General features: G+C 39.5%; 1 protein-coding gene across 2 annotated transcripts; it reads right to left on the reverse strand.

Annotated features, from left to right (window-relative positions):
- Positions 1 to 5,542: 5,542 nt before the first annotated feature.
- Positions 5,543 to 43,495, reverse strand: SEC14L1 (SEC14 like lipid binding 1). Of its 2 annotated transcripts, none has more exons than XM_070937517.1 (16): positions 43,291 to 43,495; positions 40,669 to 40,759; positions 26,958 to 27,107; positions 26,745 to 26,876; positions 25,923 to 26,051; positions 24,946 to 25,177; positions 24,443 to 24,552; positions 22,266 to 22,455; positions 19,887 to 19,975; positions 18,807 to 18,877; positions 17,842 to 18,013; positions 17,480 to 17,614; positions 13,901 to 14,035; positions 11,405 to 11,659; positions 9,999 to 10,177; positions 5,543 to 8,015 (listed from the first exon to the last, which is right to left on the reverse strand). In XM_070937517.1, the coding sequence occupies exons 2-16, from the start codon at positions 40,729 to 40,731 to the stop codon at positions 7,910 to 7,912; spliced, it is 2,148 nt and encodes a 715-aa protein (XP_070793618.1). In that variant the 5' UTR covers positions 40,732 to 40,759; positions 43,291 to 43,495; the 3' UTR covers positions 5,543 to 7,909. The 2 variants fall into 2 exon arrangements, with proteins under 2 accessions (XP_070793618.1, XP_070793619.1); XM_070937518.1 differs by lacking the exon at positions 43,291 to 43,495 and adding an exon at positions 43,145 to 43,226.
- Between the last annotated feature and the right edge of the window lie 28,594 nt (positions 43,496 to 72,089).

Below are 72,089 nucleotides of genomic sequence, written 5' to 3' on the forward strand. Positions count from 1 at the left end.
ATACTTGGCGGGGGGGGGGAGGATAAGGAGGAGAGGCTGCCTGCACTAAATTAAACTAAGAAAGGAGTCATCATCTGCTTTGTAGAACAACTGTGAAAAATATTTATAATCGGTTTCTATCCGAACAAGAGAACTGTGTTCTGTTCAAGCCTTGCAAATCCTTTTCAGTGGGTTTTTTTCTTTTTTTAAAAAAAAGCATTGTGGGTTAAACAACATTTGAATTATTCAGAGAGATGGCAGGTATAGGAGCCATTCAGGGTAAGGTGCTGATATGGGGCACTATCCATATTTCAAATCATAGTAATCTTTCGGTATAATCTGTATCCTTGGGTAATTATTACCATTATTATTGTTGTAATATTAACTGTGATAAGACAGTGACTGACTATATCACATACTTCAGTTTCTCTCGAACTCTCAAAAGTCTCCTTGTTAATTTTGGTCCTTCTTTCCAACTGAAAATTGCAATGAGGTTTTGAAGAGCTAAAGGGATGTGAGTGACACTTCTTTTTTCATCTCATGAACTCATCCAGAATCCACTAGACTGTCTCCTAATATCCTAGCTGTGTGAGCTTGAATTGTTGAACCAACTGAATGCATCTGTTCATTTCTAGTCTAGGTCAACCAAGCACACGCAGCCAACATCCATCCCAATGTTCATAGGAGCATGAGATGGGTGCATCTTGAGCCACTTGCTTCTCTTGGGCATTATCAGGACTTGGTTTAGGTTGAGAAGAAAGATGTGGCTGCCGTGACCTTCTCTTTCTTGGTAATGTTTATAGATTTCAGAATTATTTCATAGGTTTTCTATAAATGCTATAAACATCTGGGGCATTGATGCACTATATATAGGTGGGGAAGCTATCCTCCCCTACCTTTTTATCAACCTTTGTGAATTTTCATTGGTAGATACCTTCACTAGACACTTGTGATCTCTTGTAACAACAGCAGATTAACTACTTGCTGGCTGTGAGTGTGCATCTTGTTGAAAATACCAGCAATAGTTCTAGTTTAAAAAGATACAGTGGCTGAAAAGGGGTTGAAAAACATAATTAAGATCTTCGGTGGAACCCTTTCTGTTCCAGAAAAGATTAAACAAGTCAATGAATGTTTCCTTAAGATACAAAGTTGTCTGATATGGAAACAGATCTTTAGTTCATCCAATCTGGTATCATTAATGAATTGCTAACTAGGGGAAGCTCTTTACAATTCCAGGCAAGACTACCCCTCAACCCTGAAACTCGCAATGAAACGTGACTGATTAAACTATGTCCTGTGCTTTCCCACTGAATTACATAGTTTTTCCTGTTTTATTTATTAAATTTTAATGCCACCATTTCACTGATACACCGGAGTGGGTGGTGACTCTGGGTGGCATACACTATTACAGTATATTCATTTCATGCAAGATTCATTTTATACAAAATGTATTTACTGTATGTAGTGCTGTGCTGTCTGCTACAGAATTAACTTTTGGGGGGGGGGGGGTATAAGGAAACAACCTGATGATGAATGAAATTATTTGCATAATTTGAAATGTAGTGGGCTGAATTTGAATTCACACCTTTTAATGCCATATTCTTCAAATCAAAAAAATGCATTATACTTAATTCATATTTAAATTCCACCATACATTCCTAAAAGGTAACTATGACCAAATCAGCTATCTTGCTGTTCATACATAGAAGCTAGAGTATTATATTTGCAAAATGCTGGGCCCTCCCTGCACCACACATGGAAAAAGAGGCTAGGACTTTCAAAGACATAATGATTATTTTGAAAAGACTGTTGTTGTTTTTTAACATGAACTGTTTTAAAATAAGGTTTTTGTGTTAAGATTAGCACATCTGCCAAATGTGCCAGATTTGACCATGAAGCACTAAGACAGTCCCACACCTAATCAATATCAATATTGAGGCAAAGGGACGAAACTTTCCAGACTTGCAGTGAATACTTATAGGAGCAGCTGTAGACATTCCAGAGATTGGACTCTGAACTGAGTTGTGCATTGCATGTCTATGTATTCCAGTTTGCAGTTTTGTGTGGAAGTTATCAGATGGTGAATGCCTATCTCAGAAGTATGGAAACAACAATCCCAAGTTTATAAATATTTATAAATATATAATTATAAATATTATTTATATTTATAAATATAAATATAAATAAATACAAATTGTGAAATGGCTGCAGGCTGTTCACTCAAGGGATCTTGATGCCACCTCCACCTCCACAGACCCAGAAGACAGCTAAGGGGTAACGTATGAAGAATGTGTGTGAATTGGTTTTATTCAAAGTCTTCTTTTGCTCTTTTAAATTTCCCTGATTGTACACTTAGCCTGCAAGCATGGGGAGAGATGCATTCTGCAAAATTCAGCCATCTCTAGCCAGGGATGCACTGTGAGCACTTGCCGCTGCTAACTTATCAAAGGGCAGTTTTTCAGGCAAACAGAGAACTGCATTATTATTTTTTTATACCAGGTTGAAGTTTGCTTAATAAGACTTAAAATGCAAAATAGAGAATAATTCATGGACCAGATGCAGCCTTACAGAAACTGAACATGAAGTCAGTCAGCCAGTCAAGGTGAAACTCATTCTCCTCTCTCCTCCAGGTAGATATTCACCTGGAGAATAGGAGCAGCCGTCAGTTGCTAAAGATTACTTGCATCATCTAGTGGGCATTCCTGACTCTGCACCAGTAAGGTTATTGAGTCAGTAACGGTCTGAAGAGGTCTCATAGGCGTATACATCCATATACTTCAGGAAAACTGATTGAAGACGTAAGACGACCAGGTTGATTTCCCCAGGGTGGTTTTATAGTCAAATATTCATATTATCGAATCACAAGACTAGGTAAAAAAATATTCAGAAAAGGGAAAGAGAATGCTTTTTAAAATGGCAAATTTAGGCTTGCCTTCTGTACATTTCTAGATAGTGCTCTGTAAGAAATTGCATCTCTCTCCATCAAAGCAGTTTCTCTGACTGCAAAACTCCTCCCCAAAAGTTTTCATCTATCTTTATGATATGTTAGATTTCTTGCTTATCAACAACTTTATAAAATACATATGTAGGATTGTTTACAAACACAATATGGCAAATCGAAGTGTGTCTTAATCCTGCTGTCACATTAATAACCATATCCCTTTAGAAAGGGCAAAATGTAAATATTTAGCCAGTTTGGTGTAGTGGTTAAAGGCACCAGGCTACAAACCAGGAGTCTGTGAGCTCTAGCCCCACCTTAGATACAAAGACAGCTGAATGAGTTTGAGTCAGTCATTCTCATTCAGTCCTAGGGAGCTAATTGATTTATATGCCGCCCTTCTCCGGAGACTCAGAGCGGCTTACAATGCGTTAAGCACTTACGGTATAAAATCTTGCTAAGAACACCACAATCAACTGACCTGAAGGCATCCAAAAACAAAAACAAAAAAACATAGCTATTTATTTAAAATGATATTAGTTCAAATGCTCAAAGTTCTCATTGACATTCCCATTCTGAGCCCTGATGGCACAGGGGTTGGAATGTAGTATTGCAGGCTAACTCTGACCACTGCTTGGAGTTCGATCCTGACAGGGCTCAATGTTGACTCAGTCTTCCATCCTTCCGAGGTGGGTAAAATGAGAACCGAGATTGTTCGGGACAATATGCTGATATTGTAAACTCCTGGAGAATGCTGTAAAGCTGTAAAGCACTATGGAGCGGTATATAAGTCTAAGTGCTATTGCTATTCTTCTGCAGGTTATTGAAAGGAAATGGATAAGAACATAAGAGTAGAAAAACATGTAAATAGTATTTATGTAGTCTACATTACCCTGCTAAAGTATGACCAGCAAGTGACATTAACGGAGAAGTAGCAAAAAATATACAATTGGCTGCCATTTCTCTATTATTTCTCTATTATTAGAACTCATCAAAATTCAAAGTTTAAAAAGAAAAGGTAGCTGGGACTATGATTCAGGAGACAGTGATGGTGAACTTGGTACCCCAGAGTCTGCCCCCAACCACATTGAATCATACTTCCCCAGCCTCCTATTATGACCCTCTTCAATTCCCATACAACATACATAAATACATACATACATACATACATACATACATATATATACGTTTACAGTATAATTTTCTAATTTCAGTGTATCATTTAGCAAGATGAAGATTTGAAAGGAGTGTTTATAATCTGCTCCATCACAATAGCAATAGCACTTGGACTTATATAATGCTTCACAGTGCTTTTACAGCCCTCTCTAAGCAGTTTACAAAGTCAGCATATTGCCCCCAACAATCCGGGTCCTCATTTTACTGACCTCGAAAGGATGGAAGGCTGAACCTTGAGTCAGTGAGAATCAAAACTGCAGGCAGTCAGCAGAATTAGCCTGCAATACTACATTCTAGCCAGTATGCTACCACTGCTCAATTAAAAACAAAAAACTAAGGGAATCTGGTAGAACAGCCTGCTTATTCAGAAGTTAATGCCATAAAATTTAAATAGGGTTACCGTGTAAGAATATGGAAGATTGTAGCCTAGATGTACTACATATGTACCATTTCTGTGAAGTATTTGCCTTGTTTCAGCTTTGAATGATTGTGTTTCTTTGACACCAAATGCTATCAAAGCTTCATATAGGTTATAAAGGGAGTCCAAAGTACCAATGCTGTCCAATTTTGATCCTTGTTTCATTTATTCCATTAAACAAAGTACACAATATGCTTGGGTGAGAAAGCAATCATCTTGTTAAATTCAGTAAATGTCGCTGCTCTTTCAACTACAATAACCGAACCAAATGCTGTTATAATTAGTGACCCGTGTCTCACACCTTCAGCTCAGAAATATTTTAGGATTTTCTTAGCATAAACAGTTCGTGTCAGGTTCGGCTACATTATTTATGGTTAAGCTATGAACTCAGCTGTGGAAAACACTGAAACCTGTAGACCATGTTTGGATTCATTGTTCTTCTGCAGGTCCTACTGGAACATCAGCTTCAGCTGACAGGAAGATGGACATTTTTGTAAATTTTTGTTACAAAGCAATATTTAAGCTTCCTTAAGGGGTGGAAAGTCATTTGGGGCCTGCAGTAGCGCAGGATTCCCAAACAATACTGCCTTCATGTTTGATAGTTGGTATAATGTTCTTATTATGAGTTTCTGCCAGCCCAAACAGCATAGCCAGAAGAGTTTCGTTTTTGGATCATCTGCCAATAAAACTTTCCTCCAGAAATTTTCAGAGTCTGACTGCACAGATGGAAACATTAGAAATAGTTTTGTGAGTTCCAGTTTGATGGGTATCAATTACATTTTAATGAGGTCTTCAGAAGTATCTTTTGGGTGGGCAGTGGGTGTCTGTGAAATCTGGGTGACATCAGTGACAAGGGGACCCTATATGAGATTCATACAGCACACAAAAATCATTTAATGAAATAGTCACACAACCATTCCTCCACTCGTTATATCTTTTAGAAAACCACCACTTCTGAAGCATGCTGAGAAGAAATGGATTCAGACATTTTTCCCATATCACATTTATTACTGATACAAATAAAAAAAATATTTAAAAGACTGTTACTTTATTACCAAGATTGAGGTAATATGCTTAGAAAACATTTACAGAAATCAATATGAAATTCAGGAACGGCGAGAAGGTGGGTGAAAGTTGCTAAATTAAGTTAAAAGAAGGAAGGATTACCAAGTTTATCAGTTCTGGCAGAACAGAGACAGAATAATAGTAAGATTACACACTAAGGAGAAGAGCAAAGAGTTAATCGGGCCATAGGTGGGATGTCATGCTTTTTATGAGGAATAACAACCCTTCCACTCCAAGTATGTGTGTGCTTTGAGCTCTGAATTGCACTCTCCTCCCAAAGTCCAACGTATTGCCCCTCCAAGGGGAATTGCTGAGCAAACAGACATTTTAAGACAGAAAACAGAGTTCCCATCGTTAAACGTTCTGCAAAATCAGATATCCATTGGCTGATAGCAGCCATTGAAATCTTTACAGCTGCCAGCAAAATTGCCATGGGGAAGAGGAAACTATCTTTTATAGAGCCCCTGTTTTGGAGAGGGGAGAATGTACCATTTTGCAACCAGGCAAGGGGGACACTAATTACAAGAGGATGAACGTGGCACAATGTTTCTGAGGCTGGGAACCATGTTCGTGATTACATACCAACAATTAAAACTGCTACTGAAGATAATTACTATACTAGTGTTCTTAGTACTTAAGAAACTATCACAAAAAAGCAGCGGCTGGATGAAATACAGCATGTGTGGGTCTGTGGAACAAATCTATATCCTTTCAACTCCATTTAACCAGCATTCAGAATGGTCATCTAGATTAATACTTTAAGCACTCACCGGTTTTAGTTTTATAATTCATAGGACAAATCCTTTGAATTAGCACATAAACACTCTGATCTCAAAACCAATTCCTTTAGCTTTCTAATTAATAAATTGCAGGTTGCATTCATCATTACCTTCCTTTTTCTGAAACAGTGTATGTTAACCTTTTACAAGATATGTAAGCAGAGAGTAAGCACAGAGTCTTCTCTAAACAAGGCTGTAATTATACACTGGAGGTGTGTGTGTGGGGTGGGGTGGGGTAACTAGAGCTTTAAATGGGAATGGATGAATCCAACAGATACTATTTCAGCAGCTATTGTTGGCTACGCAAACAGATTTGCAATCCTTGTAGAATTAACACTCATTTGCATCAGCAAGACTAGCCTGGCAGCTGGCTGTTTTAGGCTTCCAAAGGTCATGCTTCAAATACTAAAGAAGCAAGTGCTGGAGAGTTTAAGCAACCTTTAGCAAATTTACTATTACGGAAACATGTGGATGTCTGCAATGAATTATTGCCACAGCAGTCTGTGCTCTGTTAGGAGGGTAAACATCCCGTCCGTGCTGCAGGAGCGCATGAGGTTTCTCTTGGCATTCACAGGGCAGATCAGGGAAGTGGAGAAGAGCACAGGAAGGAAAGGGCTGATGCAGTGACTTCTCCAGGAAGCTCTTGGCAGAAAAGATGCCACTGTTCAAAGGGTATTTGTAGAGGATGAAAAGAAGCAAATGAGGTACAGTCATGTGCACCTCCGGGAGAAACAAACCTGAGGACTCAAAGGAGGGCCAGCCTTTGGGTTGAGTTGAGGAGAGCCTGCTCTGCCCTCTTCCTTCCCACCTTCGATGCTCAGAAGTGTATGTTCTAGCTTAATGCCTTTCAATGCCCAAAAAAAGAAAAAAGGAGTCTGTCCTTAACCATGTGAGCTAGCAGAATGAACTCGTGTTAAAAGAGCTGCCTGACAGGACTGACAGCTCGCCTCCCTCTGTCAGGGCAGCACCTCTCGCTGAGAAAAGGTAGGGAAAAGGGTTCAGCCAGTTCACCAGCTGGCTTTTCACGAAATGTCAGGCACCCAGCTACTGCACTGCACTCCTTAGGCCTTCCTTAATGCTGGGCTGTAACAGAGGAGAGACTCAGGAGAGCAGAACCAGAAGTGGGGGGGGGGGGGTGAGAAAGGTGTACTTAAACTTTGCGAAAGTCTCACTGGCAAAAGCTTTGGGACAGACTTCTAATGCATTACAAATATATCAACAGGAAGTTAAATAAATTCTCAGCCATACAACCACTGATCTGATTCTTCCTTTGCAAAACAGCCCTTTACATTTCCAAGTGAAGATTTGTGCAAGCGTATGTATAAAAAATTATGGCTATTAAGATTAGACACACTCTTTTCGGTTCTAATTCAAAACAAAACCAGAATATTTAAATGCACACAGCTACTTTTACTATCTATAAAAAGACCTTCCATTTGTGTGTTTTGTTTTTGCAAGTGTCACTGACAATGATGATGCTGATGCTGTATTGCAGAGGACTGCCATAGACGAGGGTCCAGCCGTCTCATCAACTGGCTTTTGTAGGCAGCGGCACTACCTGGAAATCATGGAGCTGGACTGAGACTGGCCGGAGGAAGTTGTAACAGCACTGAGCTGAGAAAATCCACTGTGACTTGATTCAAGGCTGCTCATGGATCCCCTGTGGAAAGATTGACTCACGGTAAGCATAAGACGCCTTCACATGCTGAGCTGTATGCAATGGGGGGGGGGGGGGGGGAATCCCGAATGGAATTGTCAGTGCCTACTGATAGGCTCAATGTATAGTACTGATCATGGAGTCATTTCATTAGTTTTAGCTTCCACAACTCCTGGCCAATCTGAGGAACCATATGGCATACAGCAGAAGGGCTGGTTTATATAGTTAGTTAGCCAAGGAACCAGAACGAATCATCCATGTACGTATATGCCAGCTTTCTAACTTCCAACTATTACAATAAACAAAGATGCCAAAGTCATAATACTAAAAAGCCATATATTTTTTTAAAAAAGAATAAAAGGTACTAGAGGTTGCCATATATATTTATAGCTAACACCACTGAATAAAACAACTATTCCATAATACCTTGTTTAAGAACCTACAGTAAGGAAATAATTTGTTCTTCAGGACTTAACTGAAGGTCTGCAATTCCAACTTCTTAGTCAATAAACTAAGAAAAATTAAGTTTTCTCTTAACAAATAAACACGTAGTATATGGAATCCAGAAAATTCCTTAAATTGATTCAGATTACAAATGATTAATCTGAGTCAATTTAAGGAATCTTCTGGATTTTATATACTAAAAAATGTTCACATATACAATTGCCACAAATTGATTTGAAGAGACAAAATGCCAATACCTGCACTCATCTTATAGTGAATAGAATCAAAAAGAGATTTGTCATAAATTCATTTATAAAAGTATTTGGCTTGCTATTTTCTTTCTTTTCAAATCAATAAGCAAAGGTTGCCATTGTTTGATGCAACTTGCTACTCTAAGAAAAAATTCTGGAACTACGTAGACCTCTAATGTTAAAAAAGATCAGTAAAGCTATTTACGTAGTCCATGATTAATATAGCTTTTGAGATCTGCACATAAGTTTTAATGATAACAATTTGCCCCTTATCTCTCGTCTAAAAACAGTCTAACTTTTCCCCTCTGTATCTATCAAACCAATGTTTGTTAATATTAGTCAAATGTACTTATTGTTTAGAGGGCAGTGGATATATTAGCTTCCCCTAGAGCCGTAATGGCGAACCTATGGCACGCGTACCACAGGCGGCACGTGGAGCCATATCTGTGGGCACGCGAGCGTTGCCCTAGCTCATCTCCCGCATACATGCACGTGCCAGCCAGCTCATTTTCAGGCCTTCTGGGCTCACTCGAAGACTGGAAACGGGCCGTTTCCAGCCTCGGGGGGAGGGATGGAAGAGGCCGTTTTCGCCCTCCCCAGGCTCCAAGAAAACCTCTGGAACCCGGAGAGGGCAAAAAACGGGCCTACGGACCCACAGGTAACCTTTTTGCCATCACGTGCCAAAAGTGGGGGGAGTGTGGGGGCGGGGCATGGGGGGCATTGAATTATGGGTGTGGACACCCATGCACGCGAACCCCCCCGTGACCCCCCCTTTTGGCACACGACAGCAAAAAGATTAACCATCACTGCCCTAGAGATTATCAATTTTCCCTACAGGACAAAAGCAGTCAAAATTATTTTCCAACTTTGTATAAAATGCTTTTTTTTTTTTTTTTTTTTTATGAAGTCAGTCAATCGAGGCAAGAAAAGTTAAGGTTTTGTTAACTGAACAATAATATAATATATGTTATTTTTACTATGGAGCCCAGCAAGTAATGTGAAGAATGGAGATAAGAGAATGCAGTAAGAGAGAAGGACCGTAAACATCAGATGAATTGCTTTTAACCGAAGGTGTTGTCTGAAACCTCACAGGCATAGTACCTTTAAGTATCATCTTGATGATTCTAAAGTCTCTAGGAAAACCAAGTCATGGAAATGCTGTTGTTCCTGTATTATTCTGGGTAGTTTTTGACTGCTTGCATTTAGGGCTTAGTGAGCCATAAGACATTTTCTCATTGTTTTTTTTTTAAAAAAAATAGACTGACATTTGCATCATTACAGCTAACTTTACCTGAAATCTTCTGACCCAATTACTTCTGTGTAATACATCACTTTGCACTTGTGAGATGAGACCTGTAGAGATGCCAGCACATCATCAACACGAGGCAGACTGGTGGTAGCGCAGGCAGGCATACTGTGGAACTTCCACTGGAGAATGTAGAAGCCAGGCCATCTAGTCACATGAGATCCCTTAAAAAAGCAAGAGCAGAGGAAATCAGTGCTAATAACCATCCATTTGGATATAATGTAGTGCACTTCATAAATCGGCAATTGTACGCTGAGTCTCCCTTTCATGCTCAGCCTACTTGATCAATTCAGAGAGGCTGGCAGGCAAGAACGTAAGAAGCATAGTTCCATTAAACACAATTCGGTTTTCTTGTGTTTATGGTTATTGATCATTATGACTTATCATAGATATATATGAAAAATAAGGATTAATTGGCAAGTACAGCATACATAATACCTACTACCACTTCTTGACTTGGTGGTAAGCCTCAATGTTTAGACCGGTGCACAAAGAATCACAATTTAATGATTATAAAAGTAATACTTTTATGAATTGTAATAGCCCACCATCCTGCAGATGGAGTTATGCATATTTTTGAACATACTAATTTGTTACTATCCTAGAATTTGTATGTCACCCTTTTAAAACGCAGAGAAGTAATTGTCAGAGATTCCAAAATTTGGATATTTCCCCCAAAAACAGCTATATCCCAGAAGAAGGTTGCAAAATTTTAAGGAGGGATAGAGAGAGGGATTAATCACCAACTATTGCTGAGCACATTGTAAGCCGCCCTGAGTCTTCGGAGAAGGGCGGCATATAAATCAAATTAAAAAAACAAAACAAAACAAAAACCTAAAGCAGTCAAAGATTGAAAGGCGCATCCACTGGCAGAGCTTCCTTATTGATGTACAATTAATCTGTGAAGTGCTTAACTGATTAAAATATCACTCTCCCCTTGCCCTGGAAGAGCAGTTACTTTAAGGTTGAGTTGGTGAGGACCTCTAATTTCAATGCTGAATTGGCCTCCCAGTTTATAGAACTCTGAAATGAGTCATTGGCCAAATGTTCTGGTGTGAAGCAGAAGGCAAAATAGGTTTAGTGGGAGAAACCAAACTCAAACTATTTGAGAAGGACTTAAGATCTCTTCCCCTCCTACAGCCATATTAAGGCAACCCGTTTTGGATGCGAAAACACACAAAGTCCTCACTTTCTAAGGATTTCACACTGCTACAATGATACATTAGGAATTGTATTAAGACTGGTTAATGACATAATCACAAGGAAGCAACACAAGAATGCTGTGGTGGGTTATTCAGAACATGCTTGAATTAAAAAGCCGGTTCTGATAAATCCTAAAAGCATTTTGCTAGGAATCAAAGTAGGGATTGTGTTTAGAGACGAGTTCTCACCTGCACACTTTCCCCTTCCTTGCAGATGAGGGGTGATTCCACCATGCTGTAGTCTCGCCCCAGTTGCCAAGCTTTGTCTATCAACTGTACGTTATTGCCACCAGGGGAGGTAATACTGTGTGCCCCTACCAAAGACTCTTTTTTTGGAGGCTGAGGGGCTCTCTTGGAGTGATAGATGTTGAAAACAATATCACCTTTACAAACATCAAAATCCCAGGTGATCACAGAGGCAGCTTCCACAATCTGAATGAAAATCTGGAAAGAAAAGCAAGTGGATGTATTAGAAACTCAAGCCATGGCAGATCTCTCTACCGGCCGAGGCTCCCCTGTCAGCTTTCTTTCAATAAGAATTGTGCGCTATGTCTGGTTTGAAGTCTGCTATTTGTATCAGTTACAGTACCAATAAAGGAGAATATTTGTAGCTCAGGGTTAAAATGAAGGGTCCTTGGTGCTGAGCTTCCTTTCTTGGAAATGTTTCATTACTCAAAATTAGGTAGCATCATAAGTGCTACTAAGGAATGGGGTTTGCTCTGAGTTTCTATTCTAGCGGCTTGCCCTAGAATAGAGCAAGCCGTGGTCTTAGAGGTTCGTGGTTGGGGTGTTTACTGTTAGCTTGTTTGGCAGTTCCTTGATTGGAGTATTGTTTACTTGATTGTTGGTCTGATGTTAATCTTGCAGTTAATCTATGCTCATCTGAGTGCTGATTGCTGGTGGAGAGGTGCTTGGGTCTTTTTGTTCCCTTTTTGGTTTGTTGATTATCTCTTTTGCATAGTTGTTCTGCCCCAGCTATGGACCCCAAAGAATGCAGCACACACAAAGTCTGTACAAACCTTAGTTTACTAAATTAAATCAGTCTTTTTCAAACAAAGGCTGTTAATTAACTTTCTTAACAGCCTACAAGAATCCAAAGAATAAATAAATCGTAATCTTACTATGGTTGGCAGAAAGCCCAGAAACAATTTGCAGAGAAGTAAGATCAAGACACGAAGGAAAGTGAACTAAGTTGTTCCCTGCAAATTGCCTCAGTCGTCATCCTTCCTTAAATAGGCTAAGGGAGTGGCCAATTAGCCCCAAGACTTACTCTCGAGGAGACCTCCTCCTGCCTTTTGGCAGCTCTGCGTGCCCGTGCATCAAGAAGAGGCTCCTCCTCTTCTTCCTCTTCACCCATGGAAGCTTCTGGAGGTTCTGAAGGCCCTGGCTGAATCCCCGCCCCTGGCACTACATCTTCTCCAGCCTCCTCATTGTCCGACTCGAGTGCCAGCTGCACAGGTTGCTGGCGCAGCACCACACCAGCCTCCTCGCTGTCAGAATCAGCTACTAGCTGCACAGGCCGCTGATGGGCCACAACAATAGTATGTAGATGTTGTTTATGTCTATGTATCTATTGATGGCTAATTTATCAGGATGCTAAGCTTCTTGAAATTCCCTGGCGTTTTTGGACTTGGCTTGGTTTAGGATGGTCAGCTTCCAACTGAAACTATGGTTAAGTCTATCAGTGGTTACGGTACCACCTATCAGAAATCAGATGGAAGAGTTCATCTAGCTACAACATCCATTAATTGTGTCACATACTTAAAGCAATAGTGTCTGCTATTGTACAATTGTAATCTTCATGATAGAAGATTGTTAAAACCTTAACAATGCAAATCAAAATCTGATGCACAAAGGCAGAAACATAAACTGTTGTCAGAAAAGACCTATGGCTATTTAAGCAAAAATAATCAAGAACTAGAAACAGAAGCTAGGAAGACTAGGAAAATACTGTGAGCCAAGCATTAGCAGAACCTTTAACACTATTCATATCACAGAGGGTGAGAACAGAGAAGGGTCTGCTCCCTTTTTGTAATTTTTTAATTACAGATTTTGGAATGCTGCATCATTCAAGTGAAAGTGGGGAAGAAAGTCAAGGGCTGGGGACTTCCCATACTTCACATAAGGTCTCTTTTCCTTAGAAATAAAGCATTACTATTACAAATTCATAGATAGGATTTTGAGGAGGCTGCTCAGATGATACTCAAGATAGCAATCTTGCCCAAAATTGTCACCCAAGATTGAAGCACCTAATGGAAATTACATTTTTTTAAAAAAAGGAAAAGTTGTACGGTATGATTTTTCCTAACTGTGGACATAGCATTTCAGTTTTGAAATCAAGAGTATCACTTGAACTAGTTCTGAAAATAAAATTGCTTCCAAAAATCCTCCCCAGATACCTGTTTGGTTATCTTTACCATAGGCTGCCCAGCTAGATAGCAGGCCCTAAGGAAAGCTGAATCTGGTTAGTACTCAGAGGAGAGCCTACCAGAAAATAGCAAAACTAAAGGCTAGACTAGGAAGTTAAAAAAAAAAAGTGCCAGAAAATATCCATGGTAAACCATTTCCTTAATATTTCTAAGAAAACAACATGGACTTATTCATGAGGTCATCAGGAACTGACCTCGATTTGAAGATTATTTTTAGCAAACACCAGAGGGAAACGGGAAAAATAATATGATTTACCTCATGGGGAGCTCCTTTGAAGACACTTGCGGACTGATAAATAGTTTCTGTCCACAATTTTATGTCTTCGTTTTCCAGTTCTTCTGCTGTCCGGTACAAAGATTTGGGAACCAGCCCACCTTCTGGAACTTCACACTAAATAAATTTAATTAAAGTGCGGAGAGAAAAGAGTTAGCAAAATGGATCTGTTTCTGCTCCAACTGAAAACATTTCGGGAAGAATATTCCACAGCCAATTTGAAATAGTGAGAAGATGTAAACAGCTTAATGAGTAAAACAACTGTGTATGACTGGAAATGACCCCATTTTCTCACTGTAGTTTATGTCTGCCCTCACAACATACTTCTCAAGCAGACACTGATGAGGCACAGACTGAGGGTCAATTGACCTGAAACACTGGATTCTGCCTGACTTCACTGTAAGACCAACTGAATTCAAAAACTAACTTTTCAGCAGTAAAAGAACATCATTTACAGTGTTATATACAAATGAATACTGTACATAGGCAGGATTTGAGTTCATTATTATCAATGGTATATATTACAGCATATATTCTAAAGATGTTACCTAAATGACATGGTTCTATCATGAGGTCTGGGGATCCTGCAAATGTGGGGAGCCAGCAAGATGGCTATATTATCTGTGAATGGTAGTTGCCACTCTCCTACGCTTTTACACTTTTGATTTATTGTGATTTTGTTTGTTTGTTTGATTTTTTTTTATTTCTTTACACAAGTTTTTTGTTGTTTTAACTTGAGAACGGCTTAGAATCATGTAAATAAGATGGGGACTATATTAATTTTAAAACAAAGCAAAACATTTTCTCGAAGCACTGAGTGTGAGGTTTTGAGGTTGGGTGGACAATGTGACAACAGACTTTGTAGGCAGCCATCTTGAAGTTGTCTCCCAGAGTAAGCAGCTCCAGGCTAATTTGAAGCCTCTTCTAGAAAGCACCTCAGAGAAGCAAGCGGCATGGCAAAGAATGTTTCACACCACTCAGCTGTCCCAACTGCTTGCCGATAGCCGAGAGAGAAAAATTCTCTCAGAAAAATTCTTGTTGTGTCACTTGCCCCTCCCTGACAGAGGAAAGCATTACACAAGAATGCATTTTCTCATGCTGTTTTCCTTATCCCAATTTCTGGATTCATTAAAGGGACTAGTGGCACAAAAACATGAATCTTGCTGGAGGCCCAGAAAGCCTTTGGGAGTGCTCTGGAAAAACAGTGAGAAGAGCCTTCTCCATATAATAATAATAATAATAATAATAATAATAATAATAATAATAATAATAATAATAATAATAATAATAGTAATAATAATAATAATAATAATAATAATAATAATAATAATAATAATAATAATAATAATAATTTTATTTCTATACCGCCCTTCTCCCGAAGGACTCAGGGCGGTGTACAGCCTGTTTAAAAACACAAACAAAACAACAATATAAAATTTAAAATAATTAAATAAAGTGGCTCAGATTTAAAACCCCAATAAATTTAAATATCCCAATTTAAAAGCTACTGTGTTGTTAGTCCGGCCTGGCGGAATAATAGGGTCTTCAGTGAGCAGCGAAACGCCCGGAGGTCGGAGATCTTACGAATTTCCGGGGGCAGTTCGTTCCACAGGGATGGGGCTCCCACAGAGAAGGCCCTCCCCCTGGGCGCCGCCAGTCGACATAACTTGGTTGACGGCACCCTGAGGAGACCCTCCCTGTGGGAACGGACTGGTCGGTGGGAGGCTATTGGTGGCAGGAGACGGCTCGGAGGTACCCGGGTCCTATGCCATGGAGTGCTTTAAAGGTGGTAACTAACACCTTGAATCGCACCCGGAAGACCACTGGGAGCCAGTGCAGCTCGCACAGGAGGGGTGTCACATGGGCACAACGAGTTGTGCCCATAACCAACTGCGCGGCAGCATTCTGGACCAGTTGGAGCCTCCGAGTGCTCTTCAAGGGGAGCCCCATGTAGAGAGCATTACAATAGTCCAACCGGGAAGTAACAAGGGCATGAGTGACCGTGCGTAGGGCGTCCCGATCCAGAAAGGACTGCAACTGGTGAATCAGGCGAACCTGATAAAAGGCCCCCCTGGCCACGGCCGTCATATGCTCTTCTAAAGACAACCGTTCATCCAGAAGGACACCTAGATTGCGAGCCCTCTCTGTGGGGGGCAGAGATTCACCCCCAATAGTCAGCGATGGCACCTGCTGACTATATCGGGGCGCCGGAAGCCATAGCCACTCGGTCTTGGAGGGGTTGAGTCTGAGCAAGTTCTTCCCCATCCAGACCCGCACGGCCTCCAGGCAGCGAGACATCACATCAAGGGCATCGTTGGGGTGGTCTGGGGTGGAGATGTACAGCTGAGTATCATCAGCGTACAGATGGCACTTCACCCCAAAACCACGGATGATCTCACCCAGCGGCTTCACATAAATATTGAACAGGAGGGGCGAGAGGACTGACCCTTGCGGCACCCCCCATGTGAGACGCCTCGAGGTCGACCTCTGTCCCCCTGCCAACACAAACTGCGAGCGGTCGGAGAGGAAGGAGGAGAACCACCGCAAAACGGTGTCCCCTATTCCTAACCCCCTCAACCGCTGCAGCATGATACCATGGTCGATGGTGTCAAAAGCCGCTGAGAGATCTAATAGGACTAGGACAGAGGAGCAACCCCTGTCCCGAGCCCTCCAGAGATCATCCACCAACGCGACCAATGCCGTTTCTGTGCTGTACCCCCGCCTGAAGCCCGACTGGTACGGGTCTAGATAGATAGCTTCATCCAGGTGTCGGGAAAGTTGTCGTGCCACCACGCTCTCAACAACCTTCGCCACAAAACGAAGGTTGGAGACTGGACGATAGTTAGCTAATTCAGCCGGGTCCAGGGAAGGCTTCTTGAGGAAGGGCCTCACCACCGCCTCTTTCAAGGCGGCAGGAAAGGCACCCTCACTCAGAGAAGCATCTATAATCCCCTGGAGCCAGCCTCGTGTAACCTCCCGGGAGGCCAGTACTAACCAGGAGGGGCACGGGTCCAATAAACACGTGGCGGCACTAATCTTACCCAGAACTCTGTCCACATCCTCGGGAGTCACAGGATCAAACTCCTCCCAGATAACATTCTCAAGACCTGCCCCGGTCTCCTCCCGTGGACTCATCCAATCGGAGTTCAAGCCATCCCGAATCCGAGATGTCCCTTGGGGTTAATTAACTCAAGCAAATGCTTTGTGGCTGCCTATAATACGTGCTGAAGGGCTCCAGACCAGAGGTATGTGCCAAAGGACCTTTAGGCTGGGTGGTTTCCACAGAGCCTTTGAGAAATCCAAAAACGTCCCAGCCTAGAAACACTTGACTTCACTTGAATCCAAAGGGATTGAAAGCCACCCAAACTGCTTTGCTAAATTGAACTGAATGATCCCTTCAGCAAATTGTGTCACTTACGCAACTGAAATGGCTTCTTTGAAATGTATCTAGGACTCTTTGCACAGGCCTAATAGACTGGGCACTGGATTGCACTAGCACAGAGAGTGAATTATTACAAGTCATTGAGCTTGGTTGTCAAAGAAACTGACTTTTCTACCTACCATACATTCTCCACCAAGAAAATCGGGAATAATTTCTTTGTCAATGTAATCCAACAGCCCACCAGGACTCTGGTAATCATTGCCAGCATAAATCAGGAATTTCTTTCGGGTGTTGTCATCAATGAAAGGGCTAACCTACAAACAAAATACTAAAGTAGTAACATTCCCAAGACATCAGATGAACTCAAGAGAAACACATTATTCCAATGGCCACTTAGGTCTATGTTCTAGCTGGATTTCTACCTATGGCTCCTAAAATCAAGTACACTATAAATATCAAGCTTGCCAATCTTGCCTCCAAAGTAGATGCTGACCCCAATTTACAAAATACAAATTCCCAGAGAACCAACTTAAGAACGTACCAGTGTCCAAAGGACTGGAAACACTCTGGGAGCTCGGAGAATTAGAAGACGTCCTAGTGTTTCTGGATAATTAGCTTCTACCACCTCAATAATCCTCAGCAAGGCCTTGACCCCAGGTCTCCATAAGTGGCGCATGTTCAAGCCCTCCAGATCCACCAAGCAAGTCCAAGAGCTGTGTTTTCCCAAAATAAAACATAATCAGCATGTTCAATCAAGCAATTATTTGATTGTGACAGTATACAAATATACCATACTATATTAGATGTTTTTACTCCTCACTTAAATTCTAGTAGGTCAAAAAGTTTTAAATCATAACCGTAATACCTGAAATATTTGTTAATGAGAGAGAAAGAGAATAAATTTACCCTCCTCTTTTTCAAATCCAGATGCTTATAATTCCTTCAATATCCTTCCAACTCTTTCAATTGTTGTGTTTAATTGCATTGTTCAGTGCAAGCACTCCCAATTTCACTGATCCACCATTTTGGCCTTACAATATTTTAATTGATTTGTTTACATCCCATCCCATTTTTTTCGTCCATCCTGGTTTTAAAATATTGTATATATGGAATTCCCAAACAGTGTTCTTTTCACACTGGTTCAATATAATTAGCTGAGCTACACTAGATGGTATCTATTTTCATACTGCTCTTGGGATTATCATCACTTCCCATTCCCACCTGCACTTATCTGGATCTATTCTTAGCTCTTACTCTGAAGTTTCTGAAACTGCTGTTTAATGACTAAACTTTAACAGAGTGGATGGGATGCCAGAATCTTGCAGAATCAAGTCTGGCTATGTGTGCCATATTGCATAAATGACCACTGGAATTGTGCTAAAGTGTTCCATTTGTTAACCTAGGACTTGATCAAAACATTGCACAGCAAAACTTTATCTCAATTAGCATAAACATGTCTAAAGTTCAGTGAAACAGACTCATGGGACTTAAAGAAAGTTTCTTTACCTAATAGGCCTTCCAAATACTTTTGTATTTTCTTTACACCTCCTCAGTCCTTCTTCATTTATAGATAGAACCTGCACATTAATAAAAAAAAAGATGAGAATGTTGAATTATGTTGCTGTAAAATGACCATGGATAAAATTTCAGACACAGAGTTACTTTGGGTTCAACTTTGATTTTTGTAAGAAGTTTAAAAATAAAATAAAATGAAAGTCAGTATTTTTTTGTGTAGTATCTGAACTACAAAATAATTTGAATATCTAGTTTTGAGGGAATCAATATGTACATATATTTTAAAATGTAAATTATACCTCTTACAATTTAAAAATGAATCGAATACATCAGAAGATATTACTTTATATTCATTCAGCCCTTCAAAGAATGTTTAAAACGAAATTAATATGATTTATGTTGATGACATAAGAAATGTGAAAGTTCATTCGATCTGGTGTTGTCCATCTACAGCTTTGTTTGGATTTCAAATCATTACATATGTTAATACACTTTGGGAAAGAAATATTACAGCCAAAGATCTCAATGTAATGTTGACCTATTTTCCTAAAATGCAGAATTTGTTATCTCATTGAGATGTTGGCACTTTGGAGGCTGGATCATGGAAAAAGTGGTAATTTTTTATGAAATTGGAAAAACAATTTCTGTTTTATTTATATTCAGAGGCAGAAAGGCTGTCCTCATATTTGAGGATTAACACCTCATTCTAACATTCAGAAGTGAGCAATCTGTAGTAGCCCCAGTTTAGCTGGCCACTAGTGAGAGATGCCATATCTCAAGAGCAAAAAGCTGCCCATATGTTTTTATTCTTGCACAACAGACAGAAAAAGCATGTTGCTATTCTAATAAAAAAGATATCAAAATGAACAGATTGTCAATGACATTCTAGAGTGCTTCCCGCTGTAATGTAACTTTTCCCAACTGACGATATCCTGCAGATATTTTGGACATGGTTAATAGGAGCAACCTAACTGAGGAACATCCAGTTATGCTAACTGATACAGGATAATTGAAATGGGGATGTAACATTCCCAAGAGAAATCATCTGCAAATTGTATCTGAGGCACTTACATAGCGAAGCAGGGCTTCTTCTCCAAGAGCTCGCACCAAACCTTTGGTATCCATCTGGCCTAGTCTCAACACATACAGTGGACGCCCATCTGAACCAAAAGAATAATAATGGTGACATTCAAGTTATCTTCTGATAAACCAAGAAATGGTTAGAATGGCCTTCTGAATTGGATTCTGTATTCTGTATAAACTGGAATGATCAATACTTGCTTATTAACTTAATTTCCAACAAATGTTTTGGCTGCAAAAATAAAGGTGATACATAAGTAAAAATGATAAAGATTTAACAGTCATTAAATAAATGGCCAATGACTTTTGACCGCTTGTTTAATGGCTGTTCAAAGTTATGAGGGCCTCAGAAAGGGTGCTTTACAGCTCATGCAGCACTTCCAGCGACTGTAAAATCTCATACCGCCCCCAGCCCCCATGGTCACATGACTGCATTTTGGGTGCTTGGCAACCAGCTTGCATTTACAACTGGTTACCAGGAAACCCATGATCATGTGATCGCCATTTGCAATCTTCTCTGCCACAAAGCCAATTTGGTCATATAGGAACTGCTGGCTTGAAAACATGCTTAATATTATTTTCCTTTTTATTATATTATTTCAATTTCTATGGCCGCTCACTTATGTATCACTCGTCAACTTAACTGTATTATTGTTAAGTATTATAATCAGAAGAGCCAATGGGAATGAAAAAAAACCCTATTGTGATAAACAGAATATTTTCCCCTAGATGAACAGGACAACCATGAGTTAAGGACATACTGAGAAGTTATCAATGAAAGTTAAAAGATACTGGTCTAACTCTAGTGACTCTTCAGTCATGCCAGGACACCTTCCCAATGGGTATTTATTTTTGTTAAGAGTTTGAGGCCCCTTGATTCCAAAATGATTTTGGGTGGCTTAACATTTTAAAACTTTTCATGATATAAAGGGAAAAAAATTAGTGCCCAAACGAAGTCATACAAATAATAACTCCCCAAATCACCAGGGAGTTCCTAACCCAAAGCCTAGGAATAGAGGGAGGTTTTCAGAGACTTCTGGAAGGACAGGAACCATAGTATGGGGAACCCAAAAGTGCTTTTTTCAAAAGGCAACGGGACTTTGTTTTTCCTTGAAGATGTTTTGCTTCTCATCCATGAAGCTTTTCAGTTCGCTGCTGAATTGAATAATAATAATAATAATAATAATAATAATAATAATAATAATAATAATAATAATAATAATAATAATTTTATTTCTATACCGCCCTTCTCCCGAAGGACTCAGGGCGGTGTATAGCCTATTTAAAAACACAGACAAAACAGCAATTAGAATTTAAAATAATTAAATAAATTTGGCTCAGATTTAAAACCCCAAAAAATTTAAATACCCCAATTTAAAACTATTATGTTGATAGTCCGGCCTGGCGGAACAACAGGGTCTTCAGTGCGCAGCGAAACACCCGGAGGTCGGAGATCTTACGTAGAAGCTTCGTAAGATCATCCAAGAAGCTTCTTGGATGAGAAGCAAAACGTCTTCATGGAAAAACAAAGTCAAATTGCCTTTTGAGAACAGCACCTTTTGGACAACCATGACCTGGATGACTAATAATTTCCATAAACATAGTATGGTGATGCTGTTCCAGAGGAGGTATGCTTCTCTGTTCCCAGAAGGTGGCAATTAACTGAAGGAACCTGGAGCGCACCACTCTGCCTGATCATAGTGAATGGGCAGAAACCATTGGGAACATGCAGTCCCACAAATAACCAGACCGTATGCCCGGAAAGGCTATAGAAGTCATGGCCAGCATCTTGAATTACATCCAGACATCAACTGGCAACTAATACAGCTTGTAAAACAGCGATGACACATGGCAGTAACATGAGATACCCATTACAGCCTATGCTCCTGAACTTTGGACCAGCTTTGAATGGTCTTCAATGGCCTCCAAAGGTACAACTTGATTTGATCCCATGGCAGCATTTTGGTCAGCCACTGCTATATGCTGTGTTCATTAAATTCCCAAATGGTGCATGATTGAAAACCAAGCAGAAATCTGAAGCTGCAGATTGTTAATGTATAAGACACTTTTATATTGTCTTAACCTTGCATTTACCACTTAAGAGTTGGCAACAACCGAAATAGCTTACATGCCAAATAAATAATAAAGCCAAGACTTCTCACTTTCTAATTGGATGCCTTCCACTATCCAGATACCTTTATATCTTTTTATGTTACCTTTTACTCCAACAAAGTATCATAAACCCTTTGACAATCAGTTTTAAGTACTTTAAACAAGTCTCATTTGGCGCTCTTTAGCAAACCACACTAGCAGCATTTCAGAAGACCTAAGACTTCCCCCTATAAAACGTCTGCATCATTGTTACTATACCTTTATCATGATGGTGCCAACCACCTGCATAATAATCCTGCAGTACTTGAGGTGGGTTCCAGGTATCCAGGATGTAGTCCACCTGATGCTGTTTGCGCCATGTTAAAGACTGGCACAGGATTTCTCTGGCCTTATCAATGTTGAAATCTCTGGCACGCAAGAATCTTAAGATGTGTTCATCTTTGGGGATCTATAAATGTAGTAATCACTGAATAAGAATTGTCAAAAATATATATAATACTCCATAAGAAAATTTCAAGGAGTAAGGTAGTCCCTTTCTGTGCTTAAGCCCCATCCCTTCTCCATAAGAAAGCTGCCTTTTCTTTCATTCATGAATTCCACAGAAAAATAGAACAATCAGACAAGAAATTTAAAAGAGTATTTGGAGAACACCTAAAAGCTTTGATGAGAAATGCAGCGAACAGAAGTAAACTGTGATATTACAGCTGTATATATACATCAACTAAATTCCAGAGAAATGATTAAGACATTGGAAGTTACTGTATAAACAATAAGTTACTCTATTAATGAATACTCAGCTCAGACCTGAAAAGAATAAACTCTTGGCTGCAACAGAAAAAATACTTTCTAATGTTATGCAATCTGATATCAAAAGCTCCCTGCCTTTTTTGCTGCTAGTTAACAGAAATTATAAGCAGCATAAATAGAATTAAATAGATAATTAAATATAACTATCAAATTGAAATCTTTATTACTGTCATTGGCCAGCACAAAGCAACAATGATCTAACATATCAATTCTGGAAAACTTAGCTAAAAATAAAAAAAAAGTACAGGTATACAAAACTAAGAACTCACTAAAATACTTAAATCTATATAACACTTATAAAAAAGAATTTAAATCAAATCAAGACTACATACAATTTAATATTTATTTATAACCCACTTTGACTATTTTTACAAAAAGCTCATTGTGACAAACACATCCAACACACCTTCCTCCTCCTATTTTCAACAACAACTCTGTGTGAGAGAGTGATTGGCCCAAGATTACTCAGCTGGCTTTCATGGCTAAGGCTGGGCATGAACTCAATGGTCTCCTGTTTTTCAGCCTGGTGCCTTAACCATGAAGTTTTAAACCAGGGGTCTCCAACCTCGGCAACTTTTAAGACTTGTGGACTTCAAATCCCAGAATTCTAGAGCCAGAAAAGCTGGCTGTGGAATTCTGGGAGTTGAAGTCCACAAGTCTTAAAAGTTGCCGAGGTTGGAGACCCCTGGTTTAAACAATGCCTATATATTTTAGTAATAATACACTAAGAGTCTATCCTATAACTTAAATAATTCTTTGGTAAAACATGGCAATGAAGACTGAAAAACTAAATAACTGAAGTTAATAAATGATAATGTAAATATGGCATAATTTTTGTTTAATCTAACTAGCCTTTTCTAATAGTCAGTTCCTGATGTGCTCTTTGGTTGACATATGCTAGAAATTCCCCAGTGGCTCTCTTACCCCTCTCCCTTTAACAGGAACCACATGCTGCTGCTTTTAAATTCAAACACAACACGGTCAGGGTTGGGAAGTTATAGGGGTAAGGGTGGGCAGAGATCCATTCAAATTATAATGTTTAAATTTATAGCGTTAGCAGCCCATTTGGTCCTTCCCCTCTCAATCTTCTCTAAGCCTCTGCCAATAATGTTGTCTTATTCCTGTCCCACACCAAAACAGAACACATGTTTTAGGTTCATCCTGGAAAAAAAAATGTTAAGTTTTGGTCTTGCACAAACCATTTGAAATTGATCCATACACAAAACAGTTCATGAATAGAATGTTTTGCATGTCCTTATTTAGGGAGGTGGGGGGAAACTAGAAATCCAAGGACAAAAAGATGCCTTGTAGCTGAATGAAGAGGTTTAGGCAGGAAATATAGGAACACAGTCCAGGAAATTTTCTACTGTAGTACTAGAAGATCATAAAAACATCATGAGGAGGAGGTCTTGGAGAAGGGAGAATCACCCAATTCTGAAATAGATTTAGGAATCTAAATTCTGCACTATGGGAAACTAAAGGTTAGAATTTTCTAATCTATAAATAAATACATAAACAATTTTGCGCTTTGTTTTCCTTCCTCTGGACACTGACATTCTGCCAGACATTCTTGTACATCGTGCACTTTTCTGACGGACAGGAAGCAAAAGAGACACACATCCTCTTACTTTGCCTTTGTGTGTTTCCTGGAGCCACTGCCGAAGCCTGATGAGACAGCTTTCCTGAAGTGGGGTCAAGTCGCCCAGATACCTCTTGATATAATCTGCATCTAATTTGTCTGAAAAATTTAAGTAGCATTGTTTTCATTGCCCATACTTCCAGTGGAAACCCTCATTTGCAAACCAAACTGTTTGAAATGTTCAATTATTTACATAAGTTAGCTGATAGTAGTTTTGATAGATATTTTCATCAGTTCTACAGTTCCTTGTAACCTCCACACTTCTAACTACCTTCGACATCTACCATCGGAATCCCAAGTTGATAAAAATATCCATAACTATGTATCTACTTGATATTCTTGAAAAAAGATATAACTGTAGAACTGCTCGCCTGCATTATTTTTCTGAATAAATTAATTAATTAGATTTTTTGCTTCTATCCTTAAAATCCAGCTGAAATTATGATGGCATTCATGGAATAGTTATAAAAGAGGACGGGACAAACCACACACCATCAGGGGTTCCAGCCGCCAGTTCTGATGCATTGTTGCAAGTGTTGATTTCCTTGGTATTCAGTCCCTCTTTGACGGCAGTTTCGGGTATGTTGACTGGAGGGGATAGTGACCGTCTAAAGTGAGCTGTGCCATGTTCAAATGCAAACTTAGCAGGGGGAGTCCAACGAGGAATAAATGTTACACCTTCTTCTTCTAGCTGCTTCAAGTAGTACTCTATTATCTCTTTGCCCTTTCAAAACAAGACAATCCTTACATCAATGTATTGTAGGCGCATATGGCTGGTGTGTGTGTGTGTGTGTGAGAGAGAGAGAGAGAGAGAGAAGAACCCACATAATTAGTTCCTGATTGAAAAAATTAAGTCTGCTGGAATTGCAGGAACTTAGTGTTATGTTGGAGACTTCAGTTCAGCATTACAAAGCCTCAAGTAGAAACCCAAGAAGAGAAGAACAAATATATTCCCATGACTTTTAATATAAAAAGAAAAAGGAATGAAAGAAATGAAAAATATGTCCTCTAGATCTTTTTGTTCAAAAGCAGACATAACTATCTTTTGAATCATGAAGATCATTCCAGGTCATGGATAACTTCATTCCTTCTAAATATAAATTGTAAAGTAGACTATTTTTAGTAGCTTAGTGCTGAAGGGCCAACTTCTTCTAAACTGGTTTATTCTTCAGCAGAACAACAGATCCCCAATATTTTTGTATTCATTCATTCCTGTTATTGGACAACTATCTCCGACAAGATCAAAAGGTGGGAACTGATGATGATACTTCTGGATGGCCAGAGCCTGCCATACTCAATTTCCCCTCTTGCCAATATAATAAGAGTAGAACATGCCTCTAATAGAAGATGGGAGCAAACACAGACTATGTAGTCATACAAGATCAATAAGAATTTTCTCAGGAACTGAAAATTGTTCCCAGCCTTCAGGAAACCACAACATTATTTGCATATAAAACTTTAAAGATTACCTTTTTAATATTGCTAGTATATTGCTTCATAGCAATCTTTTCTACTGTGCTTTCAAAGCCAAAGAAAGATTTAATGTCAAGACTTGCAGACTGCTCAAAACATGTCCAGTCTTCATTGTCTGGGTGCACCTGGAGATTTAAGAAATAAAAGTAGGCACAAGGTGTAAGAAAACCTTAATCCAGTAGCACAGGACAATTATTTGTTAAGAATTGGATAGTACATTTTCCTTTTCTTCACTCACAACTTTTTTCTCACCAACATATCAGAATGCCCAATAAGCCCAACATTTGTGTACCTACAGAATTATTTTACCAAACATGTTGTTTGAAAAATATTATCTTACATAATAATTTCTTTGAATGGAAATTATTGGATCCAATAATTTGGAGAAAACTTACAAATTCAAATCTTGTGAATTAGATTTTCCTCAGATCAGAATTGCCAACAAAAATGGCAATTCTGATCTGACATTCTGAGTATCATAGAACAATCTACATCACAAGTGAGCAGGAAAATTTGTTGAGTATATTCTTCTTGCTCCTAAACTCCCCTCAAGAGCTACGTTCTCATCACTATGCTTTCAGAAAAGTAAGCCAGAACATCTCTTCAAATAAATCTGCAAAGTCAAATCAATAATAATGCTATATGGGTTAACTGTGCTTTTAATTGTTTCGAATTTTATGTCCTTGGCACCCTAGATAGGAAAAAACAGAACCATAAATAATTGAAACCATAAATAACAAAGAATGCTTAACTAGAAACGGCCAGACAGACGTTCTTAGAAAGACCGTAATATAAAATCGAAGCCTACCCTTACTCACCGTATATGAGCATTTTTCATTAATGACAACTCTGTTTGAGAAAGTTTCGTTGTGGGCCTCTATGTGTAAAGTGCGGTCTCTTCTATTCAAGGAGTTCTTTTGGATAAAGTAAACATAATCTACCCCTGCAATCTGAGAAGGAGAACAGAGATGAATTTAAGAAGCAGCCCAATAGACGGTGATTTGGACAAAGAACCTGACTAGGTGTATTACCTTTTTCAGGAGCCGTGGAGCATCCACATCCAGTTTACAACGTCTTTCAGTCACATGGATTGCTCGGTCGTCACTCTTGAATTCACTCACAGTATCACTGCCTACAAACATGGGGATGAGAGGGCAAGTGGGAAACCTTTTCTCATATGCCTGTAAGAAAAGGAGAATATAAACATCAACCTCTGTCACAAGACTCTCAAGGAAGCATTTCACATACTTGTTAACTAATCACAGATATCCTTTCATTTTAATGAATGGCTAAATTCTATTAAACACTAAGATACTAGCTTGTATTTCTCACATATCTAACAAGAGCAGTGTGTGGCACTGGAGGAGCATCTTTAGGCAATTGTCTTTCCAAAGTACTTCCTCCAAGCCTAATAAAGACATCAAAGGTTTATTCTTTCCATACTGGTTGTTTCCAAGCACACCTACACAAATTCAACTCAGAACTGGGGCCACCATTTCCCAGCCTGTATTCATGCCTAAGTCCATACAGGTAGTCCTCCACTTATGATGGCAATTGGGACCTCAGCGACAGCAATCCCTGCAGTCCTGGTTGCCATCATTAATATGGTTATTAGGTAAGGCAGCTTCCTGCAGTCAAAGTTATTGGGGAAGCTGATAAAAGTTGCAAGTCCCAGGCTGGCAGGCAGGCAAGTGGCTGCTGCCAGATGTGTGTGAGGCATGCTGCAGGAAGGGTGCACGAGGGTGAGGTATGGGTTGGATGCAAAAGGTTGTAGGAGAGAAGTTGGGGAGGGTGTATGAGAAGGCATATTCATTCATAAACCAAATTCTTGTATCAGATCAGATTCTTGTATGAGATCATTGTATTTACCTATTCCCACACATTTGCACTGAAACCACGTGTTAAGATGATCTGTCTGTGCATGTGTGTTTATTAATTGTTAATCATGCTTTTAACTTCTTAGAATTTTTCTATTATACCCTCATTTTTATTTGACATAAGGGCATACATTTGGGTTAATATTGACATGGTTCGCTGCTAATTGTAAGATCATGATAAAATCCAGTTTCAAAATAAACTTTAAGATATCCCAGGCATAATATATATCATTATTTTCAGGGAAAAAACCAAGGGTGAAATGCTCCCGATTCGGACCGGATCGCCTGATGGAGGTGGGTGGTTCGGAGAACTGGAAGCAAAAATCCCTGTGTGCCCCCCTGCATGCCCAGCTGAGCCGCACAATCATCAGAGGCTTTTTAAAAAAATTTTAAAAGCATTTTTTCTACAACCTCTTCGGCCAAAAAAAATGCTTTTAAAAGTAAAAAAAAAAAGCCTCTGATGATCGTGCAGCTCAGCTGGGATCGTCAAAGGCTTTTAAAAGCATTTTTTATACAACCTCTGAAGAGGTTGTAGAAAAAATGCTTTTAAAAACCTCTGACGATCCAAGCTGAGTTGCCTGATCGGCAGAGGCTTTTTTTCTTTTAAAAACCTCTGCCGATCAGGTAACTCAGCTGGAATCGTCAGAGCCTTTTGAAAGCATTTTTTTACAACCTCTTTGCCGAAGAGGTTGTAGAAAAAATGGTTTTAAAAGTTAAAAAAAAATTGGCCACGCTTACCCAGTCACATTACCCCCCCCCCCCAAGCCACGGTAGTAACAAATTTTAGATTTTACCACTGGAAAAAACGTTTTCAATTTATTGTATTAAGTTATCCAGATACTTTCCAACACATTCACTTATTCCCAGACTATGAATTTGTAATCTTGTTCTGCCCCAGCTCCAGATTCCCAAGGATTGTGACACACACCAACGGTCCTTATCAAAGTTATAATGTACCAAGAATAAACAAAGCCCTGCAAAAGTTGGCAACCAGCCCAGAAAACAAGATACGATAAGACACTCACTCTCCAAAATGCTCTGTAATAATTACACATTGTTTCCAGCAAGAAATTACTAACTGTGTGCGACTTAAATAAGCTAAGGGAGTGGCCAATTATCCTCAAACCTTATTCTCAAGGAGACCTCCTCCTCCTGAGTAGCCACTCCTGCCTTTTGGCAGCCCTGCGTGCTCGAGCATTGAGGAGAGGCTCCTCCACTTCGCTCTCTCCACTTGAAGGAGCCTCTGGAGGTTCTGAAGACCCAGGCTGAGTCTCTGCCTCTGGCACCACATCCTCTTCGGCCTCCTCGCTGTCCAACGCGAGTGCCGGCTGCGCAGGCTGCTGGCGCGACCCCACACCAGCCTCCTCCTCGTTGGGATCAGCCACAATCCGCGAAGGCCACTGGCGGGCCACAACAAATATCTCCATCTCTCAGGGGGCATTCAGAAGCTTTTCTGCCATGAATAATTGTCGGATTCTGGGCAAATCTTCTCATCCCCTGAAAACCAGAGTCTGCCAGGGACTCAGTTTTCTGAATAACTTCTGAAGTTATTCCTCCATTGTACAAAAATTATCAAACTAATATTCTTTTCTTCTGACAGAAAGCTGGACATTAATAAAAGTTTTCTGCCTCTAAACATTTTAGTTTCAGTGTGAAGGAACACAGTCCTTTACCTTGAATATAGATTTAACACCCTAAGACAGAGATGGCGAACCTTTTTGCTGTCGCATGCCAAAAGTGGGGGGAGTGCGGTGGGGGCGGGGGTCGTGCATGCATGTGCCCACACCCATAGTTCAATGCACCCTGCCTCCCTGCGCATGCACGCGCGACCCCCCCTGCTTTTGGCACGCGATGGCACAGTGGGCCCAGTAGCCCTGTTTTTGCCTTCCCCAGGCTCCAGAGCCTTTCTAGGAGCCTGGGGAGGGTGAAAACGGCCTTCCCCACGCCCCCTGGAGGCCAGAAATGGCCCGTTTGCCAACTTCCATTCCCACCGGAAGGCCCGTTTTTTTGCTCTCACCAGGCTCCAGAGCCTTTCTAGGAACCTGGGAAGGGCGAAAATGGCCTCCCCCTCCCAGACGCTGGAAACGGACTAGGGCAACGCTCACATGCCCAACGATATGGCTCCACGTGCCACCTGTGGCACATGTGCTATAGGTTCGCCATCATGGCCCTAAGACATAAATATGAATTCTAAGAATCCATTCAGGCACAATAGTGAATCAAACATTAGAAATCCACCTCTAGTGCTAAAGATTAGAAAGATATTTCCAAGGTGGAATATATGAATAGTAGTATGTGGTTTTAGAATTCAAAATAAATCTGAAGTAGCTATTTTTGCTAATGGCTTAGAAATCATGGGGAAAGCAAGAAGTAAATTCAGGAACATCTGACCCATGAAAGAAGCTCTAGCTACCTAGCTTTTCTGCTTAACTCCCTTTCAGCTATTATAGTAACTGAGAATCTTGAACATCCCTCACTCTCCCCAAAATATACACGCTGCACAGAAAAATAACAACCCATGCAAAAATTCATCCCAAATTCACAAAATCTGTTCTACCTAGTGCATTTATCCTTGCTTTTTTTTTTTGACTTCTTGGTGGCTTTCAATACCATCAACCATGGTATTTTTGGGCTGACTTAGGGAGTTGGGGCAATCATCTAAATTTGATAATAGATAGATAAGTAGGTAGATAGGTAGGTAGGTAGATGATAGTTAGATAGACCGACAGACCACATTTGAAGGTATCTATTTGCTTAACAACAAATTCTGTAATGTAGGTTACTTATAGATAGGTCTAACCTTCATTGTTATTAAACCTTTAAAAATGCAGTGTGTTAATACCCTGTGCAACTAGCCATATTTAGAATGCTTTCATGAAGAAGATAGCTAGGCAGGTACTTTTAATTTAATTTTAAAATGCTCAGCACGTATGCATCTTCAACAGAGCTGCGTGAAGCCAGCTGCAGTGGCATTTTATTTTCCAAGAACAGTTTTCTGGCATTATGTATATGACAAAGTCTGGCATCAGCTGCAACTGAACAAAGCCTTCAGATATTATTTCCCACATACCAGCTTATAAATCTTAACTAAAACCGTAAGTATGTAGTTGCTTAGCAACCACAAGATTTGCAATAAGCTATTTTTTCAGCCAGAGGTTTAAGCGTTGTTTCCTGCCTGCAACATTTTAGGATACATTTGCATTAATTTTAAAGATTTTATATAAGATTCTAATGATATCCCCAAAGTGTGCCTGAATAAATTACTCTAGATGTATCAAAATGATTATCCATCCCACAGCTATAGCATCCTAAACAGTGTGCTAACAGCCAAAGCAGTGCCAATGTCAGCATGAGAGGAGTATTTCAAAAATCAGTTTTATAAAATTGATGCTATATTGGGAAATGTTAAAGCGATCAAGAAGATAGCGTTAATGGCGCTCTCTTCCGTTATGCTGGTGCTATAGCTTTTTAAAAATACTACAGGATATGAAAGCCACCTGCTCCCTCCTTTAAAACAGATGTCTGCCAAGAAACCACACGGGAGCTTAAACCCATGTAAATATTGCTAAGTGCCACTCACAGGAGAGTAGGGTCAATTATTTTTATTTGACAATATAAGCACTCCGCGACAATTAATGTATCAATATTGTACCTCTTGGCCACAAAAGGTTGTATCCACTAATTAGACATACCAGTTTAAAGTTACCAAGAATTTCCCTTGACAAATGAATAGCAGAAATGCTATAAAATGCCCAGGGATATTGTGCCATTTCCATATCATATTCTATGAACCACAGTAATCATATTAGAAGTACACATTATCAGAAGTGTATCAAATGGGTTTGGCAATCTAAAATATGCTTTTTTTTTTAAAAAAAAGTATACCTTCCTCCTTGATAACATTTCTTCCTTCTAGGTAAGCTAAATTTCTGTTTTATAAATCAACCACTCCACTAAATGCAGAAATTAACCATTTTGTCTCTTGAAGCATATTGACTATTTCCACACTTGCCTCATTACAGTAATGTAGATCCTTCACCTAATTATCTAACTCAGTGGTTCTCAACCTGTGATGTCATTACAGGTGGTCAGTGAACAGTTGAAAATGATTTATACCTTGAGTTAAGTCTTGAAGGGTCTGTGATCATGGTCCGTGGCCACAAAAGGTTTTTAAAGGGGATCCAGTGTGAAGAAAAGGTTGAGAACCACTGATCTAACCTATGCCTCCAATGTGAATAGAGCACCATTCATGAATCAGCAAGATAAATATCTTGTCTTTCTTACAGCTACTTAGAAAAGCCAATCTTAAATAACCCTAGACGTCTTTTCCCCCCTCAACTTTTCTTCCTCACAATTCAAATTATCAATTGGTCCACTGTTGTGTTATTGTTATGTTTTGCATCCAGTATTGATTACAAATAGTTTTGCTATTTTTAAGACAAGGTTTCCAGGTCTTGTTCAAGAGCATTGTCTTTTATATTGTTGGCAACTGTTTACAACTACTAGAAAATCTTGATTGTAGCTCCTAGTAGCAAAAGGCATCATCATAATAGTAATTCTTGAATCTTGAATCCAATTCAAAATTGCATACAATTTTGATTGCAATATGGATAAGAACATTAAAAGTTAAATTGGACGTCTCTCATACAGCATCATCACTACAGGAAACTTGTGCAGATAACTAAGTTATAAATGGCCAATCTAAAATTGCATAATGGCTTACAAAGAAATTTTGTTAGAAAATATTCTTAAATAATTTTGGTGAAGGAGATTCGCTTAAGACATCAAGATATATGGCATTTCCTGTAAGAGGCTGGTAACAAAATTAACAAAAGAGATTCATACAAAAGTTAACCGATGCTGAATACTTCACACATATTTCCTTATAAGATGTGCATAAATATCTTCTCATACTTCCATTCTTTGGGTAACCCATCCCAAAAGCCTGGAAGTACTGAATTAACAAATGAAAAAATCTGAAAAAAACCCCTTTCACACTCAGTTCTACTCCTTGCAACAAAAAGGAACATTTTACAAACTTGAGAAATTTAATACAGAAACACAAATAGTACTCTAAACTAGACAATCTAACTTCAAGTTTGTCAAGCAAAACTATGTAAGTAACAAAATAAAACATACTAAATGAACAATTCAAAATTCACCTTTGGGACTGAAGGAAAAAAAAATGTACTAGTAGAGCTAGATAAGTTCTTGAAGTTAGTCCAAGATTGATGTCACTCACATTTCCTCAACGCATGGAGAAACACAATATGTTTTGGAAAAGAAAATAATTCCACCAGGAAGCTCATTATTTATTCTGATATTGTGGCTCAAACATCTCTAAATGCCCTGACACTTATTCCCACCATCTTGCGGAATTCAGGAAATTTAAGACTATGGCAAACACATCCTTCAATATTACTACAGCAAGAGCAATGATAACATCTCTGCCTGTTGTTGCAGGGAAATCACAATTTGCATCAAGAAGGGCCATGATGTTAAGACAGCTTGAAAATGGTTGCCTCATTAATTCTATTAATTCATCTGCTTCCATAACCTGCTTACAATATATGTGAAAGTTCTGAGATTTCGGATTTGGATTTTGATTTTCAAAACTCTCAGCTACTTTCCTTGTATGAAACATTTCTCCTTTTCACATTTGATATGATGGTGAATATTTTCTAGCAGAGGCGATCAAGCATGTTAATCCTAATAGGTATGCCACACCAATACTGTAACTCTTCTAAAAATGTTTTACCCACAGCTGCAGATGAAGACATCTTGTAACACAGCTGATATCCCATAAACTCATAACCCATATAGTTAATTGCCTCTCCCATTATTTCCCAGGATATTTTCATCCATTAATCAAAGAATGTAAATGTTACTACGTTTCCTACATTCAATTACTATAAGATAATATTTCTTTATTGTACTGTTGCTTAGAGATCTTCAAATTATGGCTTAATGAATATTAATCAGTGACATTTTAACAAATTAGAACAAAAGTGCCCTGCAAGATGGCAAAAATAAAGAAGCATTAAAATATACAGAAGAACAAATTCAATGGGAATAGATTCCTATGTCAGTTCCATGACCTGAGTAATAAATGCTCCCTTCTTGCAGTTCATTAATTATTTTAACTGATCTATAAAGCTAATAAAATGAGCCCTGCTTAGCACTTGGATGGGGAACCATCCAGAAAGTCCAGGTTAGATTAGGAAGCTGAAAAAGAGAATGCAATGAGAAAATATTTCCACCTTATTGTGAGGAAAGCTGCATTAAAGTGTTCCATGTAAACCATCATGAATTGAACAATAACTGAAGATATTGCTCACATAATACAGGTAGTCCTTGCTTACCCACAGTATTTGGTACCATGAAGTCTGTCCCTAAGCAATGAAGTCATATGCCATGATGAGACATTTACAACCTCATTCCTACAGAAATCAGTAATGAAGGCTGCAAATGGCAATCACATGACCATGGGATGCTGCAACGTTGTAACTGCAAGTTGGTTGCAAAGTGCTTGAATCATGATGACATGTCTGTGGGGACACTGCAATAGCTACAACTACAAGGATGCATTGCTAAGTAGCTGCCTGCAACAAATAGATATCAAAAGATGGAACATAAAGATATTGTAGACAAAAGAGCATCCAGCTTTTTATCTGCTTCCTCTTTTATCTATTGGAGTAGCTAGATGAAAGATGTTTTAATGATAGACCAGACATTGCAATATTGCAGTTACTTATATTTAGTAGAAAAATTCACTACACAAGGGCACTACATTATTCATAAACATCACAGGAGAGACATTTAAGACCTGAGGCTCTATTCTGGAGTTGAATAATGACAATATAATTGCCAGGAAGCATAGATGAAAATTTCCTTTCACTAAAGGTTTGGTTACTATGGCCTCCCTTCAGCATAATATGCATGTATAAATTAATTCCTGCCTGTTTTTCCACTTGACATTCAGGACAAATTAACACACAGTTCAAATTCATAAAAAGAATAAAAGTAACAATTAAACCAATTTACTACTGTCTGTTGTATACATGTTTTAATTGGAAGGCCTTCAGAATACTAAATATCAGCACTAAACCCAGGAGGAATAAAAACCATCTAAGTTCCTTTGCTTGTCTGCATATTAAAACATTTTGACATAGTTAATGATAATTCATAGATGCATCAACAGACACTTAAAAAAATTAAACTAGTTAAAAGTTATATTACAGTTGAGTACAATGCCACAATGCAGTTCAGTTGGACACTTAATAGATATTTAGACTTCCTTTTCATGGCTATATATGTAAGAGTTCAGACAGCGCTCTACTTATGAGTTAGGGATGATTCTCAGTGGGGTGTCAGCAGCGGCAGTTTTTTCTAATTTTGTTTGCAGAAGAAAACAAACTTTCAAACTGAGGGCTCAGCCAATTTTGACAGATAGTGTTGATGGAATGGAAGTGGCCGAGATAGAAAGGTCTACTTTCCTTCTGGATGAGAGATGGCAGTGAGGACCTTGTTTATACCTTCAGCTATCCCATGAACCAGGAATGTGGTACAGGTATATCTGTGTCTTGGCGGGGGGGGGGGTGTTATTGCTGAGTGACTGGGACAAGAGATTTGGAGAACTAGATCAGCCAACTGGTTAAGATGGTTGTCTCATCTGAATGTTATCTGGGGTACTTTGACCTGGGAGAGGGATGCCAGGAGATGGAGGGAAAGGAGGGATGCCAGGAGCAAACAATAATATCATGGGAGTGATGGGCAGTGGAAGGTAGAACGGTGCAAGAAGCTCTCGGAAAGGCAGCCTTGATACTTAAACTAATTCTGTGTTTCATATCCCTGAGCTCTGCCCCAACACTCTATCACTGGATCCCTCAGTGGCCCACATTGCTGGGTGGACAGCTATAGGGGAACTATCCATTGGCTTTCAAGCCACAACTTTGTGCAGGAGAAATAGAATGGCTATGGTCATCTGGGAATCTCTGGTGGTTTTCAAAGGTACTGTTCTACAGATAGCAGAAGAGAAATCCTATGTGCAAAGCCTTCTTGGATCAGATGGGATTGCTGCTGCTATGCCAGCTTTCCTCCAACATACTGACTTTCATGGCTGAACTGCTGGAGCCTGAGGCTGGATTGTTGGTGAGGTTCGTAAGACTTACACTAATCAGGGACTTCAAATTATCTTCACTGGGTGCGGAGTCAGTGGCTTTGGGAGTTTATGGCCACAATGAACCTAACCCAATTCATTGAGGACCCAACACATGATCCAGGAGCCTCCAAGCCTGCCACCTTCTATAAGATATCACAAATTTGGTTTTTCCCTTAGGCATTACATGACCCTACTTTAAGGGGATCATCTAATGATACATATTATCAATTATAGAAAAGGTAGCTAATATTTTTTAGTGTTTTGCTCTGATATTTTCGTCTGCTGATTTTAATCTGATGTTAGCCATTCATATTTGCATGTGGTAGTTGGCCAGCTATATAAACTAAATGAATGAATGAATCAATCAATAATTTTTAGAATCACACAGCTGATCTATAGGCATTTAAGTCTAAGCACTTTCAATTAATGGAATTCAACTTCTTATTCCATTCCAGATTGTGCCTGAAACTGCAAGTGAAGGAATATTAAATAAGAATTTCAATTAGAATGTTTCAAACTATAAAAAAAAGCCTAACCTATAACATAAGACAACAATAACTATGATCTATATATTTCAGCTTACAGCACTCAATTGAAGACTTCACTTGTCTAAGAAAGGAAGAAAAATTTTGTTTAATCACAGACTAATATAATTTAAGCAATCATTGACAAGTAAATATTGTTTCTATTTTCAGTTGCAAATAACAATTATGATTGATCCTGCTCTACTGTTTTCTACTCTGGGTGTATTTCAGAATGCTAGAAATCAAAATCAGCACAATTAATATTGCCAACCTTGTAACTCATCAAAATTAAATGCATTTTCTTTTCTGAAGTACCATTTCACTGAATATATTTGCTTTATTAAAAAGAACAGTGCAGAGAAATTTTATTCTTTTCATAATTTTTTCCCTATTTCATGCTTAGTTATAAGCTTATTCCTGACCAACTCTTACTATAAATCCTTAGGCATGGATTAAGATGCTTTAAAGTTTTAATATCCAAAATGGAGTTAATACGTATTTTTAGAACAGATCTCAGGGAAGATATTCAATTCAATATTTAGGAGCCCTAGATATATTTCTCAGAATTATTTATTTTATCCATTTTTGTTGGATGCTTTAAATAAACAACGTATTTCCCCAGATGTATCCACTAAGCAGAACTCTCTATGCTTTGTATTGCAAGACTAAAAAAAATCTATTGCATTATTTGTATAAAAAACTACTTAAACAGCTTTGAAAAGTCTATTTGGCCATTAGTGTATGACATTTGGCATTCAAAAACTATGAATGAAGATATTCCTACCAAGTTTTAAAGCCATCTGCAAACTTTTTTTTGGGGGGGGGGATTTCAACACTCAGGAAAGTATTGAATTAATTCATTTGATACATATAGTGTCTTTTTCTGAATTCTATTCATATGTACTGTAACAAAATCACTGATCAGAGCAATCACTGAAGGAGATGTATTTGAGATAACAGAAAGGTTATTGAACAGTTGCTAGTAATGAAAACACAGCACAGTCAATTTGCATGCAGAGACAAATAGTACCAGAATAGGACTTTTACAAGAGAGACTATAATTTATATAGAATCATTGAATATAGGAGTTGGATGGAACCTCATCTAATCTTGGCCCATTGTTAATACAAGAATCCACTTGTAAACCACTTCCAGCATAAAGCTCCACTTTCAAATGGAGGTTTTAAAAGCTTCACTGCAAGCAAAAGCAACCTTTATTGTCAAGAATTTTCCCTCCATTTTTAAATTTTTCTTTTACTTTAGCCCAGGTTCTGTAGCCAATGGTATATTAAAAAGCATTTAATAACATATCAAATACTGATATCATTTTATCAGTATTTCTTAGCACAAAGCAACTGTTTTACATAGCACATTGTGCCTATTTGCCATTGCCAACGCCTTCAGATGTGCTGTTCCTCCTACAACAATTCTGCCAGTAATATTTCTGGCTTAGGAGCAAAAGATTTTCAAAGGGTACAGGATTTTTTTCCTCTCTCCTACAGGAGAGGAGGGGGGAGTATTTCAAAGTAAACCAAGAAAACAGTAAATATTACAATCTCAGAACCAGATGCTCCAGAATAGCTATTTCAGACATCACTTAATCATTGTATACCAAATATTTTTTATAATGTAAAACTATAATATGCAGAACATATCTTTGGATTCTAAAAAAATTACAGCAACATAATAACAATTATAATAAAAAAGGAAATAGTTACTTTCTTTTTTATTATTATTTTTAGTATAATAGTTCCATCTTCCATTAAACAGTGTGTCGTCTGGGTACATGTATCTTTGTGCAATCAAAATTTACAATAATATTGATTGCATTAATATTACTTCTCTAATTTTACAATCACTTCTCCCTCTTAACATATCTTCTAATAAGAATATAATATTAAACATAATAATCCTAATAGTCATAAAAATCATCATAGCGTTTGTCTCTCTTAACATATTTTCTATATTGTGCTGATCTTTTGTTTCCCCATTTTTAACTTCCGTTTTTATTCTCTAACCATCGATAAAATAGTTCCCATGTCATATGGTTCAGGCTCAAACTCAACCCCTCCAAGACGGAGTGGCTGTGGATGCCGGCATCCCAGGATCTAGCGGCCCCACCACTTTTGATGGGAGGGGAGTTGCTTACTCCCTCTGAAAGGGTTCGCAACCTTGGCGTTCTCCTGGATTCGTGGCTGTCTTTAGTAGACCATCTGATGGCCGTGTCCAGGGGGGCTTTTGCACAGATTTGCCTGATGCGCCAGTTGCAAACTTATTTAGACAGGGATGCCCTCCGCACAGTCACTCAGGCTCTCGTTATCTCTCGTCTGGATTACTGCAATGCCCTCTACATGAGGCTGCCCTTGGGGTGCACCCAGAGGCTCCAACTGGTCCAGAATGCAGCCATGCGGGTTATTACGGGAGCTTCCCGATACTCCTGGATTACACCTTTCCTGCGCGAGCTGCACTGGTTGCCGGTGGTCCTTCGGATCCGCTTCAAGGTGCTGGTTCTCACCTATAAGGCCCTTCATGGCATGGGCCCGGGGTACTTGCAGGATCACCTCCTACCAGCCTCCCACCGCCCAGTGCGCTCACATAGGGCTGCCCTCCTCCGGGTGCCGTCGGCCAGACAATGTCGGCTGATGGCGCCCAGGATGAGGACATTCTCTGTGGCTGCACCGACCCTCTGGAACGAGTTACCCGCCAGGCTCCGGATGGCCCCTGATCTCCGTTCCTTCCGCAAAGACCCGAAGACATGGCTTTTTAAGCAAATTGTCAGATTCTGTTTTAGGAGTTTTAATTGTGGGATTTTAATTGAATCTTTTAATCTTATTTATTATTGCTGTTTTATTGTGATTTTATTGTTGTGAGCCGCCCCAAGTCCTTTGGGAGAAGGGCGGCATATAAATTTTAATAAAATAAATAAATAAATATAATATTCAGCTTGTTCTTTCTCCTTAATTGCAAGTGTTAATCTATTCATTTCTGCCCATTCTAATATTTTCCTGATCACATTCTCATCAGTAGGTATCTCTTCACTTTTCCAGTTTTGAGTGAATACAATTCTAGCTGCAGTTAATACATGAATAATTAGATATGCATTCTCCTTACTATAGGTTTCAGGTAAAATCCCCAACAAAAATATTTCTGGTTTTAAGTCAATGTGTTGTTTTATCAACTTTTCCAGCCATGTATGTATTTTTGTCCAGTATTTTTTTGCTTCTATGCATGTCTGCCACATCTGATAGTAAGGCCCAGATATCTGGTGGCACTTCCAACATTTAGCTGACTTATCTTTAAACATCTTTGCCAACCTTGCCAGCGCAAAATGCCATCTTAAACAAATTTTCTTTATACGCAGTTGACATTGTTAATTTATAGTTCCTGTCCCACAAAAAAAATTAAAAAGAAAAATTACAGCAACATAATAAAAATTATAATAAAAAGAAAATAATTACTTTCCTAAATAATTAGAGAAAAATATGATTTTACAGCACCCTGTTTCTGATTTCATCAGCAGATAGCAATCTGTTTAAAGACAAGCAGTCAAAAGTAATATAATTAAGATAGTATGCCAAACCAAGTTAATTTTCTTACAAATGCATTTCTATAACATAACTTAATCAACCAACATCCTCAATAGTCATGTATATTATTCCAATCTTTTTCATGATATTGTTTCAAGTCTTATATTTATGTCAAAGAACAGAAATAAACATGCCATCTTGAATATATATAACTGGAACTAGTTATAAACAGCAACTTCTAGAGAAGAGAAGAGAAGAGAAGAGAAGAGAAGAGAAGAGAAGAGAAGAGAAGAGAAGAGAAGAGAAGAGAAATTCTTTATTGGCCAAGTGTGATTGGACACACAAGGAATTTGTATTGGTGCATAGGCTCTCGGTGTACGTAAAAGAAAAGATACATTCGTCAAGAATCATAAGGTACGACACTTAATGATAGTCATAGGGAAACAGTCAATATAAATGGATACCAGCAACAAGGTTACAGTCATACAGTCATAAGTGGGAGGAGATGGGTGATATAGAGTATATAGAGATATAGAATATAGAGTAACTATATTCAAAACCAGTTAGATTTCTTAATCTTTTCTTAATTAACTAATCAAGCAATAAACAGAGCCAATACAATTCATGATTATATTACCAAAACAGATACTTACAGCCATAATTAGCTCAAAGGGGTGTTTATACACCCTCACGGGTGACTGGTATTTCTGCACCATGGTTACCAATAATTTGTACTATACAGATCTAAAAATAAAATAAAAAACAATTATAGGTATATTGCAGCTGAAACAATAATACTTAAATACTCACCAAGACTTTGTAGATCGTGTAGTTAGCACCCTAGTTTCTTATTCCACTGAACTAAGCAAAGAGATCTTAAAAACTGAAAATAAGAATTCACTATGAGAATATTTTATCTGCAGTAGCTTTCTATTTTGTTGAAACATTTCAGGTGTTTAGAGGTACCATCCATGTTTCCACCATTATTTAGCTAGAAGAGATATATAGTAGTTATTCTAGTTCTTACTCACTAATGTTTGTCAAAAAAATTGAAGTGATTCTGACAAATATACTTATATAAGCCCTTGGATTCTCAGTACAAATTTGAAGACATTACCAAATATATATGTATGTATGTATGTATGTATGTATGTATGTATGTATGTATGTATAGTGAGCTATTCTCTAAATCAAATAGCTAATTTTGTGACTTAAACAGTATGCACTAATTATTACATTTCTAGTTCATTCTCTGCTGGGACTCAAGATTGGTAACAATCATTTTAATAAACACGTTTATTTTAAAGTCATTAAAATATTTTTTAAAAACCTTATGAGCACAATAAAGAGAATATAAAACAATAGCTTTCATCCATACATTTTGTTATGTGTTTCACAGTATTTTCATAGATCTGTTTCTGTGCTGATAAACAGACAGACAAAGCTGATACTAAAAATAACTATCACACAGCACACCATCCTTAAGGAATGCATGGAACTGAGTTATTAATGCGTATTGACATATGGGTTTTTCAGAAATGAAAGCCATACATTTGTTCTTCAAAGAACATATAAATCTAATTAACCTCCTACATTAATTCAAAGGGCAAATAAACATTTTAAAACAATACAAATTTACAAAAAAAAAAAATCAAAGAGAAATTAATAAGGAACACTTTCAGCAGCTACAAGGGGAACTCTCTTTAACCAAATGACTACTTCTTTAAATCCATTGGCAATCTGAAGCTAACGAAGACTTCTATAAACTAAAGAGAAGAACACTGAAGAGAAGTGAGCTCCTTTCAAAGCAAAGCCACAATCAACTACTTATCAGCATAAACAAATTATTGTCAGATATCTAACCAGAACTATCAGACCAAATCATAAGCTCATAAACTCATTCTTGAAAAGCAACTGTTCTTTCCTCTTCCTGACTATTTATGCAAGACTACAAAATAGCACAAGACACAATTATTTATTATTGCTCCTCTATTATTAAAAAGCAAATAAAACATGGAATCTATTTACTATGCATCAACTTGACACAGGTAGATGACAAGATGAATTTTTAGCTGAGCCTTCCTCCTCCCCAGGATTTGTGAATATAGCATGGAAAAAGTTTAACACAGAAAGGAAGCTAGACATCATGCCAACTTGAGTTGGCTGCACCGTAGAAAATGAATGCTAAATCCAAAGCAAGGAAAATAAGCATACAGAAGAACAGCGAAGCAGTTTAGAGAGCGAAGTAAAAAGGGGAATAAAATGAGAATTCTGAGATAAAGCAAGGGCGTGAAAATACATTGATTTTGTGTTATAAGAAAGGAAAAGAAAAAGAGAGATACATTCCAGGGCAAGGGTGAGTAGAGTTCAGCAAGAAAGAAAGTCAGAGAATAAGGATACAGAGGGACCTTCTAAAGAAGAGATTGGGACAATTATTTGTCTGAAATGGTGTTTCTTGCCTGAGCAGGGGGTTAGACTAGAAGACCTCCAAGGTCCCTTCCAACTCCATTAAGATCAAACTGATGATCAGCAATATCTGGTAGACCATACATTTCCCATGTTCTGTTCTGTTCTGTTCTGTTGATGCCAATTAGGTTTTAGGTGATTTGGTTGGGCAGCAGGAGGGCCAGAACAGATTCAGAGAACAGAGGCTCCTTCCAGTTTCAAGGTGCAAGAATAATGGGGGAGTCTGCAAATGGACCCCAAAAGGATGGAAAGAAGTAGATAAAACGGAGATGATTTGGGGGGGTGGGGGTGCTCAAGACCGAGTGACTCTAACGTGGAGAAAGGCGCTTCGCCAAAATTTAGGGTCGAACTGGCGAGTTCAATGCGGAGTAACCCTGAGAAAAGAGCCGGGTAAAGGACCGGGGTTGGGATGGCTGGGTCGATCGATCACACCTTCCCAAGGGAAGGCGAATAAAGGCGACCATAAGCATAGATAGACCATCCTTTCGGTGGGACGCGAAGGAAGAGGGACCGAAGGGAAGAGGCAAGGCAGGAGAAGCAGGCGAGGACCTTCCCCCACTTAAGAGCCCCGGCTCCCAACCGCCCACAGCCAGCAACTCCAGACGCGCCAGATGCGAAAGTCCCCATTTAAAACGCAGACACGGGACTGGGGAACCAACCTACCTGCAGGGGAGACAAGAGCCAGGAGGGCACGAGATGGAAGGAAGGAAGGGCGGGGGGGAGAGAAGGTGGTGGGAAGAGCCGGGTGGGGGGGGGGGAGAGGAAGGAAGAAGCAGCAGCCCATCAAGGTGGGCGAGGCGGAAACCCACCTTCTTTATCGCCAAGGCCGGCAGCTCTCCTGCTTCATGTCGGCTTCCCCGTCCTTGTGATGCCGCTGGCGATGGAAGGGGCCCCTCCTGAATGGTGCTGCCCCCCACCCCCGCCGGTTCTGGGAAGCGACAAAGAGGAGGAGGAGGAGGAGGAGGAAGCCGAGCGACAACGGGCCGGCGATGTTACCCAGTGGCGAACCAGAGGAGGAGGAGGACGGGGTGGGGGGGGGCTTGTCGCCCGGCCGCTCGTGCGCCCGCGCACTCTAAAGAACGGCTAAGCTCTTTCTGCGCATGCGCTCCGTAAGCTCGCTTCTGCGCACAAGCTGGAGCGAGGGTGCGTGGAATTTTTTTTTCCGTGATGAGTTTTCTCTCAATTCCTTCCCCCCCCCACTTTAAAGAGGAGGATTCATTTTTCATGTTGGGATGAAATATTGGGGTTTAACAGGAAGGGCTCACGTGTTCCTTGTATTTTTGACAGAGTGGGTGAGTGACGTGATAGGTTAGGAGCCAACACGGTTTAGCCCTTTGTTTAAAATGAGCGATTATTTGGATTGTCAGCCCAAGCAAACAAATAAGAAAAAAAGAGGGAGTATCCATGCTTATTTCACAAATCTTAATAATAAAGATAAACTTTCCAGGAACCCACTGCTTAGTCATTCAATCATCTGCTTCTGTGATTCTAAGGGGGGGAAAAAATAACTCGACAATAACTGAAAAACAATTCCCCTGAAGTTTGACGTAGTTTTTGTGGAATAGTTCAGTAGTTCATACAGAAAATTGCATTTTAGGACTGCTTGGAAATAAATCGGATGTCCAAGAGGACTTGCATAATTGCAGGCTTTTAAAGGATGAAAGGATAAAAGATTGTTTGCTGTACTGAATGTTTTCATACAAAGGAAGAAACAAAGCAATAATTGGAAGTGTTCTGGTTTATACACTAGATTATATCAGAGTTTAACATATAAGTGCGAGATAAGTTTGCTCAGGAAAGATACCGCCTTGATCTATTTCTCTGAAATAACTTTAGGAATAGCTTGTGGAGACATTCTGTCGTATATAAGTAGTCCTTGATTTACAACCATTCATTTAATGACCATTCAAAGTTACAGTGAAACTGAAAAAGTGACTTATGACTGTTTTTCACACTTATGACATTGCAGCACCCCCATGGTGTCAGACACTTGGCAACTGGCTCATATTTATGATGGTTTCAGATCACCTTTTGAGACCTGACAAGCAAAATTCATGGGGAAGCCAGATTCGCTTTACAACTGTGTACTAACTTAGCAACTGTGGTGATTCACTTGACAAAGTATGGCAAGGAAAATCGTAAAATGGGGCAAAACTCACTTAACTGCCTCGCTTAGCAACATAAATGTTAAACTTCGCTTGTCAGAAGGTCTCAAAAGTGATCACATGACCCCAAGACACTGTAACCATCTTAAATACATATGAGTTTCTGAATTTTGATACTGTGACCACAGGGATGCTCTGATGGTCGCAAGTGTTAAATAATTAATTGGTAAAAGTATTTCCTTTTATAACTTACCATAGCATAAAGCACTGCTGCAGCATTATGATTAATAAAGGCGGATTTAGTGTGAAGATTGAATAAAAAGAAATGCCTCCACTGGTATAGGTCAGTAACAAATGGCAATACTGATGTATTGGAACTTCTGATGTATTCAATAGCATCTGTTCTTTTATTTCAGTTGCCATGAAATTGCTGTGAGAAAAGGTTGTGTTGCTATTGTTCATGAAATGGAAGTCTGCAGTGAATACTCAACCGTGCGCTTTAAACAAAGGGCCGTGATTGGATTTTTGACTGCCAAAGGAGTCCAATTGAAATTCATTACCTTATGCAGGTTGTTTATGGTGATGGCTGTATTGATATTATGCATCTCTGGCAGGGGTGCTATTCAGCAGGTTCTAACAGGTTCTGGAGAACCAATAGCGGAAATTTTGAGTAGTTCGGAGAACCGGCAAATATCACCTCTGGCTGCTCCCAGAGTGGGGTGGGAATGGAGATTTTTCAGTATCCTTCCCCTGCCACACACACCAAGCCACGCCCAGAGAACCAGTAGTAAAAAAAATTGAATTCCACCACTGATCTCTGAGCTAAAAAATGTAAAGATGATAAATCAGGAGGATTTGATTTGAATGATAAAGAATGAAGGGGACAATCAGTGATTGTAACCAAGGAGCTTCACATGAGAAGGTTGATGAACTGATCAAGAACTCTCAGCAGATCACTCAAAGGGAAGTTGCTGTATTTGATCAAAAACTTTACAAGAATGTGTGGATCAGGTTGTTGAATAACTGAAGGTTTATGCAACATGAGCTTGTTGTAAATTAGAGATGCAATTCTGGAGCCAACCAGAAGTCCGGTTCCCCACACCATAGTGTCTCCTCCTAGTACAGCATCCTTTTTCCTCTACCTATCCTAATTGAAAGCCCTATCAATTGTGGAGCTGACTAGTGACAGGGAGCCACAGCAGAGGGATGAAAGAGCCACATGCGGCTTCAGAGCCAGAGGTTGCTGACCCCTGCCCTATACTATAAATGCATCTGAAGGTCTCTCAAACCTGGTTATACCATCAGGCCTGGGGTCCCAGAGTAAATTACTAAGGTAGTTCCAGTACAGATAGTCCTCAACTTACAACAGTTCATTTACTGACCATTCAAAGTTAACAATGGCACTGAAAAAAGTGACTTACGGCCATTTTTCACACTTAGGACCTTTGCAGCATCCCATGATCATGTGATCAAAATTCAGCTGCTTGGCAACTGGTTTATACTTATTATAGTTGTAGTGTTCCAATATCATGTGATCCCCTTTTGCAATCTTCTGATAAGCAAAGTCCATGGGGGAGCTAGATTCACTTAACACTTAACAACAGGTGACTAATTTATCAGCTGCAGTGATTCATTTAACAACTGTGGCAAGAAAGGTTGTAAAATGTGGCAAAACTCACAACAAATGTCTCACTTAATAACAGAAATTTTGGCCACAATTGTAGATATAAGTCAAGGACTACCTGTATTATTAACATGTGTTTACACAATATTCCTTTTTTGTCTTGTTTTTAATAATTAATAATAATTGATTAATATTTATTAATTCACTGTGTTTTGCTTTCTTGTGTACCATCCTTGTGAAATGGACGGCTATATAAATTTGACAGATAAATAATTATGCCAACACTTCTGGTCACAATAGCATTTAAATGTTATATAAGCAATTAGCAATTACTAAGTGAATGTGACATGTTCAAAAGGCCAGTTTCTGAAAGCGAGACAGACAGGATAAGAAAACAATATATTTCCACATAACATTTTCATAAACTTAAAAAATTCTGCATTTATTATCTAGTTTAGGTAACTTCCACCGACTACCATCTGACCCCTATCACATTTGATTATCAGAACAACTAAAGGAAAAAGCATAAGGAATTAGCAAATACTCAAATTTAACATTTCAGTTAGGGAAACTTCCCTGTCTCCCTTAATAATTACCAGTAATCATGAAAATATGTTTAGTTTAGACAGTTGTACTGTGTTACGAAGTTCATGTTGCAAGCCAAGATTCTCATGAAGTTGTCACTCCCTATAAATAGATCACATTTTCTGAAATCGGTGTTTCTTCTCGTCAGCAATTTGTTATTGCGAGAGCACTACTTTGCATCATTCAGCAGAGAAGCTTTCTCAAACATGATATTTATTTTATTTATTTTATTTTACTTCAAATTTATATACCGCCCTTCTTCCTGGGAACTCAGGGCGGTGTACAGCCAGATAAAAACACATAATACAAACATTAAGAACAAATTAAAAGGAAATATGTCAATTTGGCCCAAAATTTAAATAAATTTTAAATAAAATATCCTTCAGATTCATTAAGATCTCTGATTACTGTTTTCCTAATTGGGCAACATGCAAAGAAATGGGATTACTGATACAAACTTCACTGCCCAGTATGGTAAATTTCTCCCCTCACACTCCCTATGGGTGCTTGTTCTTCATACAAAAACAGAAAAACTACTTGCACTTTCTCTCTGCACTCCACTGAAATGCAACCCAGAAACCTGCAACAGTCTCTATCATGAGGACCAAAATCCTGCACTAGTTATTAACAACGACGACAATCCCAATTAAATTTCTTCTAGCAGATAAGTCTTAAAATAGTGAATGTCAATTATCTACTCTAATTAAATAAAAAAAATCAAAATATGGTAAATGCTTCTCTAGAATATTGGTATTCATGTGAGTTATCAAGAAAGGTGTAGGATCCAATATGCAAAAGCAGAGACACATTTGAAAATAAAACAAATTAGACACCATAAAAGTACTGTGAGAGCTCCTGACTTCTAAGAAAAATCAGATGTGAATGTAATGACGATTGTTTCCGTTTCATCTTACCCGCTTTGCAATGTTCAACCTGTACGTTTGTAAATAAATACAAATATTGACTTTTTAGGAATGGACCTTCCAAAGGAAGTCATTTAAGATAAACGCTGGACTATTGAGCTTCACTTCCTAGGAAAGTACGATATGTACTGATGGCCTTTTTGGACTTTCAGTGAATGGACATAGGTAGAAACTTGCCACAATGCTTAAATTCTGTCATAAATTAATTTGTATTTTAAGTTGCTGCCAATGTCTTTATTATATTTAAAAAAAAAAAAAAAACAAAGCATTAGATCTTCCTCCTTCTTGACAGGATTTCTTTTTTGGAATTCTTGAAAGGACTCATCTCAACTAAGATCTCACTAGCATCATCAGAAGACACTTCAGTGTCTTGAATGTTTGAGTCACCATTTTCTGTTTCTTCCTCCAGGGACTCTTTGAGATTGGACAACCAGAGTGCCTATGGCACTCCAAATGTGAGTGGTATCAAAGATTTAAATAGTGCCATGGTGACACTTGTTTATATTTTTAGTCTTTGGTATCAATCTATAACATTGAATAGGTTTTTTTCTTTTTCTCCCTGCTTTACATAGTCATAACTTGTACATTATTTTAAAATAAATAACCAGGAAATTCAAAACGGAGTATTAGCTTAAAAAGTTGACCTTCGCTGCATCATTGCCTAAGATGTATACAGACAAACACTGGTGGTTCGTGGAACCACTGGTGACTCATGGAAATTTTAGGAGAGAAAGGTCATATGATTTATAGTAGGTTTGGTAGGCCACCACTCTCCTCCAAGGCATTTTGTGCCAAGGTTTCAGAACATACAGAACTGAGTGCCAACATCTAACATCACAAGATCAATGAAGCAAGCTGGAAAACAAAACTGGTGGTTTGATCTGGTAGCCTATCAAATGACAATCTTTACAAGCAGATTATCATGGACCTGTGCATAAATTATACAAAATCTCATCACAGACATTCATTTATTTAGGTTAGAACATTGGCATGCTTAAATTCTGAAGTCAAGTCTTGATGGATAATGGATAATTTTAAGGCAAGAGGATTAGGTATCAAACTAGTTCTATGTATGTTCCATACATGCAATGCTATCTTTACAGGCAGCACAACATGATGGGAATGAGAAGTTGAGTCCTGCAGAGTACCCTTTCATAAGCAGGGTTGCTTTTCACCCATATAAAGGGCCTTTTGAATCCAAACCAATATTTTTAAGGCATGGTATTTGTCTGCCTTCTTTCCAATCCATGTAGCTGGCAATAGTTAGGGAATTGACAAAGTGGCTATTGCATGTGGTCACTAGTCAAAAATGTGTCCGCAAGAAAACAAGCAAGCTCAGAGAGTACCACGGACACCCCTCCCCTTGCTGCAAAATAAATACTGCCCACTAAATGGACAGGAACTTTTAGAACCTTAGAATGGAAGCAGAATTACACCAATCAGAGCAGGAGCTCAGCATGGTTTACTACATTAACTGGCAATAGTTTGCCAGAATTCGAGGTGTGGTGAGAAGAGTAGGATGCCAAGGATTTCTCCAGGGATTTTCTGCATACTAAGTACATAATCTATCTCTAAGATATATTTCCCATCCCATCCCATTTAAAATCTCAATACTGTACTATATAGTGATTAGTCTACATAGTCTGAACAACTGTGTGAACCACACAAGTGTAAAGCATGAGAAGAAAAAAATGGAAGTGATGCTTGTAAATGTGCTCATATGAAGTATGACAGCTCCAGACAAAGCAAGCATGAAAGCAATTGCTTTCTTCCTCTCAGCCCATCGTAATGGAAATATCTGCAGCACTCTACAGGACCAGATAATTGGTAAAGTAAAGGAGCAGGGGGAGGAAGAGAGAGGGAGTTGGGGAAGAGAGAGAGAAAAAAAAATGAGTAAAACTTCACTGTCTTGCTGTATTTTCTGTGCGATGATTAACGCCTTAAGATTTATTTATTCTTTTGAAATTCATTAAAGATAGTTGTAAAAAAGAACTTTAACAATGGAAAGAAATTGGATAGAATTTTGTTCTGAATTTTGTTCTAAGTCTGAAAAGCTTAGATGGAAAAATACTATGAAGGAGGATAACAGCATATGGACTGAAGAGTTCCAACAATGGATTTCTGTGTTCCTTTCTTAATAGCCTTGCTTTCTCAGTTGCTAGCTAAACAAGCTCCTACAATAAAACATCTGTGGCTGTAGGATAAAATCTGTTGTCTTATGTCTTGCCTTATATGGATGGCTGCATTGGAAAACAATGACCCAGGCAAGCTTCTTCAAGTCACAGATGTTTCCAAAATTGGGGGAAAGAAGAAAAATAAGCCAGGTGGTCTACTCCATATTGGTGTTCATTACTTGAACTCAAACCTGGGTGGGCCTTTCCCCAACTGCAGCTAACCACAGTATCAAGATATCCTGGCATCTTCTTTTTCCACTTTAACTCTCTGATGCAACCTTCATCTCATCCATAGACCAAGAGTGAGACTGAGTCTTAAGTCATCCTTAGCCATATTGATGTTAAAGTATTATTTCCTTGCTTATTCTGACACCATCCAAGGGCAGCCTTGAACTGTACAAAGTCCCATTAAATCTAGCCCGGCAGCAGCTGGAAACAGACTGTGGTGTTGTTAGTTGCGAAGTTGTGTACGACCCATCGTGACCCCATGGACAACGTTCCTCCAGGCTTTCCTGTCCTCTACCATCCTCTGGAGTCCATTTAAGCTCACATCTACTGCTTCAGTGATTCCATCCAGCCACCTTGTTCTCTGTCGTCCCTTTCTTCTTTTGCCCTCAATCTTTCCCAGCATTAAGCTCTTCTCCAGTGAGTCCTTCCTTCTCATTAGTAGCCAAAGTATTTGAGTTTCGTCTTCAGGATCAGGCCTTCTAAAGAGTAGTCAGGGTTGATCTCCTCTAGGACTGACCGGTTTGATCGCCTTGCAGTCCAAGGGACTTGCAGGAGTCTTCTCCAGCACCATAGTTCAAAGGCCTCAATTCTTTGGCACTCAGCCTTTCTTATGTTCCAACTTTCACAGCCATACATTGCAACTGGAAAAACCATAGCCTTGACTATACACACTTTTGTTGGCAGGGTGATGTCTCTGCTCCTTCATGGATTACTGTCTTGGCAAAGGGGCTTGCGTAGCTCAATGAAGCTATGAGCTATGCCATGCAGGGCCACCCAAGATGGACAGGTTATAGCAGAGAGCTCTGACAAAAAGTGATCCACTGGAGAAGGAACTGGCAACCCACTCCAGTATCTTTGCCATGAAAACCACATGGACAGTACCAAAAGAGACTGTAAAAGCAGGGAAAGGGATCAGCAATGGGGACAGCCAATGTTATGCTGATATATTTTCCGGATGATTCCTCGATGGAGTAGTAGTTTGAATTAGCATTGGTAAAAGACCCAACAACAAATCCCAGACCCAACAGTGCATGCACCTTGCATGAGCAAAAAGACAGGACTTGCATTGCAACACTATAACCACCATCTTACCTATTTTTTTTATCCCACCTTTAATATTTTTGTAAATAACTCAAGGCAGCAAACAGACACAATATTCTTTCCTCCTTTTATTTTCCCCACAACAGTAACCCTGTGAGATGAGTCGACTCGGGAGAGTGACTGGCCCAAAGTCACCAGCCTAGTGCCTTAACCACTAGACTGAACTGACCAAACCCTGTTCCTTGAGGTCCTGTTGGCTAGATCTGAAATTTGATGGATACCAAAATAGTGTCAAATCACCAATATTTCCAGCCCCTGGTTAAAATAATGATTCTTTATTTAAAACAAGCATTCCCTAGAAGATCTGCATCAATTAGTAATAGCAATAGCACTTAGACTTATATACCACTTCATAGTGCTTTTACAGCCCTCTCTAAGTAGTTTACAGAGTCAGCCTTTTGCCCCCAACAATCTGGGTCCTTATTTTACCCACCTTGGAAGGTTGGAAGGCTGAGTCAGCCTTGAGCCAGTCAGGATCAAACTGCCAAACTGCTCGCAGTCATGAAGCAACACTGGAGGTGATCGCCTGAATAGCTGAAATGGACATCCAGTTATGAGGCCACTATCAAACCCGTGTAGAAGTTTTGTATATAATTATATGGATTGTGTATATTTGTTTACTCCTGTCATGTTCTCATCATACTCTACATCGGGGTGTCAAACTCGCAGTGTCACATGATGTATCAGGACTTTTTTCCCCTTTGCTAAACCGGTCATGGGTGTGGCCAGCGGGTAACGCATCCAGCCTGTGGGCCACGAGTTTGACAGCTCTGCTCTAAATAATAATTATAATAGGCCAAGTTTGACTTACAATAAATAGGACTTATAATAAATAACTAATAGACCATGTTTGTTTTTGCAATATTTATTCAGCTTCTGTAACCATGGAGAAAACACTGAAGTCCCTCCTGGGCAGTGGAAGTACCATCAGCAACACACCTCCCCCGCTTCACCTCTGAAACCTCACAAGACTCATAGTTTCCACAGGGTAATTATACAGTCTACAAGCCCAAAAGTCAATATTCCTGAGAGACGCAGCTGGGAGTCTCACAAAACCTAAATAAATGCCCCGCCCAATAGCACATTCCAAAACTTTTCTATGCTCTGAGGAAATCTTTCCAGCCCTAAAGGTTAACTCATTTCTAGCAAGTTTACAGCAAACAGTGTAGCAATCATTGAAGTGGGTGGAGGGTATTAAATAAATCGTTTTATGTAAAAAGAAAATCCTAAACTGAAGGCAGATTATGAGACATTAAAAGACAAAAGCACTATGTAAATTGCAATTAAAATGATATCGTAGGAACAAAACATCTGGAGCAGCAGAGAATATCAGTTAATTTTAAAAAATGAAAGGAAGTTTTTGTTGTCTGATTAAAAAAGAAAACAGACACACAAGTGCACTTTAGGGTCGGGGAGCTAAAATGATGGAAATTCTATTTTTGTATTTCTATGTACCACAGTTGGTGTATGAGAGCAGGTCTCAAAGTTGGAATAATATTTACAAATAAGATATTCCTCCAGGCTTTCTCAGAGATTGAAAAAACAGGATATTTCCAAGATTTTGAGATTCTCAGTCATTTTAAAAACAAAATGATAGCATGCAATTTGCTGCATTTGAACTCCCCTTTTCCCAAATGGGTCTCCTACCTCCTCACAATCCACCTTTATTCCCTTCATACAGGAAGAGAGGAACTAAGTAAAAAAATGTACTGTATGTTGGATATTAATTCCTAACGTAACCTTGTTGCCAGTCAGACCCTTGGGGAACCATTATGGGATATGGTAAGTGTTGGAAGATCTTGACTTGCAATGTTTCTTTTCCAAGTTAGCCAAATAGCTTTCAAGATTATTTGCCATAGGAATTATGTTGAAGCAACTATAGAATTCCCTACATAATCAAGCCAACGACAGGAGCTATTACAAGGTTTTGGACTGAATCAATATATACTAGTCACAGCCAGTTAAGAATTTGCCAATCAGGCAAATGAATTTGAGTCCGGGAACTGTGATGGATTAAATGAGATTTCAAAACCCTGAAACTGATACAGGCTATATGTTAGAGGTTATGGTGTGTGGTTAATATTGAACTCTATCAATTAATCATCTACCATTTAGCTCATTAATCTATTGATTGAACTTTAATGTTTACAGTCCTAAAATAGTGTTCTATGGGCAGAAGATGGGATACAAATTATAAAAATAAGTAATAAAAGAACTGAATTAATGAAAACAAATTACATTCCTAAGTAGCTTTTTTGGAGGACATGAAAGGAATCATCAAAACCTGTCTTCAAGGGGAATTCTTTTCTTCTTGTTTTCTTGCTTCTGACCTTTGATTTGCAGCTGGAGTTATAGAGCTACAGATTTATGGAATGCAAAAACCTTCAATTGTCATAATGGAAACTCTCTTTATGAGAGAAAAAAACCCTGACAAAGTACTCCATGTCTCTGAAAAATATAGCACCACTTGTGGACAAGTGGCAGCTTTAAATTTTCTCCCTTACTTTAGCTTATTTAGAAGATATAAGGCTACTACACAGAAACAACTGACCAATACATATGTGCAATTATTGGTAGTCCAGGGAGTCTTGGTAAAATATAATTAAAGATGATTGCGATGTGCAAAGTGGAGTATTGGAAAATACATAGGTTGCAGTGTCTACATATATGAAATACATATATATACATACATAAAATGACAATTCTCGATTCTAGACATCAAGTCTAGAATCTCCATGGGGAAATCTTACTGCAAATATTAATAATTAGTTGGGGTGGCACAATGAGAACAAGCAGTAACATTACAGTCTTTACAAGAGCTGACAGAAGGTTCTTGAATCAGGCCTACTGTATGTAGATGCTATATTCAGTGGTACATTCCATTTATATCCCACATGCGTATTACGATAGACACAGTGTTGGCGTTATAGGACATTTGTCCTCAAGGGATTGACGAAAGCAAGTGCTTATTCAAGGAAAATTAACTTCCAGTACTTCTGCACTGATAAGCACATTTGTACTTTTCATTTTTTAAAGTCAGGGAGAGAAAAGGAAACCAGACCAGACGAGGCTTTGTTAATAGAACACTTTTTATAATTTCTGCTGATAAAGGCACTCTGAAAAGCAGCAAGCAACCTTGGTCGAATTCTTGGCAGTCAAACCTAGTCACCCTCCAATTAAATTGCAGCAAGTACAGTAGAATTTAGGTCACTGTTTAGCTCTGTAGAATTTATTCTGAACACTTCTTTAAATATTTAAGACATGGCTGTCTAATGAAGTCTGGCCATTAAAAAAAAACAAAACCAAGAGGCATTGTGTTCATTCAAAAATATGTTCATGGTTATGTTTGCTCTTCTTTCATATTTTTAACATCAAAAATACTGTATAAATCTCCATGCAGCATAAAAGAAGCTGTTTAACTATACCTAGAGGCTGAACATTTCCCCTCTTTGGACTGCTTTTAATAGAGACTTGTAATGTTTCTCCAAAGCAGTGTTTTATCAGTGTGAAGATCAGTAGGGTGATAAAATAAGGTAAAATAATCTTTTATCACCTGATTTGCTTTGATAACATAGCTGATTTATTTGGGATAATGGCAGTAAAGAGGTTAAACCCAAGAGCCTCTGTTGTAAGCCACCTAGTGTAGAGTCCCTTGTCGGGAAATGAATGGCTATATAAATTGGTTTAATAAAAATAAATAAAAAACTAATCAGTTCTCTTCTTATAATATTGTGCCTTTACATTGACTCATCAGTGGCTATGCTTGCTTAATCACAGTTTGTAGACCAAAGCATAGCAAGCTGGGCTCATGAACCTGCTAAGCCATCAACCAGTGTTAATAAAACCAGGACTTACACATCAACACACTGATTCTGAACTAAAGAAAGCATACTATTACAGTATCCACTTAGCACTTACGTGCATTCAGGAAAAACACAGATAGGATTCTCCAAATGGTTCACTGCTCTATTTATACAGAATATAACAGAGGCAGCATTTGTATGTCTAAACAAATTATCTGTTGGTAAAACAATCACAATGCCTTGCTACTACCATACATTTGAATATTAGGATCATCAGAGGTTTCTTTATATTGTTGATCAGCTTAGTTCTCATTGTCGGCCCACTCCAGATACAGTAGATTGCAATGAATTTTATTAATTATCTTTTTAGCAACTTTCCAAGGTTACATTGACTCATCGGCAGCTACGTTTGCTTAATCACAGTTTGTAGACTGAGGCACAGCAACGTCGTTTTTTTTTCAATTTTGTTTGAAGATGTTGGAAATTAAAGCTGAGACTTCTCGCAAGCAAAACATGGACTCTACTGCTGAACCACTTCCTTCTTATGGAGTGTTTACAGATGTGACCAAATGTATTGGTATCCCTTCACTTTTCCAAAGTGTCTGCTTTAGGGACTATGGAGTAAAGAATGTTAGATGCTGTTTGCTTGTGGCAGTTTCAACTTATTTCATAGCAAGTTGGGATTCTTCGGGAAAAAAGTGAATGGGTACCAATATTGTGGCCACATCTGTGTACTGCATTCTTTTGCCGATACAGCAGCCATTCCTGAACCAATGACATCCAGAATGTATTTGTTAAATTTATTTTTGCTTTTTCTCAGAATGGAATGATTAGCGCTCCCTTTATGCTTTATATAATAACAGTCCTGTAAGGGAGGTTGGCTCAGACACAATCCAGTGAACTTCTATGACGGAGGATAGATTTGAATATGAATGTCAACCCAGAAGCTGACCTGACCAAAGCTATCTTGGAGCTTCAATGTTGCCACACTGGAGCTGAGAATAGGGAAGGGGGATTAGAGATAGCTGGGGTTTTGTAGCCAAAATAAAATACTTCTCTTGGGAACTAAGGACATTCTCACAACTGGCCCGAGGAAGGAGTGATGTCGCCAGGCAACCAGATAGTGTCATGATTGGACCATGTGACTGATTGTTTGGGGTTGAGGGTAAACTTTTACTTTTAATTAGGTGAAAATCGTGGGAACCTTCAGAGTCGGTTTTCACCAGATCTGTGCCAATATGATATATCCAATAAAACAATTCTTTGTGGAATCCACCTGTCTCGGAGTCTTGCTCACTATGGGTCTATTACTTGGAACCCTGACAGTGGACTTCAAATCTAGCCAGCACCTTAACCAGCAGGCTGCATACATTAGCCTTTCATAATTCCCAGCCAACACAACTAATGGTCACAGTGGCTAATGATTATGGCAGATGGCTCCTTTCAGCTGAAAGACAAGGTTTGCTGAGATAAACAGAAGATGTCTCAGAAGCTTGAATGTTGCCTAGGTTGCCTCATAACACTGAAAAGTAATGTTGGTCATTGTTGATAGCTTAGTGCAGTGCACAACTCCAGCTCTATAATTTAATTAGCTAACCATGATTTTTAAAAATCGTAGGCCACTACATTGTGGGAACCCAGATCCTCCCCAGTTGCTGAATTCACATATAGCGATGTTGCCCCTCCCCCCAATCAAGCCGATGTTGTGAAGGAACTATAGCTTTGGATCCTCTGCTTTGCCAATGTGTTTTCCTCATATTGCTTAAGCTGTGGTGGACAGAATTATATTGCAATGCTTGTCACACCTCATAGTTAGCATCAGAAAGACTCCTTTCTTCACAGTATTATATAAGCCACAGCCTGATTTACTCTTTTTATACTGCAAAAACAAAACAAAAAAAGGCACAGATTTCAAGCCATGTTCCTGATGGACACAAAGGGAAGTTGCATAAAGCATACTGATAGCTGCAAAAACCACAATGTTCATACTCCTGCTGTCATTTGCTACTTTTCCCACACAAACCCCAGTTACGGAAGTATATCTATATTTCATCTATGCCATGTAGTTCACAAATTATTGTGTCAGAAGATGTGCTGCCATTGCAGCCAATTGCTTTTTTGTGTGTGTGAACAATTTGCATGTATCGGTAATTACTAGTTACCAGTTAAGCATTTCATTCTTTTGCTATTTAGCCTTCTGTCTTGTGACATTTTATGAAACAGTATCCACTGTTCTTTTAAAGTGGCATAGCAGGAAGTACAAGAACGTCTTGTACAAGAATTCTGCCTTGCTGGACTGGTACAAGTTAAACGAGTTCTGTCAGCTACAAAATAATCTACAAAAGCTCCGAAGCACCATTCTCTTTAGATAATCATCTAATCAGAGTTTGTTCTGATTATTTCATAAAGCAACTTTTATGGCAGTTTTAATTGTGCAAGGAAATCTCTCTGATCCACATGCACTTAAATGAATATTTTTTTAAAAAAATTGTGAAATGCCACTCTAAGGAAACTAGATGCAGAACCTCAATACATGTGTACAGTATGACCTCCATGAATAAAGGTGTGCCTCCCATGAAGAGGCAAACAGAAAGATATCAAGACATTTGATTAGCATCTTGATGTTTCATATAAAAAGTCCCATTGTCTTACCATTTGGTCTCCTTGCCCACTCTCCAAAGTCTCAAAGTCTCTACTGAACAGTCCTAAAATTTGGTAGAATTTCTTCACAATGTTGATGTAGGATTTGTAGTTGGGTAAATTTTGTAGTTCAAAAATTAAGACATTTTGCCTTTTGTTCCATCTATGTATACCCTCGCAAAATGTTAAATATGACCTGCCCATACCTCTGCCCAACTCTAGATATTTGCAATAGGGATATCCTACTTCTAATATTTTCTCATTTCACCTTACAATATTGGATACAATATCTGGAACTACATATCTGCATAAAAAGAATGCATTTAAGCTTAAACAAAATGAATACAAAAGCTAACAACCTCAGTAGATGAAACTGAGGATCCTGCTAAACTCTTGTTAAAAATATATAGCAAAGCTAAAGACAAAATTACTCTAGTCATTAATAATAGAGTGAATGAAGATGATATGTAAATAGTGTGGAGATTGGTATTATTTGCTGTTTTAATTATGTAACTAAATAAGTAAATAAAAATAGTAAAACAATTTCCACCAACTTGGTGCCTCCAGAAGCATTGGATGGCCATTTCATCAACCAGCCAAGCTATTCTCAATCAGTGAGAATAGAAATGGCCATTCTTTCTGGGAATTATCAGCGTAATTGGAGAATACCATGGAAGGCTAATAGAGCAACTACACAAGATATATAGATTATACCCGTGATGGCAAACCTATGGCACGTGTGCCACAGTTGGCACGTGGAGCCATCTCTGCAGGCATGCGAGCCAATGCCTAGGTCAGCTCCACTGCGCATGCCTGAGCACCTCCCGCCGGCCAGCTGATTTTTGGGTTTCTGCTGGGAAGAGTGCGTTCATACACGGGGTGGGGGGATTGCACACGCAAGTGCGGGGGGTGCCCCATTTTTGGTCCCAGGAGGCTTCAGAGAGGCCTGCTAGCACAAAAATAGGACATGGGGTGTGGGATATGCCCACCCATCCCCCGTTTTTTGTCCCAGGAGGCTTCAGGGAAGCCTGCTAGCACAAAAACGGGGTGTGGGGTGTGCCCCCCCGTTTTTTGTCCCAGGAGTTTTTTGTTCCAAAGGATCTAGTGCTCGAGCAGAGAGTTGGACTAGAACTGCATATTGGCCAGTATTAAATAAATCAAATAAAAATAAAACACTCCTATTACAACAATAACGTATTTGTTCATGTTGTGTGAAGTCTCTAAAAAGATTGCTTACATCTAAAACAGACTTCTAAATTCTGGAATGAAAAGCCTTGTCTATTTGTTAAATGGAAAAAAAAAACTCAGATTTTTTTGTATTCCTGCTTTCTTGTTTTCCTCCTCTATCTCCCTTTCCCTCTGTATGTTTGGACAAATTTTAAAGGTTATGAAAGTATACAAGATACAATGGTACCGGAGGAGTAGCAAGGATTGAAAGAAGGTAAATAAAAGCTTTCAGGGAACATTTTCATTGATTAATAGAAACTTATATAGAGCCACTTTTATCTTCAGATGCTTCCTCTGTAATAATGAGGAAGAAAAACAACCATCATCACCAATTAGCAGAACAATGAAATTTTTAAAGTTTTTGCAGGTAGCATAGTCTCCAGAAGAGAATGCATTATATAGAAAATAACTCTCCTGTCTAAGGCACTTGCTTGAAAAATACTCCCAGTCAAAGCATCCTTCCCTATTTCATGAGTAGAAGTGGTCATAATTCTACCCAGGGCCTATACAAGTTGTTCTCCAACAAGCTTTGTGCAGCTCAACAGCCAAGAATAGGAGCCCACTAGGAACATTTGACTCATGCAATGTCTCTTATATACCGTAGGCTATATAATTACCATATTGTGAAGCTTAGATAGAGGGGAATATAGCAATTTTAATGCAATTGCAAATTGTTCCCTTCAGGGAAAGCTAGTACAAAGTGCAAAATGACAGGATGCAAGACTGTAATGTGCAACATTTTGCCAAATCATCTTGTTCTTTCAACAGGACTTGAAGACAGAATCCTTGAAGTATTATTCTGCTAAACTGTTTCATCATAAGTACATATTTTGTAAGCAAGAACATCTCCCCCCCCCTTTAAAAAAGAAAGCTTATTGTAAAATAACGATGGCAACACACATCAAAGAAACCTCTGGATACTTCTCTCCATCTTCCTTTAGTGTTTCAGTAAATTAAATAGTGTTTCAGTAAATTAGTAAAATGGAAATGCTACGAGGATTCTGCAGATGATCAAATGAAAGCAGGGCACATAGGAATACCAAGTCACTGTACTGTATATATGCATCTAATTAATACAAATTACATTGACCAGCAGCAATTCCCAGTGATCTTCCATAGTGGTCTTTCTTCGGAGGTGAAACTAGGAACAATTCCATATAAGTTATAGGTACTACAGTTGTAAGGTAGCCTCTTCCCCAAGAGCTCACTGCCACTCGTTTTCACCAGAGTTACTCAAGAAAATAAGATCTTCCTCAACTATTTGTCTATGCCAGCCAATATTTTGTAAAGGCCAAAATTAATGTGCTGTGGTGGATATATTAAGATGGAAAGGTGAGCTAATCTCCTCACCTTCTCTGCCTCTATTCTTGTGATAATGGTCTCTGGACAACATCAATACTATCAAGACCAGAGGCCTTGGAAATTGTTATAAAACAACTAAAAACAAAACAAAAAACAACTCTAAGGATCACCCAGCTAGTTTCATGTCTAACATAATTCTCAATCTCCTTGTTTCAAACAAGTAGTCTCTAATCATTATACCAAACTGAGTCTAGGTTAACCAATATTTACTACACTGATCATTTGAGAAGATTTCTGTCTCCTAAATTTTTCAGTGATGATTTTCAACTGCGACTGTTTTTGAAGAAAGGAATTTTGAATAGAAAATCCAGTATGAAACCACTGAATAAAAACAAGTAGTTTAATTCTATAACTGGAACTGAGATAACAGATTTATATCATTTTACATATTGTCAGTATTGTACCAGTGTTGGGTGGTTTTCTATCTGATTTACTTTATGTATAGTTGCTGTGATTTTTTTAAACATACACTTAAACTTTTATTCTTTCCCCTCACCACCAACACCACTTTTTGTTGGGTCTGGATTCTCCGGGCCTCTTGTTTATGGAACAACGTTGTACCTTACACATGTGACCTCTTCTTCACAACAATTTAGGACATAATCAAACCATTATTGCCATGTTACTTCCATGTTACAGAACACACTTTCTTAGCAATTAGCACTTAGTTCCCATTCATTCCACCTACAGAGTGGAAACAAGGCTTTCCTTTTTTAACCAGGACTTTTGAGTCAGATTAATAATGATTTGGCTTTTTAAAATCTGGTTTCAATGTTTGTTTGTTTTTTCATATTTAAATTCAGCTGTTACTGCACTGATTGTACTGTAAGCTCTTTTGAATGAGAGACATAAGATGTAAAAATGAACTATCTATAATATAAACTGAAATATTTTTTTTAAAGAATAAGATAGGTCAGTGTACTCATCTGCCAAAATTGAAAAAATAGTGTCCTGCAGAAGATCACCTAGTGATCTCACAAAAGAAGCAATATTTTAACTAGGGCAGAAGTAAGAAAGAAGATTGATTTCAAAGCTTATATCTTTTCCCTACTTCCATTACATAATCCCGATAAAGTGATTAGTGGAGAAAAACCAAGGCATGTTGTAATATATTTTAATTCTTGGGAGGAGCCATTTCAAAGTAAAAGGCTAGATGACTTGAAAGGGCAGCTTTGACAATCTCTTGGTCACTGAGATATTTAAGAGTAAGGTCACAGGTAATTGGGACTCAATAGAACTAGCGAACACAATATTTGAGGTGCTTCAAGTATAGGTAGGCCTCAATTTATGACTGGTCACTTAGCTTGAAGCTATAACAAATTCCCCCACATTTCAGGTGCTTAGTAATCAAATGTATGAGTGTTTACAGCATGACTACAATCTATGATGGCTTTTGGCAAAAATGTTCCATAGCAAACAATTGGTTCACTTAATGACTGCCACAAAAAGGTTGTAAAATTGTTGGTTGGTTACATGAGTGACCTGCCTTACAACTGTCACACATTTCATTATGATCATAATGGCTTAGATTGATGAGCTTTTGGTGGCATTGGAAGGAGTGCATTGGACAGATTACATTTGGCTCGTAGGCCAGAAATTTTCATACCGAAGAATGTTCAGGCCTATCAAGTTCAGGCCTTACCTCCATGTTTCATTTCATCTTACTGTTATATCACATTACCAAATTTTTGAAAAAGCCGTTTCAATTGGCCAATTCACAAAGAGGGGAAGTAAAGGTTCCAAATTCTCTAGAAATTCAAACCAAAGGCAAAGCATGCCATCAGTTATGAAAGGGAAACTTCCTACTCCAGAGAGTAACAATAGCCATAGGAAATTGAACTTATGGTGTGCCCCTATAAAAGAGATATGACATAATTTCCCATCAAAGGGTTTATCTTGCTAAGTGCACATTTCACTACAAATAGTTAGCTGCCCATAGATTTTTTTTTTAAAAATGTGTTGGCTAAGAATCTTTAAAACCAGGAGATTTCTTGAATGTTGCAAATGCAATATACATTCCTAATCTTTGGTGGTAGAGAAGGGAGCTGTCATTCTCATACATTTTAATTTCTCATTAATCTTATTAAATATCTTATTAATATTAATATTAATAATCTCTTATTAAAATGATATAGTATTATTTAAACTACTTGAAATGACTAAAATGATTTTTACTACATTCTATAGCAGCCTTCCCCAAAACAGATACATACCAGAATAATTCTATCGCTTCAACCCTGCGGATTGCAACAGATGCTGGATCAAGAATCACTAATACGTAGATACAAAATCATTTTCCTGTTCTCCCTTCCTGACTCTGCTTATGCTTCCTGTTTCACGGCTGCCACAAGCAGCTAGAAAGAAACGCTTTAAGCAGAAGTGTAGAAAAGAGAGGAAATTTGGCTAATTTCCTTCTTTTCCAATATGACAAACCCCAATTTTTTTTTATGCAAACAGTGCTCTTTAAAGTACCTGGTAAAAAGCTGAACAGGCAGAATTTATATTGTATGTTCCAAAAATATATTATACAGAATACAGTATAACAGAGTTGGATATCTTGGAGGTTTTCTAATCTAATCCCTGGCTCAAGACCCTACAATTCTGGATACATGGCTATCCCTTCTTGAAAACCTCCAGTGATGGAGCACCCACAACTTCTGGAGGCAAGCTTTCCACTGATTAATTGTAATATCTTGAATATCTTACTATCTTGTAGAAAAGGACAGATCAGAGTATAGAGGAGACACAAGAAAGAATTTTGGCTGAGTTTAGTTCCTTAAAACCAGAGTATGGGCTGTAGAGTCACCTAAGCAGTTGTCTAAAGGATTTCTTCTTCTGAAAGTTAAAAAAAAAAAAATCTTATTCCCAAGGCAATGAAAATAGAATCCCACAAGTCCAAAATATTTTTGTTCCCGTTGAATAAGATCTGTTGAAAGGTTGGGCATTGATGTCACTCTCTCTTCTGGAGCCAGGAATTTCTATTATAAGTCATGACGGTAGTCAGTTGAGGCACCCATGATTTTATGACTTTTTTGGTGGCAGCCATTAAACAAATCAATGTATTATTATGGGCAATTTTGCTGGAAACTGGCCAAAAATTGCCCCAAACCAGCAAAAACCATTGCAAATTCCGGTCACGTGTTGTGGAACGCTGCAACTGGCCATAAAGGTGAGCATCTGAAATTCAGTCATATGACCACAGGGGTGTGTGCAGGCATCAGAATTCCAGAACTGAGCCATAGGTAATTTGGGAGGAGTTCTTTGTAATTTTGAATGGTTGCTAAGCAATTGGTCATTAGGTGGAGCATGACCTGTATAAAGAATAAAGGAGACCCTGTGGATTTTACTCTATTTTACTATAAGGAACATGCTCATCTCCATTTCAAGGCCATTGAGCCAGCATTGTCTGAAGACATTTCCATAGGTGTGTGGCCAGCATTATGTCACAGAGTGCTGTTACCTTCCCATCAAAGTGGTACCTATTCATCTTCCCGCATTTGCATGTTTTCTAATTGCTAGCTGGGTAGGAGGTGGGGCAAGAACGGGTGCTCACTCCGTCACGTGGTGCTCGGATTTTGAACCTGGGCTGTTGACTTTCCAGTAAACAAACCTAGTGTCTTAACCTCTAAGCCATCTTGCCACCCCTGTATAAAGAATAGGCTTAAGTAAACTATTATGTTGTTGGAAAGGCAATCGGATTACGGCTTCACTGAAACTTGCCTTTCTACAGTATCCTATCATAGTTCTGTTTTGGGAGAGAGCTATTACATGTGTTAACTTTGAGATAAATTTTAGTATTCTCAGATGTTTCATATTGTTTTGAACTGTATTCTTACTGCATAGAAATTGCTATGTGTACAAAGAAAGTGGTTTCTGTGTCCTACTTAGAGCTAAAATGTTTATTCTTCAGTTTTGGAAAGATGAATATATTATCTCAACTACTCAGTCAGCAGAAATCTTGCTAGATCAGCCTATGAACAAATCTCCAGTATAGATTTCACTAAGTTGGATAAACTTCAGTAAATAGTGCTATTTATTGAAAGACTTATAAAGTTTGTATGTATAAAAGCTTATTTGTGTATGTATATTTGAAAGTTTCTATATATTTACAAATTATTTGTCTTTTATGTTTTTGTTATTTTCTTTTAGTTTGCTTTTGCTGTATTCATTTTCCTTTCTTTATACCTTTCTGTATTGTTTAGGTTTTCTTCATGCTTGGTTTTTTTTTTTTTTTTTTTTTGGTACTCAATTACAGTTATTAAAGAAAAATAGAAACTTCCATCCGACGCATTGCTGGTAAGAAAATAGAGAGGCCATGGCTTATGTCTTCAAAGCTCTAGAATGCTGCAAGCTGTTTCTACTGCAAACCCTTTCTGCATTCTAGCTGTATTGGTTGCACAATGGACTGGAAAGTTTGTCTGGAAATCTGGCATGCCATGACAAAGCAGAAGACCTTCTGAGGGTATTCCATTGTTGGAATGAGCCTGAGATATGACTAAGATGAATGGCCATCGTCAAAGATAAGCAGCATCATGAGAAGATTATGTCAGAGTCTTCTTGCTGGCAAAATGTTCTGAATTGCCATTATGAGCATGTTGGCTAATCACAACCTAACACTTTATGGGACTTCAAATCAGCTGCCTGTGCCAAACAATGTAAGCTTTCTTAAAACTGTGGAGCGGATTGTTGAGTTAGATGCTATTCTTTGGCAGCATCTAAGATGAGTCATCGCCAAAATATTTACACACAACCCTTCCTTAGAAAACAATTTAAAATGAGATCACACAGTTCTTGGTACTGAAAGATTATGGCAGATTTAAAGAGAGCAAGGAATTATTTTGCATGCCTAATATCAGGCATACAAAGTAAATTAATGGTGCGTTTTCTAACAAGAAAAGTTAGGGAAAATGTTTCTGCAGTAGGAAGCATCAAAGAATATTTTCTAGGCAATATAGAAGGGAAGAGGAATGGATCTGAGAGTTGAATCCTCCATAAGAATCCTTTCATCCTGTCCATTCCTCATTCAGTGATTGCAATGGTCAGATGCTTTTTAAAAAAAAATAATTTATGTGCTTTTCTCTAAACTGAGGAATTTTTGAATAGTAAATTTTGAAGCAACATCTGAGACCATCAATTCTCATAATGAAACTAGTGAGGGTCACATGATGGACAGTTACAGTACGTGTAGGTGACAAATCTTATTAAAGACCACAGAGGGAAGACAGACGATTCCACAACTGATATTAAAGATGATGTTATGAGAAATGAAAGAATATAAGATGAAATCACCACAAACATACATGATTTCAAATTTGTTTGTGGGGTCATATTGTTGTAATGTGGCAAGCAAAAGACTGGATTCATGTCGAGTGGTGGAACAAATGAACAAAACAGTTTTATACCAACACTCTTATTTATTAGGCAGGGAGAGTTTTCTTAAAAATGTTCTAAGGAGTGCACAGATATTGGCAAAGGAATTTCCCAATGAAGTTATTTTCCCACTTGTTCAAGAATTCAAGTACTGTATTACAGAAAAAGAAATGTTGAATAGAAAACATGAGATAATCTCAAACAATTTGAACAATCAACATGTTTATTAACATTTGAAATAATTTCTAATTACACTACTTGTTCGCCCCCTAAAAATAGGTATCTTTTTATGTGTTGTATGAGACATGGGAGAGTCATTTTGCTTAAATTAGGTCAAGCTTCTGTTCTGAATATATACTGTTAATTTTGCTATGGCTATCTCTTCTCCAAGTTTGGTTTCCCAGTCTCTTTATCAATGCTGAACAAGTCCTCATGTCCATCAGGACATAACTTAATATACTGTAATTTTTTTATTTATGTGTTTTGGAAAAGTTCCTAATTTAAAAAATCTGAGATTTCAATTCAAGCCTTGTTTTTATGGATTTTAAAAAAAATAATATTATGCATTTCCTTCCAGTTTCAATTGTTTTTATATGACCAGTACATATGATAAAATGTGTGCCTTTACAATTTCCATCATATTTCATATCATTTATTCATTGTTGCAATGACTGACAGTTACATACCATTTTAAAACATTTCCCACCAATTTTCTCTTAATTTATAGCTTGGCCTACATTTTATTGTGGTTTTTTTCTATAATTCTTCACATTTTTGAATTGTAATTGTAAAATATTGTAAAATGTTGCATCCACTTTATAATGCAATTTTGAATTTGTTCTGTCTTCATGTTGTACTTTAATAGCAAATAAATATACCCCCTGGCTTAGTAGATGGTTTTGATTCTGAAACATTTGTAAAATTCTGTCATTTTTTAAAAAATAGCCCTCCTTCTTTCTAAATATTACTTTTTGTTTTTCCAACAATCTGTAATTACATCACCTATGGTAAATTTTGGCTTTCAACTATTCTTGTTGTATCTTTAACCTTCTTGTGGAGTCTGAAAATACCTCTCTCTCTTTTTTTTATGATCTTGTTCTCGGCTCCCCTAGGACCGTGTCCACGCTCAAAGAACACGCTTAAAGCCAAGCTGGTGTATCTTCATTTAATCGTGGCAATCAGCGCTTACAGAAACCGGAATGCAAAGCTAGCAAAACAAAGACGCAGCTGTCACGCCCTTGCAAGCGAGTCCTTATATAGTTCCTTCCAGATTACATTCAGCTGGAAGGTCTCGTACTTCCTCATTTCCTTCGGACGTACTGGGATGCCGTCATTTTTCTAGAGTGTTCTCAGAGTAGTAAGCTAACCCCACGCGACCCCATAAGGCACCCGTGCACATAAACGCCTACTCGGAAGCCTATTCCACCACCATCACCCATGTGGCTCAACCCCCCCCCCCCTTCCAGTCGGGTATCCATGTTCTGCCGGTGCATGGACATGATGTCGAGTGCTTCTTGACGCTCGACAGGCGGCTCCCCCTACCAGGCGTCCGTCTAAGAGGAGGAGACAAAAAGAGATGATATTAATGGTCAGGTAAGGGATGTGGTTTCTGGGGGTTTGCTTTGTGGAACTTTCTCAGTAATCTGGGGGCGTTTATGTCTTTTACAGGTACCCAGGATGCTTCACTATCAGGATACCCTGTCCAGCGGACTAAATAGTATAACTGGCCTCTACGTAGTTTGGAATCGATGATGTCTTGTATTTCATAGTGGGCACCGGTTACCGGGCCAGGAGGTGGTTTTGGTGTTGTAGTGGGTGTAGTGGCCGGTTTTAACAAGCTAGAGTGGAAAACCGGATGGGTCTTTCCCAATAAGGGGGGTAGTTTTAGCATGAATGTTACGGGGTTAATTACTCTAATGATAGGAAATGGGCCTATATATTTGGGTCCTAGTTTTTTACTTGGTAATCGTAGCTTTAAGTATTTTGTTGACAAATAAACCAGGTCTCCGATCTGAAAAGATGGACATGTAGCCCTCCTTTTGTCTGCCTGGAGCTTGTATTCATCGGCTGCCCGTGTCAAAGCGGTTTTTACGTGAGGCCACACAGCATTCACGTTAGTAGCCCAGTCGTTGGGAGTCATAGGTTTTTGGAGGGAAAGGTCTAACTCCGGGATAGCAGGGAAGTCCCTCCCCATGACTACCCGGAACGGAGTAAATCCGGTACTCCGATGTACTGCGTTATTGTATGCCGTTTCAGCAAATAGAAGGTAATCAACCCAATCGTTTTGTTGGTAGGTAACGTAGGAGCGTAAGTATCGTTCTATCATGGCATTCGTGCGTTCAGCAACACCGTTCGTACTAGGGTGATAGGCTGAACTAAGGCCCTGGGTTGACCCTATATCACGGAGAAACCCTCTCCAGAATCGGGCGGTGAATTGTACCCCTCTGTCTGATATTATCCTCTTAGGCACTCCATGCAAACGGTAAATATGTTGTAGGAATAAACGTACCAGGCGTCGGGCAGAGGGTAAGCCTTTACATGGAATAAAGTGGGCTTGCTTTGAGAAAAGATCGACTACTGTCCAAATAACGGTATAACCTCTGCTACTGGGAAGGTCTACAATGAAATCCATGGCTATTTCCTCCCATGGTCTGTTTGGTTCGGCTACGGTTTGTAATAAGCCCAGTGGCTTCCCTGGTTGTGGCTTGGATACCGCGCATGTGTGGCATCCCCGGACGTATTGGTCAATGTCTTTCCTCATTTTAGGCCACCAGAATTGTCTGCGCGTCAGATGTAGGGTTTTAAGGAACCCGAAGTGTCCGGCGGTTTTCCTATCATGGCACTGGAGTAACACTCGTTGTCTCAATGTTGCTGGAATATAGAGTTTATCTCCCCACCACGCTAGGCCGTCATGGTGGGTTAGGGATGCTGCATTGTTTTGTGCCCATGCGTCCGTCCGAATGGCTTTCCGTAAAAGCGTGAGCCAATCCTCGGTCTGCGGGGCTGTCAATACATACGCTTTTAGGGGTGAGATTACTGCTTGTAAACCCTCATCTCGTTTACTGTGATATTGCGGCATCCGTGACAATGCATCCGCTAAAAACATTCCTCTAGCTGGCTTATACACGAGGGCAAAACGGAACCGCTGAAAATATTGTGCCCATCTCACCTGTTTTGGGGACAGTTTCCGAGGTGTTTGGAGGGCCTGTAGATTCTTGTGATCTGTCCAGACCTCGAACGGTATGGGATTACCCTCCAGTAGGTGCCGCCATGTCTGTAATGCCCATTTTACGGCATAGGCCTCTTTCTCCCACACTGCCCAGTTCCTTTCTGCGGTTGTAAATTTTCGGGAGGTGTATGCACAAGGCCTTAACATACCGTTCGCATCTTTCTGCATTAGAATAGCTCCTACTGCCACGTCACTAGCATCCGCTTGTATTACGAACGGTTGTGACGTGTTAGGGTGTATTAATACGGGTTCAGTGGCAAAAGCCCGTTTAAGATTTTCAAAGGCTTGTTGGCATTCAGATGACCATTGTAGTTTGTATCCCGGCCTAGGCTTTTTCCCAGGGGCCACCACACCTTTTGTTCGCAATAGCTCCGTTAATGGTAATGCTGTTGTTGCAAAGGACGGAATGAAATGTCGATAAAAGTTTGCAAAACCTAAAAAACTTTGCAGTTGTTTACGGGTTTGCGGAGCTTTCCACTCTAAGACCGCAGCTACTTTCTTCGGGTCCATCTGGATACCAGTACGACTAATTCGAAAACCTAGATAATCGATCTCCTCCCGGTGGAACTCACATTTTGAGAGTTTTACAAAAAGATGTGCGTCCAGCAACTTGGTCAGGACCTGTCTAACCAGCTGGACGTGTTCTTCCATTGTATCAGAGTAGATCAAAATGTCGTCCAGATAGACTAAGACGCCCCGATATAGGTGTTCATGTAAAATACCGTTTATAAGCTGCATAAACACCGCTGGTGCCCCTTGTAGACCGAAAGGCATCACCAGGAACTGGTAGCTGCCGAGGGGAGTGTTAAATGTGGTTTTCCACTCGTCTCCCTGACGTATCCGTACCCGATAATAGGCTTCGCGGAGGTCCAATTTCGTGAAGATTTTCCCTGACGCCAGGGTAGCCAACAAATCAGTTATCAGCGGCAGGGGGTACAACGGTTCTACGCAGACAGCATTCAATCCCCGGTAGTCAACACATAAACGTAAGCCACCATCCTTCTTACCTCGAAAGAGGACGGGTGCCGCTAAATGCGAACGACTGGGACGAATAAATCCCCGGGCCAGGTTTTTATCTATATACGTTCGCAATTCCTTCAGTTCCTGTGGTGTCATCGAGTACATACGGGGTTTTGGCAACCGGGCTCCGGGAAGTATTTCGATACCACAATCCGTATCCCGATGGGGGGGCAGGATGTCACATTCTTCCTCGCTAAATACTCGGGCGAGGTCATTATATGCTTGGGGGTATGTACCTTGTCTTGTTGTTTCTTGCTGGAGAGCCACCCTCTCTTTTGTACATGGCAGTCTGAGCCTACGATAACCCCCCTCCCACCATATGTGTGGTTCCCACCTGTCCAACCACGCGAGCCCAAGAATGATGGGTTCGATCATCTGGGTTACTACAATGAACCGGATCATTTCCTGATGGGCTCCTATTTGCAGGAATACGGGTTCTGTAACACTGGCAGTAGGTGTGCCTCCCAGGATGGACCCATCCATCTGCTCGAATTTAATGGGGGTACGAAGAGTCAGGATCCGAAGGCCCAAGCCCTCAGCTACCGACTGCCGCATAAGGCATCGAGTACAGCCTGTATCAATTAAGGCTTTTTGTTCACACTCCTTCTTAGTGACAGGATGTCTAAGGGTCACTGGTATCAGGAAGGGGTGTACAGGGTCACTTACCATAGGATCCTGCAACTCATCTCCGTTGTCGCTTTCTTCGGATGCGTCGGGGACACGAGCCGTCCCTGGCATGGTATTACTGGACCGGGTTGTCGGTTCTAACGAGGGCGTCTGCGTGGCTGCCCTAGAGCGTTCTGGTGTTCGTAGGGGTCGGTCACGTGGCGTGGTAGTCGGAACGGATGGCCGGGAAGTTGACAGTCGCGGGGCTGCGACGGGGCAGTCCGCAGCTCTATGACCCTCTTGGTTGCATCGAAAGCACCGGAACGGGCGTCTGTTCGCCTCGGTAGCGGTCGGCCCGAATGCCGGGGTTCCTCTAAACGCCCCGCGGTCACTGGATCTGCCACTTGGACCACGACGGGACTGGAACGGTGGTGTGTTCCGAGGCCTGAATTCTCGTAAACCAACGTCTAGGCTCACCGCTGCCTTGTACCATTCGGACAATCGTGGGCCTAGACCCCGGTATACACAGGCCTGTTTTATTTCTCTATCTAGCCCTGCCTGGAATTGGTGGATAAGTAATCGCTCTGGCCACGAATGGAGTTTTCCTGCCAGATTACGGAACTCCTTGACATAATCCTTGGCAGGGCGACCACGCTGTCGTAGGTTGACCAATTCACCTTCGATGACCTGGGTCCGAGTTTCATCCTCGAACCTATTGCGTAATGCTTCAAGGAACAGGCCCAGATCTGTTAACTCGCGGGCGTGTTCACTATGCAAATCGGCAACCCATTCAGCTGCCTCCCCCGTGAGCACTGCTGTGACCGCCACGACCATGGACCACTGCGAAGGATATAATCTGCCATAAAGGTCCATATGGCTTATTACCTGACTCAGGAACAGTGCCACCTTTCCTGCAGTTCCATCAAATGCAGCCTGCACAGGCGGTAATCCCCAGGGATGTTGCTGAAGGGGGGGTGCCCAGGGACCGTGGCCCCATGCTGGTAGCGGGTCTCTGTAACGCTGTTGTGGTGGCCTATCTCCTGTGCCGGGTAGCTGTCGAGGGGCGTCTCTCACGGGATCTACTCTCCTCTCTCTCCCGGGCTGTGTAGCGGCACCGGAAGTTGCGTGGCTGCCCTCGCCCCCACCGTATGAATGTACAGCCTGTCTCCGCTCTCCACTCACCCAGCGTTGTTCACGCCCCTCCAACTTCAGCTTCGGGCTGGCAAGGCGGAATTTGCTGTCAGAACTCCCACCCGCCGTACCGCCTCCCGACCAGGAGGTGGCTCCCTCCATGCTGGGCGCCCATGGCTGCCAGGAGGGCGCGTCGCGAAAGCTCACCTCGCCAAAACGGTCGCGTAGGATCTCTAGGGTGGAAGGCCCCAGGCCAGTGGAGTGGCTCCAGTCCCCTTCCTCGTCTTCCAGCCATCGCCGTTCCCTCCAATCCTGGAACTGGGAACCGGCATAGGGCGGGGTTTGAAGACGCATCCCACCTGTCTCTGGGCCGGGCGTCTCCCGGGCGTTGCGTTCGCGTTCCTTTCGTTCACTAGGGGCGCCGTCGACCCCGGGCTCATGCTGTTTCGGCCGCACCACCGGCGGGCTGGCCGCCCCATC

Source organism: Pituophis catenifer, unplaced genomic scaffold, assembly GCF_029215685.1.
Source record: "Pituophis catenifer annectens isolate HBS135680 unplaced genomic scaffold, rPitCat1.0.hap2 SCAF_2, whole genome shotgun sequence".
Classification (NCBI taxonomy): Eukaryota; Metazoa; Chordata; class Lepidosauria; order Squamata; family Colubridae; genus Pituophis; species Pituophis catenifer.

Coding starts and splice junctions, on each gene's coding strand:
- SEC14L1 (XM_070937517.1), bottom strand. CDS start 40,731: ATGGTGCAGAAATACCAGTCACCCGTGAGGGTGTATAAACACCCCTTT. Junction 18,014..18,806: donor GTATTTGGAAGGCCTATTAG/GTAAAGAAACTT, acceptor GGGAAAACACAG/CTCTTGGACTTGCTTGGTGG. Junction 10,178..11,404: donor AGGAAGGGGAAAGTGTGCAG/GTGAGAACTCGT, acceptor TGCTTTTTTAAG/GGATCTCATGTGACTAGATG.